General features: G+C 42.6%; 4 protein-coding genes and 1 long non-coding RNA gene across 10 annotated transcripts; 4 read left to right on the top strand and 1 right to left on the bottom strand.

Annotated features, from left to right (window-relative positions):
• The first annotated feature begins 1,227 nt into the window (after positions 1-1,227).
• si:dkeyp-51f12.3 (uncharacterized protein LOC107988041 homolog) lies at positions 1,228-6,145 on the top strand. The gene is made up of 3 exons (XM_046049457.1): positions 1,228-1,711; positions 1,904-2,210; positions 5,294-6,145. The coding sequence occupies exons 2-3, from the start codon at positions 1,966-1,968 to the stop codon at positions 5,451-5,453; spliced, it is 405 nt and encodes a 134-aa protein (XP_045905413.1). The 5' UTR covers positions 1,228-1,711; positions 1,904-1,965; the 3' UTR covers positions 5,454-6,145.
• A 4,759-nt stretch (positions 6,146-10,904) lies between these two features.
• On the top strand, positions 10,905-19,419 carry pcsk9 (proprotein convertase subtilisin/kexin type 9). The gene is made up of 12 exons (XM_046049894.1): positions 10,905-11,227; positions 11,930-12,121; positions 14,393-14,525; positions 14,629-14,762; positions 14,852-14,993; positions 15,209-15,405; positions 15,484-15,667; positions 15,778-15,948; positions 16,038-16,186; positions 16,270-16,435; positions 18,677-18,843; positions 18,926-19,419. Exons 1-12 carry the CDS (start codon positions 11,054-11,056, stop codon positions 19,118-19,120), a joined length of 2,004 nt encoding a protein of 667 aa, XP_045905850.1. The 5' UTR covers positions 10,905-11,053; the 3' UTR covers positions 19,121-19,419.
• A 128-nt stretch (positions 19,420-19,547) lies between these two features.
• Positions 19,548-54,536, bottom strand: usp24 (ubiquitin specific peptidase 24). Of its 5 annotated transcripts, none has more exons than XM_046048926.1 (67): positions 54,130-54,536; positions 50,686-50,854; positions 50,387-50,454; positions 50,136-50,279; positions 49,720-49,845; positions 49,343-49,378; positions 49,177-49,242; positions 47,761-47,826; positions 47,367-47,441; positions 46,064-46,222; positions 45,825-45,939; positions 45,563-45,666; positions 45,282-45,389; positions 45,085-45,180; positions 44,787-44,948; positions 43,003-43,095; positions 42,240-42,347; positions 41,993-42,142; positions 40,419-40,550; positions 39,679-39,790; positions 39,490-39,566; positions 39,248-39,388; positions 38,572-38,625; positions 38,344-38,477; positions 38,106-38,172; positions 37,856-37,966; positions 37,663-37,761; positions 37,222-37,395; positions 37,027-37,112; positions 36,542-36,650; positions 36,185-36,331; positions 35,968-36,065; positions 35,751-35,846; positions 35,437-35,659; positions 35,184-35,346; positions 34,754-34,915; positions 34,556-34,626; positions 34,295-34,455; positions 34,151-34,212; positions 33,770-33,976; positions 33,550-33,664; positions 33,234-33,378; positions 33,020-33,139; positions 32,789-32,914; positions 32,190-32,288; positions 32,016-32,098; positions 31,776-31,917; positions 31,565-31,684; positions 31,240-31,454; positions 30,307-30,431; positions 29,997-30,138; positions 29,684-29,834; positions 29,465-29,560; positions 28,764-28,867; positions 28,571-28,684; positions 27,199-27,406; positions 26,966-27,055; positions 26,542-26,644; positions 26,321-26,439; positions 26,019-26,132; positions 25,842-25,907; positions 25,671-25,737; positions 25,387-25,465; positions 25,164-25,239; positions 23,710-23,796; positions 23,435-23,545; positions 19,548-23,016 (listed from the first exon to the last, which is right to left on the bottom strand). In XM_046048926.1, the coding sequence occupies exons 1-67, from the start codon at positions 54,406-54,408 to the stop codon at positions 22,954-22,956; spliced, it is 7,890 nt and encodes a 2,629-aa protein (XP_045904882.1). In that variant the 5' UTR covers positions 54,409-54,536; the 3' UTR covers positions 19,548-22,953. The 5 variants fall into 5 exon arrangements, with proteins under 5 accessions (XP_045904882.1, XP_045904883.1, XP_045904884.1 ...); XM_046048927.1 differs by having other exon boundaries at positions 33,785-33,976; XM_046048928.1 differs by having other exon boundaries at positions 38,362-38,477.
• Positions 53,512-56,304, top strand: LOC123970713. The gene is made up of 3 exons (XR_006825045.1): positions 53,512-53,949; positions 55,393-55,536; positions 55,981-56,304. It is a non-coding gene; the product is annotated as an uncharacterized LOC123970713 (long non-coding RNA).
• A 270-nt stretch (positions 56,305-56,574) lies between these two features.
• bloc1s2 (biogenesis of lysosomal organelles complex-1, subunit 2) lies at positions 56,575-58,930 on the top strand. Of its 2 annotated transcripts, none has more exons than XM_046048931.1 (5): positions 56,575-56,789; positions 57,018-57,134; positions 57,317-57,436; positions 57,556-57,671; positions 58,101-58,930. In XM_046048931.1, the coding sequence occupies exons 1-5, from the start codon at positions 56,624-56,626 to the stop codon at positions 58,152-58,154; spliced, it is 573 nt and encodes a 190-aa protein (XP_045904887.1). In that variant the 5' UTR covers positions 56,575-56,623; the 3' UTR covers positions 58,155-58,930. The 2 variants fall into 2 exon arrangements, with proteins under 2 accessions (XP_045904887.1, XP_045904888.1); XM_046048932.1 differs by having other exon boundaries at positions 56,581-56,789; positions 57,556-57,660.
• Positions 58,931-70,247: the final 11,317 nt, after the last annotated feature.

The raw sequence follows: 70,247 nt of genomic DNA, 5'->3' as shown, positions 1-70,247 counted from the left end.
CACAAGATCCAGCATGTTGTTCAGGACTTTCTTTTATACCGCTGAATATTCATGCTTCTATGACTGATTTACTCTTGACATTTAAACTCAAGAGAAACCTGCACCATGTGTTTAATATGTGTGTATTCAACTTTATGTAATAAATCAGTTATTGAGGAGACAATATGAGACTCATTAAGCAGTCAGGATCATTGGAAATCTGTACCAGGTGATTTTCAAGTCTTCATCTTCAGACATACAGCGTGTGCACAACACTTCAGAATATTCTAACATGGGTAATGATGCAGCCACTGTCTCAGGTTTCAGTCAGCATCATGTAGCTTCAACTTAGGTGTGGGGACACATCTCAAATGTTGTTTCAGGTCAAGAACGAACGTTGAACTTCAGAAGATTATATTATTAGACTGTGTACAAAGATTTCCCCTCAAATTTAAAGAATCTTAACCCTCTTGTTGTTACTCTGAGAAAGGCCTTTTGACCCTCAACACCCTCCGATTTATACATATTGTAACTTTTACAAATTGTAATGTCTGATGACATGTTTCTCATGAATCAAATGAGGAGCAGCCTTTCAGGAAAGGGTCCTATTAATTAGAATATTTGACACCTTTAAATCATGAAAACGTCTTGGAGAAAAAGCATGCATGAATCTGTAAAGAAACACCATTGATTGTTCAAAGATATATTCTTAAACTGTGATTGTCCATTTGTTGGACCCATACCATGCCCAATGGTGGAGCTGAAGAGCCACACTGAAAGAGAAACCAGAAAATGAAGACAAGGGTTCATAAAATATATTCAGATCAGAATGTACTGGATATAGGTTATTGTTCACCTAATTGTTTTCATGCCCATATGGCACATTGTTGCCCAGAGGCAACCTGTCAGTGGGGTGGTCATTAATACATTTAGATTAATTATCAGAAGATTTCAGATCAAAGAGTTGTAGTAGCTGTGCAGGATTAAGGGGACATTTGTGGGGAAGTTGCAGAGGAGCTGGGGGCTTCAGGCATCAAGATAAAGGTTAAAGACATCCATTCCAACATTTGAAGTATCTACTGTCAGAAATCAAGAGATCAGCAGCCAAATGAAGGCTCATGACAAGTGAGCAGCCTGCTTCCTCATGTAGTCTCCCCCTAAATGTATTGAGGATCATCAAGCCCCACCTCCAGCAGAGCTCCTCCTCAGCTCAAAAACAAGCAGTTTTTCGCTTCTTACATAGCTGGGGTTGTAATTCTCTCCTTGTGCATACAGCTTGACCAAACAGAGGCAAAGTGACAATGTTCAGACGGTGCGCCCGCCCTGTCCTCCTTTCCGTGTCAGAGAAAACCCTTCCTAATAAAAAAAAACACTTCCTCACACTGCGCGGCTCTGCTGCTGCTGCGGTCAGATGAAAACCGAACAGTACCCGGTTAACTCCTATCCTACATTTTTCGGTGCCGTCACTCCAAAAAACCCGGATATGTTTCTTCTGCGGGGAGAAAAGTCGAAGCAGCAGAGGAGCACATCATGAGAGGCGCGGCGGGGTCGCACGATATACGGACCAGAGAGGAGACACTGTTTTTTCCCAGAGTTTCTCAGGGCTCGGGAGGGAGGGCACGACATACAGGCATCATGAGCGGAGTGAAAGTTGATGAAGAGGAGAGAAGAGATGGTTAAGCTTTCATCCCATGCATCTGCTCAACAGCTCCACACCGCGACTTACTATCAGGTAGAGAGAGGATCGATGTTTACATCAACCCGCACAGTGCGGAGATGATTTACGTGTTGCATGTATCCCGTTTCCCCTGAAGTCAGGTTTAAATCCTCTTCCTCTATCTACCTCTCCTCCAATCACACACCCACACGCACAGTTGCAGTGGTGGATACTATGCATCTGAGCCCTCTCTTCTCTCTACTGCAGACCGGCTGCTCCTGAAGCAGAGGTGCACCCGTGGCTGGAGTTAAAGGCAAGGGGCTCCGGAGATGCCGCTCCCCCAGGGCATGCTGCTCTGTCTGGGTATACTCCTGATGACTGCTGGGGGGGTCTTGGCCGTGTGCGTAGGGCCGTTTGTAGTCGGGCTGTTCCTGGGCCTGGTGGGCTTGGGTCTGCTGGTCAGTGGAATCTGCTTGGCCATGAAGAATCTCCAGGTGGCAGTGCCAGGACACTTCCTCCTGCACCCCCGCACAGGCACACGCTTCAGCCCACAGCAGGCCCTGGCTATACAAAGGTACACATGTACAGAGGAACATGCACAAAGCCTGTGTGACAGAAGGAAGGGGTAGCCTAAATAGCACCAATTCTTTAGATGCAGATTTTTGTTTTTGGTTCTTTAGTTTTCCCACAAAATGTATGGTGGAGTAGTGTTCCCCAACCAGGAGTCGGGACCCCTCAGTGGGATCAGCAGGATAGGGTAGGGGATAAGACAGAATTTTTGCTTTTTTCTCATTATACTGATTAGTTTCACAGTAAAGTAGCCTACAAAATATTCAAAGTAGAAGTACTTGCAACATGTGACAAAGCATTTTGGGGCTCACAAGCTAACAAGACTAAGAGTCTACAGCTGTGCCAGCAGCTCCGTCAGGTAAGGCACTGATACTTTGAGCTGAATGCTAATTCAGCGTGTAAACCTGTCCACAATGCTAACATGCTAATGTTCAGCAGGTATGTTTATGATCTTAGACATGCGTGTTAGCATGCTCAAATTAGCTAAATAGCACTAAACATAAATAACAGCCAAGTCTGATGGGAGTGTCACTATATAGGCTATTCGTGTATTTGATCATAAGCCAACCTATTAGACAAAGATAAAGTTTGATCTGATGATGTTCTAAATATTAAATGAATGGATCACAACAGATATCAGCCTACAATATTCATTAATGTGTGTACCAAATTTTGTAGTAATCCATCCATAATTTGTCGAGATATTACATGCAAAGTCAATCTTGTGGTGCTAGAAGAAAGGTTGGAGGGATCACCAAAGTCAGTAGGATTCATCCTTGGGGAACCATATCAAATTACATAGATATATATCCAAGAGTGTGTTGACATATTTCTTTCCAAAAGGATTTGAAAGTGACCCACTGACTGACCAACAGATATTGCCATTCCTAGAGCCATGACTAAAAAGGTTGGAAACCCCAGGCACAGAGACAGAACAGACAGAAGCCCCTTTCACACTCGGCAGAAACCCCTCTAACATCTGTCTTTTGTCTTCAGTGGGAAAGGGTACAATTGGCATAATCATTCCCAGGTCATATGACTGCAGTAATCACAGGTATTTATCGGCAACAGTTCCGATTGGCAGTGATGGAAACATGACATCCAGGTGGACAGTTGTCTTTTTTTCTGCGTTTTTCCTGTGCGTTGCTATACGTAAATAGCCAGAACATTAATAAGTGTTTTTTACAGTCAGGTTACTGGCACTGCGGGCTGAGTGAAAGAGGCATTGCCGGCAGCTCGAGGAAAGTAATAAACATAAAGGCACTGAAGCAAGAGATGTGCTGACAAATGGTCTTCTTGTTGAACAGATCCCTTGGACACATCACCACATATTAGTTATAATGAACAGTTTGGCAAAGAGCAGGAAAGCACATAAGGAACTTAAAAACACTGACACTGAGAATTGGAAGGCAACAGATTTTGTTATTATGGCCTTGATTACAGAAGTAGGTCATGGAGAAAACAGCAGACGTGCATGCATGTGGCTGCCAGACTGTTCCTGACATTGTCTGAGGTAATCTACCTGCAGATTTAAACAAGATGTGCTCTGCTCATTGTCCAGCACTGAGGAAAAGAGACGCCAGGAGCACAGTATCCACATAGTCATCATCATCAGCTGGCAACGGCGGCGTTTGTAGAAGCAGTGGCCGGTAGCTCCTTCAAACTTTGCTACACTTTTGTTTTTCATCTGTTTTTTCTGGCTTTATTGCCGAAACACGTGTTATGACAGAAATACAGTCACTAGAGAAGGAAGCCGGGGTTTGGATGAAAGTGCAGCGGACCACGATCCACCCAGCCAGATCAACCGGACCAGGGGCCACAGCAGGTGCGGTGATCGCCCAGAGGAGAGGAAGGAGTGCCGCGATAGGAACCATGCTGGTGTTAAGGCTGCTCCTAAAGGTCTGGCCTGGACAAAATTGGACTCAGTTTGGCCAAGCAACGGAAATCAGAGACTGTTGTACCCATGTCATTACAGAGACCTGTTTATCAACATCCCGGATCAAGCACTCGGTAGGCGGATCCTGTTCCAAGCCGACAGAGCGCAAGACTCTGTCCAGATGAGAAGAGGCGGACTCTGTGTTTTACATCGATGATCCTGGGTGTCAAAGTGGACACTGTTTCCCAAATGTCAGTTTTTATTGTGTTCTGGGTGTATACGTGTATAAAGCTATAAATGTATATAATAACTGTATATACTGTTTTATTGTATTTATTTTATATGTTACAATATTTTAATGTAGATTTATGTGTTAAGTTCTGTGTGTGTAGCATTGAAGGGACTACAAACTTTACTTTCATTATACAACCTTGTGTATCATGAAAAATAAACTACCTTGATCATTTTTCAACCTCCCAACACTGACAAAACTCAGACTGATCAGTATTTCTAAAACTGAACTGATGCAGACTGTGTGCAATAAAAATGTTTGTTTGCGAGATTAGGCAGTAATGATATAAAGTCAGCACAGGGGAACAATAACAACAGAAGTAATTTCCTGACAGAAATATGGTGTGAATGCTGGGACCTGAACGGCATTACTGGAAAAAACTAATAGTTAAGGAGCAGCTGAAGGAGTACGAACTGTAGGAAAAGTAAGAGTGTTCAGAAATAATGGAAGGTGGAAAGAAATGAGTATTGAGTTAAATGATTTGAAGTATAAGAACTAAGGAGGAGTTGAGGTTGAGAGGAGTTGATGTTTTAGGTGAAAAGTAATCACTAACTAAGTCCTGAAAGGAGTTGGGGTGTAAGATCAAGTGTGGTTGTGGAAGAAGTTGACTGTCAGCTGAATTGTTGCTACTGAAATAAGTTGATGTGAAAGTTGAATCACTGAAATGAGTTTGCTATCATTGCTATCAAGTGTGGTTGCTGAAAGGAGTTGAAGTGTTAGGTGATATCTAACTAAAACTAAAATAAACTAAAAGGTGCTGAAGTGTCAGACAGTGTAATGACTGAAAGAGTGTAAGCAGTGATAGAAGTTGTAGTGCTAGATGCAGTGTAAACACTGAAAGGACTGGAAGTTTCAGTTGAAGTGTAAGTACTGTAAATGTACACTGCTCATTGCCCTCTCTTACTCCTTCTCTCTTTAGGAGGTTGGACCGAATTCGTCGTGAGATGTCCGAGGACTCTGTCAGCAGGAGACCGGAGCCTGAACCCCCCCTCCCATCCACCCCACCACCCTGGACTATGGAGCCGCCTCCATCCTATGACACAGTGATGAAGAGCCAGGAGCACAGTGAGCAGCTTTAACCTCTCACCCTGGTGGACATACATTTTGTGTCATTGCCTTTTGTCTTCGGTTCTCAGTGAGAACCCTGAATGAACAGTCGGTGCTAGCAATGAACTCGCTCCAAGGGGCCTCTTCTGTGCCTCAAGACAGCTGCCGTGAACCCAAACACAAGCCAGGAAACAGGAAGAGACTGCAGCTGGTTAAAGACTTCATATTTGTACAGAGTGAGCCCCAGTGCGGCCTCTGTGTCTACTAAAAGTGTGTGGAATTGAAATGATCACTACAACAGCTTCAATTTGTGCACTAAGGACCATCGTTATGTAACTTTCACAACAAAGCTGAGGGATTCATGTCAACAGCTTGGCTGCAAGCCTCCTGTAGACACTTATTCAGGATATTTTATTGGCCTGCTTGAATGTATGTGACCTACTACTGTGGCTGAATGACACTCTTTTCCAGAACTTGTCTCACAGGTACACAGCTTCTCTTTGTATCTGCACTCTTTCATGTTATACATTTAGATTCATTGACAGCTTACCCCAATCTAAAGTGCCTTAACCAGTGACACTAGCATGTCAACAGTAGTGTTGTTTATCTTTAAGCATTGTATCCCGTGTTTGCAGAATGTGCATTGTTAATTCTGTGTTGTGATGTTACTATAAACTTGAGTTGATAAATAGCTACAGAGCTCTCTGTGGGTCGCAGTTAAAAATAATGGATTGTTTATTTAAAGGCGGGAAACCCCTTGAGAGTCCCGGAGATGAGAAACATCGACTTATATAAAATCAGGTCCAAGCCAAGCAAACATAAACACTCAGCTCTGATCAGAAGCTCAATTGTGAGTCTCCTTTTTGCCAGCAGCCTGAGGCAAGGTGACCTATCAGGTGGTACACACACGCAGCTGCAATTTTATACCTGACCTGACCACGCTGTCTGCAGGCTGTAATAACCAGCAGAGTGGAACCCTAACAGAGCTTTCTCCACCCTCACCTTCAAGGCCTGACACAGAACAACTCCAAATATTTCCGTAGGTTTACACAAATAAGAACTTCATTAGCCAGCAGAGGTTCAGCGATGGTAGAGGGGAAGCCATATCGGTACGGGCTGATAACGGCGGGGCTGTGTGTGGCAGCAGTCGGCCTCTTCATCATGACTCAGGAGCAACCGCACATCTACGCCACATTATGTGTTCTGGGTGTCACCATGGTGTGTGTCGGGACTGTGTGGAGCATCTGCCAGTGTTATCCCAAGGTAGATACAGGTAGTGCGCACTGGGAAGAAAGACTACAGGAAATAATAAGTGATTGCTGTAAGGCAAAAAAATGGACTTGGTAACAGAGAGTGTGTTTGTAGGTCATTTTGGCTCCTGAGATCCAGGAGAAAAGTCTACAAGATGTACTGTGTACGGCAGCTGGAACAAAAGACGAAAGGTACTGTCTCTCACAAACACACACACACACACACACACATTCCTCTATTTCTGTGGGGACATCATATTGACAATAACCTACCATTAACCAACTACATGTCTAACCTCACCTAAAAACCCTTTACTGTCAAAAAGGAGTCTCTATCTATGGGGACCTCAGTTTTTGTCCTCAAGGTAACACAAGTTCCAATCGGTTTGTGTGCATTCAGGTTTAAGTCCGGGATATAAAAACATAAAAAACACACACACACACTGTCCTAATGGCCCACAAACAACCGGGTGTTTATTCAGGCCTCAGTTATTCCCTGTGGTCTGTGTGTATAACAGGATGCTAAGCGACCATCATCTTGTGGGCGAAATGGCGACAGCAGCAGTCTAATGTATCTGAGGGGAGGAAGGATCTGCACTAATACACTGTAGATAGTAATTTTATTATCTTTACAGGAAAATGAATGGTGATGTAATGGAGTAGCTATGGCAGCAGAGCAGAGGAGGGAGGTAAAGGAGGGTGGCCAGGCGAGGAAAACTGGAACAAAAGAAAAAGGAGAGACAGCAGCCTGAAGGTTGGGATCTAAAAAGGGCAGATTACTGGGAAACATAAAGGCGGAGAGAGTGAATGAGTAACACTTTCTCTTCCCTTAACTAACAAGGGCCAATCATTAATGGTCCTTGTTAGTTAAGGGAAGGGGGAGCGTTACTTACTTGATTAAAGTGCTTGAGCCTCAGAATTGTGGCCAGCGGGTAGAAAATTAAATCGTACGGCGCAGCTCCAGCGTGTGAGCGTCTGTAGTCACGGGAACATTCAACAGCCAGATAAAGACATGCAGGCTCAGCAAACCCTCCCTCTGATTAAAGAAAGTAAGAAAATGAGGACAAAATGCTGGAACTAGACTTCTATTTCTGTCTCTCCACCTCCTCCCCCACTTCTGATTTAATGTTAGGCATGCTGAGGCTCTGCCAGGTTCCTGTGGCCAAAAGTTGAGTTGCAGCAGACTTCTTCCCGAAGCCCTGAAGAGCCAGTGTCACAGCTGCCCCACACTGCACCTGGTCTGAGGGAGGGACACCATCATCAGAGGACTCTTCGTCGGTCTAACCAAAACACGCTGCTCTCAAGACAGTGAAGAGATGCTCTGGTGCATTTTTGTGACCTTTTTCTAAATGACAGCATCACTCACACAAGCTGCTGTTTGAATATGTATTTTTTCAGTTTAACATGCATCACGTCTTCTCAGTGTGAAGTTAATAAAGTTGAATGTGTATTTTTTCAGTAGTACCAGAAGATGACACTATATACAATACAAGAGAGTGTATGCAGGTTTAGTCACCTGGGGGACAGTCAGTGACACTGCAATGACCTACATTATATGATTAAAGTTGCATAGTTGGGGGTCTCAGAAAAAGAAAATGGTCAAAATCAGCGCAGCAGATATCCTAAACTTTTGTCTCTAGTATGCAGCAAAGTTGATTGATCCTACAAATGCCAAAAAGCTACTACTTCACTTTTAATATTTAGAAAGCTACCAAAAGCTATTTACATTGAGTGTTTGTAACTCACCAAAATGCACTCCCAAGCATTTCCTTCCTCGTAAAATATTTGTAGAGCCGCATTTCTATGTGATGGTTAACTGTCTGGTGTGTTACTGCTACCAACTGTTTGCGTAATAGCGTGTAACTGGCGTCAGGAATGTGTGTGCACCGTCGATACAAACCAGAGGCACACTCATAAAAACATTGCTCAATAGCGCTCCTAGTGGTCAAAAACTCCACAGAGTAGCTTTAATGGTGCCAGTTGTAATGAATGCCTGTTATAAATTTGTAGTCTTCACTTTAAAGCGGCTACAAGCAATAATTTATTTTAACAATGTATCATGACGATGTGAAAACAATGTGACATTCAGAAAGGCTGATAGGGATGAAACTACAGAGGAAAAGAGCTTAAAGAGACTTGCATTCATCAGGTGACCATAGACACAACTCCAAGTAAATGATAATGTGATAATGATAACTGCTGGAAGTGTAAATAAGCAACTGTTTGCAAACACCTTATTAATAAAAACTTTATAAGGATGCCAGTGTTGTGTTTATAGCTTGTTTCTGCTACCCCCAAGTGGCCAAAATCATCAGGTATTTTAAAGGCAAATAGGTTGTGTTAGGTAGTGTCTAGCAGCCTTTATACAGTCTATGGTACCAGCAAATAACCCAAAACAGCTAATGCTTTTAGACTATATTAATAATAATAATAAATTGAATTTGTATAGCGCTTTTCTCGAACTCAAAGTCGCTTTACACAGCAGGTTAAGAAGCATGACAACAAACGGCTATAGATAGGCAGAGGTGAAGAGATGGGTCTTAAAATGGAAAATGGTGAGGGACTCAGAGGTGTGGATCTCATGGGGGAGGGAGTTCCAGAGCCTGGGAGCTGCCCTGGAAAAGGCTCTGTCCCCAAAACTGCAGAGCTTGGACTTGGGGACACAGAGGAGACCGGCTGAGGTGGATCTGAGGGACCGTGAGGGTTGGTAGGGGGAGAGGAGGACAGTGAGGTATGAAGGGGCCAGGTGGTGAATGGCTTTGTAGGTAAGGACCAGGATTTTGTATGTGATCCGGTGAGAAATGGGAAGCCAGTGTAGTTGTTTTAGGACTGGAGTGATGTGGTGCCAGGATTTGGAGCGGGTGATGAGTTCTGGACCAGTTGGCGTGCGGTTGGAGAAGGAATGGTGAACTGTATCAGTTTGTGATCAGAGAGGGGAAAGAGGCATGGATGGAGGTTGAGCACTGGTATGTTAGTGGAGCAGACCAGGTCGAGGACGTGTCCTTTGTCATGGGTGGGGAATGTGACATGTTGGATGAGAGTGAAGTTGTCCAGTAAAATGGTGAATTCTGATGACAGCTTGCAGATGGGGGAGTCTATATGGATGTTTAAGTCACCGAGCAGCAGCAGACGTGAAGAGAGAGATGAGGCTAGTGTGAGGAGTTCTGTAAAATCAGAGCGGAAGGAAGGGTTTGGTTTAGGTGGCAGGTAGGTGAGGATAACTGTCATGGAGGAAAGAGCTTTGAAGGCGAGATATTCAAATGAAGATACTGAGGGGAGGGTGAGTTCAGTGATGGGGAAGTTCTGATTGTAAATAACGGCGAGGCCGCCTCCACGATGGGAGGGGTGGGGTTTGCAGATTTAATTGTAGCCAGTGGGGGATACTTGGTTGAGAGAGAGAGAGAAAATGTAATGTCAGAATGTAAACAATCATAATATTAATGTAAAATATTCTAACCACAGTGATAACTCCACTTCTTGTCAATGCCAGGTGTGCACTGTAGCGGTTAGAATACATATTTGGGATCAAAATTCTATTTAGTTGAACTTTTGCTGCAAAATCTGGCAGAACATTGTTGCTATGGCTCACTCATCCGCCCGCGCCATTGAAAATAATGTCCTTGTTCTGTACAATATCAATATCACATTTTCACTTTTGGTGTGTGGTTAGGAGCTTTGTCTCAAGACTTGACAAAGCTCCTGAAGGGCCACAGAAGACACTGGAGTTTGGTAGACATAGAGAGATACAAAGAGAAAGTTTTGCAGGCGGCTCTGCACCTCTAAAGTAATCACAGCAGAGTTTAAACAGAAGTGACCAAAAATTAAATAAACAATAAAAATAAATGACAAATAGGCCTAATAGCTGACTGGTTATCCACTCTGCACACAATCAAGCAGCATCAGTTCAGACATAAATAAGTAGCTTTCTTGCACTTGCATGCATAACTCAGTGTCCACATTAAGTGCACATGTTAAAACAGTATCAACGAAAGAACTTGGACTGAGAGGACGCGTTTTCTCGGATTGACATGAAATAATTGCAGGGTGGTTCGGTGGGAGCATGAAACATGACTCCTCTACAGTAAGAGGTGTTTTAACGGAGGAGAATCATTCGATACAAAAGCGGTGGCGTGAGCCCCGGAGACGTCAGCAGTCCCCGCCTTGGATTATAAGAATCAATTGTCCGATTATTTTTTTCTTCTGAAATCTGAATGGTGGTTATGTTTGGAGGCGTTATCTGATAGCTAGACACACGGAGCGCGCGGCTGTCGGAGACACCAAAACATCTGGATAACCAATACAATAACAACTGTCATTAGTTAATTTGTGTAGTTTGATAGTTATTCTTAATTTCACTGGAAGCTTTCCCAGAGGTTTGAAGAATGCGTCGCACCTCTGGCTATATTGGCTGGGTGCTGTGTTTGTGCGCATCTTTGACCGTGAGCGCACAGGACTACCCCGAGGACGACAAGATGATCCTGGATCTGATCCGCGAGGACGGGACTCAACCTAAAACCGGAGCCGAGCCCGCTGCTGAGTTCCTCAGGTGCAACAAGGTAATAACCACTGTGTCATGGGCAGTGGTGGAAGAAGTAAAATAAGTAGCCTAAAAGTAGCAGTACCACAGTGTGCAAATACTCGTTTTCCTGCATTCAAAATTTAACATAGCCTAAGTAAAAGTACAAATGTATTAGAATCAAATTATACTTCATCATCTCCTTCATCAAAATTTTCCTTACTTAGCCTACTTGCCTAAATGCACTTTCCACCATTGGTCAGAATGCCAACAGGCTGATGCCTGAATTTGTGTACCTCACAAGTCTTCATTATCTCATTGCGTAGAAATTAATGTAGTACAAATTTCAGTTTTTATTAATAAATGATTTTTTAACTTATAGCCTAATAAGCCATTAGGTCTGTAATTATAAGTAATATCTTTGTTTTTTTTAACCTTGACGCTTTGCAGGATTTTAAAAGGGCTTTGCTGATTGGCTGATTCAGCGAAAAGAAAGCTAGATATTAATAGAGGTTGTGGATTAACTTCCATTTAAATGTGCGCTCACAATCGGGAAACCCCACATTTATGCAATATGATCAGGACAACGCTGATCTGTAAAGGTGCAGAAAATAACTAACCATTAAAAAGTATTGAGTGACATTTAAAAGCAAAAAAACATTTTGCAAGCATGCCTTATTTCTCCTGTACCTGCATTGAGACAAATTAACTACACTCTCATGTTATCTGTGCTGTGATCCAGGCAGCGTGGCGCATGCCCGGTCAGTACCTGGTCGTACTGCGCCAGGGAACGCACGAGTCTCACGTGCATAGGACCATCAGGAGACTGAGAAACAAAGCAGCGAGAAGAAGCTACCTGATTGAGGTCCTGCAGATATACTCAGGAGCTCTGCATGGCTTCCTGGTGAAGATGGGCAGCGACGTCCTTCACCTGGTAACTGCTTCATTTGTCAGCATGCTCTGCTTACCAGTAACACCTGTGGTGGTGGTAAATAAAGGTGTGGGGAACCTCTTGTCTGTGATCACAGTAAGGGACACCAACTCTCAGAAAAAAAAAAATGAACATGCATCAACATGTTGCCTCATTATAATACACAGTTGGCTCATAAGTATTCAAAATATTCACCCCTTTGGACGTTTTATTGTTTTACCTCTCTGAATCAAAGTGGATGTAATGAAACGTAGGATTTGACACTGATCAACAAGAAGGACCCTTCATTGTCAGTGTCAATGCATAACATTGAACTAAATAAAAAAATATATAAAATTACAAAGTAGGCCTAAATAATTGCATCACTTAGGCAATTAATATCTAACATCATATCATTTTAAATGATATTTTAAATAAAGCCCTTCTCATCCCAGGGCATCATAGCCTATTGATGCTTTTTAACGTATAAGTTTGCATGAATAACTATGCAACGTCCGGCTATACTTTCAAAATAAAACTAGTGGCTAACGTTGTAAAACAGCACGTGGTTGACTTGTACAGTTGTAAAATGCTAAAGTTTGGTTAGGCTTTAGGCAACAAAACTACTTGGTTAGCTTTGGGTAAAGATCATGGTTTGGGTTAATATAACTATGTAACTAATAAGCTACTATATGTTACTTACGTGACTTAAATTACGTAAGTTAAGTTAATATCATTAAAAGGAATCAATGTTGACTTTTTGTTTCAGCCTGGATTTTGGCCCACCTAGCCACCACAACCACCTCCACCTTCTCGGACATTTCACTTATTGTTCAGTTTCAGTGCTAAAGGGCCCAGTGCTTGATTTATACTCCTGTGACCTATGACGTGAAAGGGTGCCATGTGCGTTGGTACCAGAGCTGAAGGATGTGACAAGCAGGGCTGAACGATTTGGGCTAAAAATGTATTTGCGATTTTTCTGCCAGATATTGCAATTATGATTCGATTTTTTACTGAAGTTTTGCTGAAGTTCAGTATTCACTGCCAGTCTATTTTTGACGTAAGCCACGTCAAGCAGCACAGAGCAGATGAACCAAGCAGGAAGTCAGACACCTTTTGCAGATTCCTGATCGTACATCAACAAACAACCATTTTGAGCATTAAAATCTTAATATCCTGCATTCTGGAGACATTTTCTGCACAAATTTAAAGTCTAAATGTCTTTATTTATATGTTGGGAAACACAAAATTCAGGTGGCAGGTAACAATTCAAAATATAATGGAATATATTGCAGGATTCAGTAGCTTTTTTTGGTTGCTTACCTTATTTTCTTTGACAATGCGCATGTGTTTCTTCTAGATTTAAATTGCATTGCATGTTTCTTATTGTGCAAATAAAAATTCTCAAAGCAATTTCATTTGTTATCTACTTAACCATGGTAGAAGCACAAAAAACAAGGACAAATGAATAAATAAGCTAAATCTGAACAAGTCAGCAAAATCAGATGGGCAAAACGGTCTCATTCTGAAATGCTCCATGTGGATATGTAAAGTTAGCCTGCAGAGAGCAGAAGGGAACGGGCTCACAGAGAGCTGTTATCCACAGTTGAAGCACACAAAATGACAAATTAACAACAAGTCAACAACATAGGACAGGCTAAACACTCCTGCTGAAACACTTCAGTGTGAGTTGACGCCGGACAAAACCGCAGCACAGCCGCACCATTAACACGTTTTCCTCTATTTTTGTTTGTTGTTGTATAGTATACACACCCTGTGAATGCTCTGATTGGTGAGTAGGACCATAAGAGGAGGCGCATTGCGCTTGTGATTGCCAAGCAGATCTGTCACACAAGAATGACTATGGAATGAATCTGTAACTGCATGAATGTTCGGGTTCTTTCAAATCGCAATTTTGATTTGAAAACAATTAATCGTTCAGCCCTAGTCACAAGGCTTAGCTATTTGATGCTCTGGGAATGAGAAGGGGCTTAAATACATGGATTTAGTGATACAGCAACATATATTCTATTTTATAATCTATATCTATTTTATGTCTGAGGTTGATAAGCCTCCTTATGTGGAGAATAATAGGGGATCTAGGACAGACCCCTGGGGTACTTCTCCAAAAAGAGGGGATGTACTATCAGCCAAACCAATCTAGAATGACATCAGTGATGTGAACGCAACTTTTCAGACAGCTGATTATGACATCATGTTCCTACAACTGTCTATGCTCCCACCACAGGCTTTTATCTGTTGACTTAGACTCACAATTGATTGTTCTCCTACCAGGCAGTGAAGCTTCCTCAAGTCCACTACATAGAGGAGGACTCGTCCATCTTTGCTCAGAGTGCCCCCTGGAACCTCCAGAAGTTACTGCAGCCTTATGGTGGCACCTCTGAAAACGGAACATACAGGCCACCCAGTGAGTCCGTCTCTATTTCTTACACACACACACACACACACACACACACACACACACCTGAAGTAATTAAATTTAAAATCCACACACTCTCTGTCCTCTGCAGATGATGGAGGGAAGGCAGAGGTGTATCTGATGGATGGCAGCATTCAGAGTACTCACAGAGAGGTTGAAGGACGAGTGCTCATTACAGACTTCAACAACGTCCCTGAGGAGGACGGAGTCAGAGTTCACAGACAGGTTACACAGACACAAATTAAACACTTGCACTTCAACAATATAGTCGCATATTTGTCATTGCAGCTCAGTGGCAAATCTCTCCTCTGCAGGCCAGTCAGTGTGACAGTCACGGTACACACATGGCGGGGGTTGTCAGTGGGTCAGACTCTGGCGTTGCTCGAGGCGCCGGTGTTAACCTGGTCCGTGTGCTCAACTGTCAGGGGAAAGGGGCTGTGTCAGGAGCTCTGGCGGGTAGGACTCCCACAGAACTCTTTAATTATGTTAATGACACTTTAAGCCCATTAAAAGTCATTTTGCATGAAATGCAGGTGTGGAAATGGAGCTGCTGTTGCATGAAACCATGCCCTGCAAAGAGAGGGCCACTACTTCTGCAGCAGCATGGTTTACGTTTATCTGGAAACTAAGCATATTTTATTTTCTGCACACCCCTCTCCTGTCCCGTTCAGGTATGGAGTATATCCGAGCAACTTTACTGGCCCGTCCAGCAGACGCTGTGGTTGTTTTGCTGCCTTTCATTGGTGGTTTCAGTCGCTCATTAAACACAGCCTGTCGGGACATGGTGGCTAATGGAGCAGTGGTCATTGCTGCTGCGGGGAACTACAGAGATGACGCCTGCCTCTACTCTCCTGCTTCAGAGCCTGAGGTCACATAGCACTGTATCTAAAAGACCCTGATGGATGTATTCTCACACAACCCTTACCATAACTTCTTCTGTGCGCAGGTCATCACGGTGGGGGCAGTTAACTCAGCAGATCAGCTCATGTCACAGGGAGCGGGTGGCACCAACTTTGGCCGCTGTATTGATCTGTTTGCACCTGGTGATGACATCGTTAGTGCCAGTAGTGACTGCAGCACCTGTTTCACCTCCCGTAGTGGAACCTCCCAGGCTGCTGCACATGTTGCTGGTATGTACACATTCCTCAAATGAAGAGGAAACACAAGTAACTAAAAAAACAGTCAGCTGTGCATGTAGCTGCAGTAGAAGTGCTTTATATTTCGTTTTGTACATGTGTAGGTATAGCAGCAGTGATCCTGTCGTCCAATCAGAACGTGTCACCGGTGCAGGTCCTGCAGATGCTGATGCATTATTCCATCAGGAACACAATAAACTTGCTCTCTCTGTCTGACACACATCGTCTCATTACTCCAAACCTGGTGGCAGCCATACCTCCTGCCAACAGCACAAGTGAGTGACTCACACCACTCTCTCTCTCTCTCACACACACACACAGCTTCTGTGACTAGCTCACATTGTGTTCCTGTTTGTGTGCACAGATGTGGAGCTTCTGTGTCGGTCAGTGTGGTCAGAGAGGTCAGGGGCCACGGATACTGACAGAGCCATCAGTCGTTGTCGTTTGGGGGAGGAGATGATGAGCTGCAGCAGCTACACTCCTGACAGTGTCCATGCCGGAGAAACAATCATTGTGAGTTCAAAGTGACCTCTAAAAAACAACTTCAATCGAAGGTCTAATGTTTAAAAACACTTCACTCTTCACTGTGTTTACAGGTGAAAAGCAAGCAGATGGAGTGTGTGGCCTATAACGGTCCGAGGGGTAAAGGTGTGTACGCTGTGGCGCGTTGCTGTGTGATAAGTGGTCTGCAGTGCCAGGTCCATGTTAGTCCTAAACCCGGACAAGATGCTGAGTGTGTCGGCCCGCAGCACCACCTGACCGGTAAGTCACAGGTGCAGTCTGCTGTAGTTTAAATGAATTTTTTTGCAGAGAGTTAGACGAAAAGATTGATATCTTTCATGTTTGTCAATTACTAATGAAGTTACAGCCAGCAGCCGGTTATTGACTGTACAGAAGTTTATTTCACGGGGAGGGGTGTCAGAACCTTTTGTTTGACGTTTTAAAAAAGCAAGACCCTACCAAGGGCTAGAATTTACAAAATTTGTAAAACCCCCTACTTTCTCAACTTAAACCTGATTTCAACCTTAAAATGTTAATGAACAATAATGTTTAGCCCAGATCACACTTTAGGAGTGGTATTTAGCAGTTGCTAAAAGAGGGGAGACCAGTCAGTATCTGGTGAGACCACCATTTGTACATCTCCTTCGCATATAGTTGATTGTGGCCTGTGGAATGTTGGTCCACTCCTCTTCCATGGCTGTGCGAAGTTGCAGTCGATGAGGACGATGAGCTTCCCGAGACGGTTCCTGACAGTTTGTGCAGAAATTCTTTGGTTATGCAAACCAACCGTCTATCCGGGTGGCTGGTCTCAGACGATCTTGGAGGTGAAGACGCTGGATGTGTCGGTCCTGGGCCGGTGTGGTTACACATGGTCTGCGGTTGTGAGGCCGGTTGGATGTACTGCCAAATTCTCTGAAACGCCTTTGGAGACTGCTTATAGAAGAGAAATGAACATTCAGTTCACGGGCAACAGCTCTAGTGGACATTCCTGCAGTCAGTATGCCAACTGCACACTCCCTCAAAACTTGCGACATCTGTGGCGTTGTGCTGTGTGATGGAACTGCACATTTTCGAGTGGCCTTTTATTGTGGCCAGCCTAAGACACACCTGTGCAATACTCATGCTGTCTGATCAGCATCTTGACATGCCACACCTGTGCGGTGGATGGATTATCTCGGCAAAGGAGAAGTGCTCACCTTTTGTGTACATAGAGAAAGTCTTAGATCTTTGAGTCCAGCTCATGATGAATGGGGGCAAAAACAAGTGTTTATAAACAAGTGCGTTTATAATTTTGTTCAGTGTATTTTAGCTTCACCCATTGGGTTTTGTTTTACATTTATTCATTTAGCTGACGCTTTTATCCAAAGCGACTTACAATTGCTATACATGTCAGAGGTCACATGCCTCTGGAGTAACCAGGGGTTAAGGGTCTTGCTCAGGGACACATTGGTAGATGTGTTACAATGGGGAATTGAACCTGGGTCTCTCACACCAAAGGCATATGTCTTATCCACTGTACCATCACCACCCATACATGCATTATATTATAGCCTATCGATGTGATGCATTTAACTTTACGTTATCGTATAATGCAGAATAAAGTGAAGGTAACAGAGAAAATGTTCAATCCCTACTAACGATAATAATCCACATCTACTGTGTCTGAACCAACACACTGGTCCTGCTAGCAAACTACAAAATAAAGTCCTGTTACTGAGACTGATATTGTTAGCATACAGCACATTTATAATATAGGCATACCTTTTGTCATAACTATTTTGATGTAGTTATTCCATCTTTTTTTATAAACAGTAAATTTCACAAGAAATAAAAAAGATGAAATATAAAGAAATCTAGGGTATGGAATAATTAAAGACCCTCCCGAACTCCTCCCTTTCAGCAAAGACAAAATGAATTGTTCTGTCTCTTTTCTCCCGCACTAATAATTTACAAATAACATTTCAATTAATTAACCAATTTGTGAGCTTTAGAGGAGCTGGTACCGTTGGACAGAGCCAGGAAAGGGGTTTCCAGTCTTTATGCCAAGCTAAGATCACTGTTGCCTGCCACCAGTTTTATATTTTAATCTCAGCAAGAATAAGCATGTTTCCAGAAATGGCTTGCATCAAAGGGGATAACTGTTGATGTGCTGAAGTCAGTCAATCTTGTAACTCAAGTGCTGTACTGCAGATACCTATCCTTTAACCAGAATGTCAGCTTTTGATGCTGCATTTAGAACACCTTGGACAATTATCCTAGTTACCATAGCAATCACCCACGAAAGGAAGCATAAATACCAGCAATGTGTGCAGTATAAAGAGCAGCGTTGTCAAAGGCCGTTATAACACTTCAGTGGTTTGTTACTTTACATTATATTCCTCATTTATTGCCATCACAGTGATTTCTGTGTGGATGATGGTTTAGTGCTGGTCTTGAGAGTCACTAATACTTTCATAGTTGTTGATTGTTGGAGCTCATTTCAGCACTTCTCTCTCTCTCTAGGCTGCACATCTTGGTCCACCGCTGGCATCTTGTCTGGCTCTCGTCCACATTACGGTGATCGGACGCGTTGTGCTGTGAAAGACGGGGTGATGTCACACGCCGTGTGCTGCCATGCTCCTTCTCTGGAGTGCCACCTGTTGGAAAACACATCAGCTGATAAAGATCAGGTAAAGAGTTTAAATAGATACAGGTATCTTAAAACATTCCCCCAGAGCTTTACCCTTGGACACCGTTGCTGTTCTCTTGCAGGTCGAGGTGTCCTGTCCCTCTGGCTGGACTCTGACAGACTGCAGCGCCATCTCTCAGGGCTCTGCTATCTTGGGGCCAGTTGCTAAGGGCAACAGTTGCAGTGTCCGCAGCGCCACAGGAGCTGATGCGGCCGCAGGCATCGCGGTCTGCTGTCGCGTCAGGCCACCAGAGCAGGCCGCCACAAGTCCCCACTGACCCACCTCTCACACCACTTTTATGTCGACCCCTTGAATCCAGCTGTGATATTACTCTAATGCAGACGTCTCCAATGTGTGTCTTGTATCAGTGACTGTAAGCACTTCTGTTTGTGAGCGTGTCAGTTTTGAGATTAGGTCAAAATATGCTCCAGCACATATTGTATTAATGCCTCAGACTTGCATAAGTTGCCTTGCCTAGTACGGTCTTGTTAGCCATATTGAAACCATTTACAGTTTGTAAAATGTACCACAATATTTTTGTATCTTTTACAAAACAATTAAAATAAAAAGAGCTTTCATGAACGTATTATTGGTGTGTGTTTGAAAAAAAAAAAAAAAAAGGCCCAGCTTTGGACTATTTATCTGACTACAGTCTGTACAGACTGAATGTCAAGTAAATACAAACTGACAGAGATAAATTCAACTAAAAGTTATGAGAACTTTAATGATTTATAACACAAGTTATAATACAGTTACGTGAATGTGTGACCCAATGAGGAGCTTCTCAACAGTTCCTAACTAAATCAGCATTTTTTAACAGCAGATAATCGGTGGCTGTTATATTTAAGCGTCCCAGTCAGCTGTGACAGTGTGAGGGTGAGCCAGCAAACAACACCAGGACCCTGAGACTGAAGCAGCTAAATTACAATTAAATTTTTTTAAATGGAAAAACGTTGTGTTTCCACTTCAGACTTGAGGGGAAGAAAGCACAACGATGGGTAATCAGCCTGATGAACAGCTTGATAAATAATGGTCATCTTCTGCTCACTTTGTTTTGCATGTAGTCTGGAACAGTATAGAAAACAAGTGTGCATCTGTCTATGCATCATGTCAAAATGTCTTCAATGAGACATGATTGTTGGCAGAAAGCACATTAAGAAGAAACCAACGTTTTGTAAAGGTACATCTCTGGTCTGCTGTAAAGAAATAATAGAAAGAAAAATAACTTGATCTGTAAACATACATAAAACAATGTTTACAAAAGGTTGTGCATTCCAGTTTATTTTATATCAAATTTCCCCTTAATCAAACTCTGATGTACAAATTAAAACTGAGTTTTAACATGCATTACAGAATCCTGCGATGGCAGAAGTGAATTTTCAAAATTGAATGACAGTAAAAACCCGTACAGATGCCAATCCCTACCCACGCACTTACCCATCCCCTCCCTGCATCCCAGGATTAAAACAAGAGATTGTTTTGAAGTTTTTTTTTAATCTTATTTTTCTCTTTTAAGAAGTTGTGGTGATGTAGCAGTGGGGCAAACCTAGGAGAGACTCTTGGCTGAATGTGACTCATGTTGCCATGTTATCACTTGGCACAGATCTGCATGCAGCTCCATCAGATAGCACATAACCAGCCACAGAGAAAGGGCATATGTTTGTGACAGTAAGTGCCAATGACCAAATTACACAGCAAACGACACAGGGGGCTGTTTTTTTTCTGTCTTTCACACAGAACTGACAAACTTCACTTACTGCCACACATGCACGACGTGACATTCACATCTATTGAGATAGAGAGGAAAATGGGCTTGGTGTTGGGGGTGAGGGTGAGGGGGCGGGCAGGTGTGGAAGTGCTAAAACAGTGTCTTCTCTGGTTTTGAGGACACAGAGGAGCCTCAGTGGATTGATCACATGACAACTCAGAAAACCATTTTGCATGATTGCTTCAGAGGTCCTCACACTGTAAACATTTACCTGTTAAAGCTGAGAGCTAAGCTAGTTTAGGCTCATGTCTTCTTCAGAACATGTGAAAAGTGTGGCTTCCTTAACACTATCTAGCATAAATCAGTATCTACAAAGTGTCTCTGCTTGAGTGCAGAGTGAAAAGAAGCAGCATTTTACCATCACCAAAACCCTGTCCTGTCACCGTAACCCTGTTTTATTAGGGTAAGACTTACCCCCCCCCTCCCCTCCCCTCCCCCCATACACACAGAATCAACAACCAACAGTTACATTCTTACAGTCCTTTGTCACAACACACAGAGGAAATTCTCCCTGTATTATATTTGGGTCTAATGGGATGAAGAAGCCCTGTTGCACTCCTACAGCGAGACTACTTGACTATGTGAGACACTGGTTTGGTGTCAGTCAGGACACGTGGAGCAGACGTTAACCCACCCCGTCAGAGATGTGACGATACAGTGTCGGGTGGGGTGTGTGTGTGTGTGTGTGTGTGTGTGTGTGTGTGTGTGTGTGTGTGTGTGTGTGTGTGTGTGTGTGAGATGGTGGGGAATCGGGAGGTTAAGGCACTTCAAGTCTCCCGATGATTGGGGTTGGGATGATGGATGCTCGCTGTTCTTGTATGAAACTAGAGCTACATTTGGGTTTAGCTCCTGTGTGTGTGTGTGTGTGTGTGTGTGTGTGTGTGTGTGTGTGTGTGTGTGTGTGTGTGTGTGTGTGTGTGTGTGTGTGTGTGTGTGTGTGTGTTTCCAAAGGTAGACAAAAGCAATAACGCAAAGCAAAAAAGAAAACTCCATTGGAACAACAAAAACAAAAAAAAATAAAACCTGATAAAGCAGAGGTAACAGTGAAGCGAGGAGGACCGGTTCTTTGTGTGTGTGAGTGAAGTGAATGAGTGACACACATTTGCATGTTTTTCACAAGTTCAATCATAGTGTATTATTCTTGTGTGTGTGTGTGTGTGTGTGTGTGTGTGTGTGTGTGTGTGTGTGTGTGTGTGTGTGTGTGTGTGTGTGTGTGTGTGTGTAACCTTGGCACCTAAAAATAAAACATGCTCCTGAGCTCCCCTTCAGTCGGCACTGATGGCCCACCATGACTGATCTGTGCGCTTCCAGATCAGCTTTTCTTGCATAAGGCTTGAGTCCCTAAATGTCCTCTCCAATAGTCAATCCATCCAGAGTCAAAGAAAATTGGCAAAGAAAATAAAACACAGCGATGTAAAGAATAAAAATCCAGCACATGAGGCTGCTCTGACAGCGAGACGTAGTAGTAGAGGGAGACTGCTGACCGTGGCACTGCTCGTTTCAGATTTGCTGAGGGCCAGGGCCTGCCCTATACTGCGCCCATGTGGCTACACTGTGGTCACCAGGGTGAAAGTCACAGGCGGCGTGGCTTGTTATCAGGGCTTCCATGTGTCTGCATAAGTGGCACTGAAAATATAAGTTGTTAAAAGCAAAAGAGGAGGAGGAGGACACGATTGCGAGGAGGCTCTAGAGGAACTGACCAGTGCTGCTATACGTCACAATACACTGGGCTGGACTATAAAGTGCATACTTAACCCCACCCCCTCCCAAGTGCTCCTGTGTGGAGGTGTTCCTGTACAAGTGCACACGTGTCTTAAGTTCCTCTAGAGCAGCTAACGTGACCGCTCGCAATTTGCATGGCTGTGGAGAAGAGCACAGGAGACTTTAAAATATTATCTTACACTGGAAATTACATCTATGGAACAAATCTTTACAATATGAATATGTCTATGTAGATACATTGGTAAACATGAGCAGAAAATTGTTAAAACACAACCCAAACCCATCCTCCACCTTGCTGTCATTCTGAGTGAATGAATGAATAAAAGGATAAACTGAAGTCATCCGTGACTGTGGAAGGTTTCTGCACTTCCCACCGTAATCAACTCTGCTGCCCTTAATGATAATGCATCTCTATCATCGCCTCGGCTGTTCTGAAGAGACGTAATTATGATTTATTCATAGCTCCTTCGTTGCGTAGCGACCGAGAGAATAAGTGTTCCGATTGGCTTGTTGTGGAGTCCTAAATGTCCCGACCAATCAGAGGCAAAGTGCAGCCCTTTCAATTGGCTGCCCGGAGCTGTGCCGCCTCTCCTTCGGAGGGATCCCGCTAGTTGGAGGAGCTAGGGGTCTACATCTTCTAGATCGCTCTTCGAATCGCCGAGCATCATCGGAGACTCCGACCCCTAAAAAAGGAACAAAGTGTACATTTAATATGAGAACAAAGAAATGTGGTGTCTTTGTGAGGAAAAGCAAGAAATGGGGAAATATCAATGTGCCAAGCTGTGAAAGTGGGATTATAATTTCTATACAACACACGACTGTGCCAGAACAAGTCTGACAATCTTGTGTTGCGTGGGCTTCCTGTCAGGCACAGCAGGAGTCACAGAAGAATAGAGCAGCTTCAAATCCACCGCTAATAACAACCGTGGGAGGTACCAAACTGCCTTTACAGCTTTTGACAGAAGCCAGTGAGATGTTCCATTTTTGTTCTATTATTTTTCTTTATGGCTGCATGAAAGGAGCGTGAGCTGCTGTAATGTAATGAGTCATGAAAGAAGCCCACTGTGGTGAGCAGTTAGTGCGGTCGAAGCTAAGGGCTACCTGTCGGAGGCTGCGATCTGTGTTTTCATTTGCTGGGCTGCCATCAGAGCCGTTACTGCTACCAGACTGCTCCTTTTCGTTCAACAACGCTGTGGCATAGGCCAAGGTATCCTGCAGAGTTTGATACACAGACAATGAAACAGAAGTCAGCCAAGTTGAGAGCAGAAGAGAAAAATAAACATCAAGTACAAACGACAGTGGGTGTGTGTTTGTGTGGTGGTGGTGGTGGAACAGGAGGGGGTTGTATCATGCTGAGTTAGAGCATCTGTGTGTACCTGTGCCGAGATAGTACGCTGGAAGGTTTTATTGGTGGATGTCTCATTGGAAACGTTGCTCTGTGGAGTCCAGTAATGTTCTGTCATCTGAGGGCAGAGGGAATAAAATGAACCATAATGAGCATAAAAGATAATTAAAAAGTATTAACGCAGTGTATGAAATGTATTCCTCTAATGTGTCCTGGTGGTCTAGAGGAGTGATTACCCAGGGGTACCTCTGCAGTTGCAGTATGTGGAAAGATTGTGAAGTAGAAAAAAAATATAGTCCGTAACACCACTATAAACATAAAATACACAAAGCACACAATGCAAGATACAGAATACAAATGAAAAAGAAATGGAAATCACAAGTAGGTAAAACAGATTTACTATAAACAAGAGACCTGAATAAATAGCAACTTTATATGACTAAAATAAATACAGTAAGGTAAATCAGGCAACTCAGATAAAATCAGTATATAGCCTTCCGATAAAAGTGTGTTTGCTGCGACATTTGCTTGTTCGTTCGAGTTAAAATTTTTCACCTTGAGCGAGAAATTCACATGACGCTATGTTGCGAAAGCCTATCAGCGGTGAGATAGTGTGGAAGTCCGCTTCAGAGTGTTGTTTGGAGAGGACCAGGCAGAGCTGGGGAGTAACATGCCGCTGTATGACGGAGAGCTGCTAAACTACGGGGAAATGTAGAAGAAAGAGCAGGGAGCAGCGCTGCAGCCTTTGGACAAATAAACATCCCTAGTCGGTCTGGATTATGCTCTGTACTACGCCGTTAACCCGCAGGAGGAGCTCAGGGTTAACTGCAAATATTTAATTAGCTTTTTACTTTAGTGTTTGGGATTGCATTGAGTCATCTTCACTGGAGCTTCCGTGTATTTCCGGTTCCACTGTCGTTAGCGTTGGTTGTCACCCAGAGCTCTGTTGGACTACTACTTCATATTTATACCAACAGTGCTTTCAAGAAATGAAAGCGAGGAAGTTGAACTACCTAGTGAGTTCAGAAAATGTGTGTCTGCAACTTTACTCTATTCCAGCTATGGTTGTACTTTACTGTGAACAAGTTAGCATAGCATAGCCCTGATGGATCCAAACTCCATTCAGAAAACAAACATTTTAGAAGTTGTTGTCCTGCTGACTTGCTGCCAGACCTGACAAAACATGAATTCATGTATTTAACAAATCAGCATCATATTGTAGTTAGTTCGGCATCCGTTCGATCCGTTCATTGCTATTAAATCATAGCAAAATGTTTACTTTGGGTTCATACAGCTGCAGTAATCGTGGGTTGTGTTTATTTGCGTTGTATGTAACACTTGGCAGTAGTCCAGTGATAAAACCTATGCGAGTAAAGTGTGACAAGGATTAAATTTGCACACCATAATAAAGTCAAAAAATGCCTAAAAAAAAATACAACAAAACAAAAACATATTTCTCTGATGCATGTTATTTTAGAAACTTGCCTTTTTCTGTAGCCACTGTACAGCCCAGCTCCAGTGACCAGACAAGTCCTTGAAGTAATCCTTGGCTGGTGCACACCTGGTGGGAAAAATAAATGGAGACTCAGAATTATGTTGCCCAGTTTATCTGTCACAAAATCATGAAAATATCACCCACAAGTACTGTATATTTAGGAGAATCACTACTCCTGGAAAACTCTAATTTCTGACCCTTAGATATACTCACTTCTGGGCCAACGTGACCAGGAACTTCACACACTGGTAGCAGCGCCTGCTGTCCACATTATTGCTCTGGTGCATCAAAGCTGAGAAGAAAAGGCAAGTTTTTATACATTCAATAAATCCATTAAATACACACACAAAAACCTACTGTCGCCAAGTGGCATGGCAGTCTACCAACAATTTTATTAAGAAAAACCTTACGCTGTAGATGACTGTAAATGGCTGTACTCCACTGTTACACCAGCTCTGGACATTAGAGCAAAACTACAAAAAAATACTAAGACATACCTAAAAGGCCTTTCTCTGACTCAAAAGCATACTTGAGTCTTTGAGATTGCAGAGGGTCCTCCATTACCTGATGTAAAAGATTTAACCGATGTTAGCAAAGCTGATCTTAATAGCAATCAGATTTAGCAGATCAATAGATGGTCACAGAGTTAAGTGATCACTGTCACTCACGAGTAGCTCCTGCAGCATCTGAAAAATGTTCTTCAGTTCATGAGGTGGAGCCGTCTCCAGCTGGGTCTACGAGACACAAAGGATTCGGAAGATTTTAAAACAAGGTACACTCATCATTGACTGAATGTTTGTCAGCTCTGACAGTTGTCTCTGAGGATTTGGAACAAATGATTTTACCTTGAGCAGCTGCAGCACACCCAGGGAGAAGGGCTCGTTACAGTACGAACTGTAGGTCACCATCTCTATGAGGAGAGACAGGGGACCTGACAACTCGCGCATGGCGAACATCACCTGGTAGATCACAATGACAAAGAGAAAGTGAAAGAAGTTCTTTCGATTGTTTGTCCTGATAAATACGTCACCGCCCTGAACGGATTATCTGGTTCTTTTGTATCTCTACATGACAAAAATGACTTAATGTGGATCAAATCAAGTCAGGAAAAGTTTTAAATCCTGTGAGTTGTTGGTCTGTATGTTACCTCCAGAAGGTAAGGCTGTCCCTCTGGAGTGAAGAGTGAGGCCAGGATGTCCGCATGGAGGGGAAGGAGCAGGGTGGAGGACGGGGCGTTAGCCACGCGCAGTTTAAACCCTTCTGGAGCTACGCAGGACGACAGGTGAGAAATGAGAGGATCGCAATGAGAGCTGGATCGTTCGAAAACATCAACCCTGTGACCTTCAAGATTTGAATTAAGTGTCTCACCCTGCGTCCGCTGGGGGCCGAGCTCAGAGTGCAGAGTGATGAGGGCCAGAGTGCTGTGGAGGTGAAGGAACTCCCGAGCCTGAGCTGGACTCCACCTCCGGTTCTATAGACACACACAGGAAAAGTGTGGGCTTTGAGTGAGGGGGGGTGGGGGCTTTAAGCGACAGGAGCATCTACAGCTTGTTTCAGACAGAAGCTGAAATGAAGGCTTACATGAGGAGCCAGTATATGATATAAGATGATTTTTTTTAAAAACTTCATGCAAAGCTGCTATACAGAAGTCTCAGAACTACAATATAGGACTGGATATGCAGTATAATGGTCTCCTTTAAAGGAAGAAAATCATGAGTGAAAAAGTGCAGGGGGTCAAAGTGAATGTTTTTCAAATAAAGGCTGCTACGTCTTGCATATTACACAGTTCTACCTGGTTGTTTTGCCTATTGGGTCCCAACAGAAAGATGAGCATCCGGCGATAAGCCGAGTGTTTCAACAATAACTGGCAAGGACCGCAACCCTGAGAGAGTGAGAGTGAGAGAGAGAGAGAGAGAACAAAAGACTTGGAAAATCAGCTTATTGTCTTTTAATTTCACGTCTGTACTTTGAACACTGAAGAGTGGAGAAAAGTCTAAATCTAATTATTTGTGGGTGGTTCGTTACCCTCTGAGCGAAGTTACTGAAGAGACCGAAGTATTGCGCACAGTTTTTCACATTCTCAGGAACATCTTTGTCCAACAAGGAAAGCAGGGCGTCGGTCAGGCTGTCCAATCCCGGGTCTCTAAAGTGAAGCGCGCTCTCAAGAGTCTTTTCAAGGATGGCTGCAACCACCACCCTCACCTCCCTTACACTGCACTCCAACAGACAAACTCTGAGAAGGAGAAATAAATATGATCACTATCAGTGTTGTAAATGAGGAGCAGAATGAATGGAATTGAACCTATGAGGCAGAAAACACCAGTCTGAATTTAACATGTGATAATGATGTATAAACATCCTCAGTATCTAATGAGAAGAACAAGGCTGACACAAACATAGAGCAGTCTAAAACGCCATTATAGTGAGAGACTTGTTGTGGTTGAGCTGGTAGCTTTGACCTTGAGACACACAGCTGAGTATATCTCCTTTCATTTGGAAGCGGCATGTGCTATGTAAAGGGGACAGAGGGTGTACTGATATTTGACAACCAATCATGTATGAGGACCATATGGTCACCCCCATGCCTGCACACAGTAGTGTAATACAACACCTTTCTCAAAAACACACACACAAACAGTTTGGGAAACTATCCTCTTGCTCTAAATGCTTATATTTCACAGTGACAGGCTCTTTCAGCCAATCAGCATCCAGTCAGTGTGCAACACACACTATGTTTTTAATACTCCCGCTGTCAGTACAATTAAAAGCAGGTTCAAGAGTACTCCACAGGCTCAGATAGTGTGTGTGTGTGTGTGTGTGTGTGTGTGTGTGTTGGTGCCATTAAAACATTTTATAGAGATCAAATGACAATTACGTATATAAAGCTCGAGTGTGTAAGTCTCTGTGTAGAGAGAGAGAGTGAGAGAAGCGTTGGTGGCTGCAGCAGCATTACCAGGGTGGAATTATTTGACCCTGGCCTGATAGTTCAATGTGGATGGATTACAATGAGTGAGCAATGCTGTGAGCTGCCAAGTCTCTAGTATCACATATCACTAGGACAGCCACAAAAATGCTGCAGTGATTAAGCCCAGGCCCCCACAGTCATACAGTACCCATGCTTGATGTTTCCAGTACTGCATTAAGAGGAAAATCAGTCTATTCTGTCAGGTCATTTTTGCAGCATGGTTCAAATTATGAACCAACTGCAGTTTGACAAATACACTGGCAAGTTGTAGAGATGCCAACGCTTTTCTGCTAACCTTTTTTTGTAGCAGGTGGATAGAAAGCTGCACTTTGTTTCATGTTGTCTGCCCTCTGGCCATCAAACCAATGGAGGGAAAGTTATTTTAAACTGTTGTGATTAGCTGAAATAATTACAAATGTAGTCATTTCTGACCTGGTAATCTCTCGTCCCTCTGGTTCAACCAGGTACTGCACCATCCACTGGCACGCTTCACAGCTCTTAGACAGCAACACCTCCACTGTTGCCATCCACTCCTCTGTGTCCACCCTGCAGGAGATACAGATGTAATACTGATCTAACGTTGCTGCTCATGAGGGATGTTCATGACTGACAGGTGTGGACATACCGGAGTTTCTTTTTGGTGTGTAGGTAGGTGTGAAAGAGAAAGTGAACAGCCAGCTGAAGACTCTCTTTGGCCATAGGCTGGTAGTCTGGATGCTTCAGCTTTGTCTGTAACACACAACAAATACACTACTTACAATCGTATGGTATGCCTTTCTGTATTTTATTGCTGTTTCTATGATGAACAATCGTGTAGTTTGGTTATATTGTTGAAATAAATGGCGTAATTAAGTTCCCTGGTAATCCCAATGTGGTGTTTTCATTACATGTCACCATTATGTGTTCCAATTGAAAAGGGTACGGAGAAAGAACCAAAGGAAACATTACATACATGGTATAAGAAAAGCAAACAAAGTGAAAAAAGCAATAATTCCCTAAATGTTAGACAGTAAAATTCTGAACAAGTGAACATTTTGGTTCTTTAAGCACAGATTGTGCACACTGCTTGTGTGGTTTAGTTGTACTGTTGCATCAAAGTAGCAAAAGAGAAATTTGATTTGTTTGAGTTTAGTAAATTAAGACCATAAAAAGAATTACAGTAAGATGGTATGAGTGACAACAGAGATTCTAGTTGCATATACTACAACAAGTACAGTGCAGAAGGGAAAAGGTAAAATAAATATGATGCAAATATAAAAGCAAATATTTAGAGAAATATACATTACAATATTTGCTGTATAAATGAAGCTTATCAGAAGTGCTTACTGCGTTGACGGAGGCCAGGGAGAGGGTGAAGTTGAAGTAGTCGCTGTTGTAGACGTCTCTGTTCCTCATGAACTTGAGATTCTCATCTCTCACCATCTGCACAAAACACAAATGGAGAGGTCAGATGAACCTGAGCGATCGAGCCGATGCTCCTACTCTTTCTAACAGAGCAGCTGTAAGAATTATTTCTCCAACACAGGCAGCTTGATGCCACTTTACCTGATAGATGCTGGCAGGCATCTTCTCTACAAACAGGCCCTTTTTCTCTCCCTTGCGAACCAAGCGGGTGAGGAGGGTGAGGCGGTCGTTGTTGGCCCTGGGGGGGCGAGGAGAGGACTGCGGAGAAACATCGGGAGAGGACGGGGCAGACCTGGGAAATATAAAGACAGAGGCCGGATGATAATATGCTTCATATTTCATTCAGTCATTGGTTTCCCCAAATTACAAATTACATATAAATGTGTGTTTGATGGCGGCAATGTTTGCAATGTTGTTTGAGGTGAGTATAGTATATGGTGGGAGGTTCACTCACAGTGTAAGGTCCTCAGCCTCCTGCCTCATGATGCTGACTCTGCTTTTCTTGGGCAGGACGGGTGAGTTCTGGTCACTGATCTTCTGATAGAACAACATGTAGGCGTTCCAGTACCTCCTCCTCACATCAGGGTATGGGTTGGCTGCGGACACACACGGACACACACACACACACACCCCAAGGTTACTTAGTGTGTGCCTCATGAGGAAACAATGTGTGCAGTGGTTGAGTTTCACATATTTTTAAGCTTAGCGATTGAATGTACGCTGTTCCATGTCAGTCCATGTCAGACTTTGTAAATGTTACTTACATTGGTCGTAAACTTTCGGACGGTACTCTCCACCAAAGCACTCATACTCCAGAGTTTCATCATTCATATCAAACTCCTCCACCACGTTGTCATTGAACTTGTACCAACGTCCACGGGCGCCACCACTAAGAGATAAGGACAGTCAAAGATGGACAAAGGAGGGACAAGGAAAATGTCAGATTAGATTCAGGTTCATCCCGAATTTACAACTTTAGAACTGGGAACTCCGCACATGCTAAATAAATAAATCAACAATAACAAAAACAAAAAAGGCACACATAAAACAAATACACAATGTCCTGAGTCTTTTCTCTCACAAGATTTAGAAATTTCTGATACTGCAGTACAGGTCTGCCACCAAGGCAAGGTGTCCACCTGCATGCCAACCAGCCTGTCTGGTGACATGTCTAAAAAGGTCTAAACACACCTGGCGCTCTTAACAACATAAAGGATAACTGACTGGGAAGCAGCTCCAGAATGGGTCTAATTTCCTGGAGAGAGAGCTCAACATCCTGAGAACAAACTTTCTTTGTAGTTGTTTTAAGCAGGGATAGGAACAAGCGAGTGAGCGAGAGCGGCGTGCCAAATATTAGCTCCTGCGGTCTTTTTACATTCCACTTCCTCAGTGAGCATTCCTGCCTTCCAGAGCCAGACATCTGGAGATGCTTACAAACTAAACCAGGACAGCCCACACAAAGCCTGATGCTGCATTCATGTGCCCCAAGGAGGTCCTCTAAAATCCGCCTGGAAAACTAAAGCAACAGATTATGTGCTTCACTAATCACTGGGTATGTGCTTCTTATGTAAAGTAGGAAAAGGAGCTGGAAAATACTATCAGAAAACTTTGCAGCACATAGTGTTTTTGATTTTCAGAGAATATTAGTCCTTTAAACGACTGGATGGGTGGAGGAATTTTACTACAGCGTCTCTTACCGTCTGTCTTTAATGAAGGAGTAATAGTGTCCGGCATGTGCCTGACCGCTGTGGACAACAACTCCCACGAGTTCGTAGTTCTCTGAAATCGTGACTTTCTTCCTTGGTGACCCTCCTGAGGTCCCATCGCCTCGCCCCTCTCCGCCCTCTCCGCTGCAGTCTTGACGAGCCATTCCAGATACGGTGTAGGGCTCCATGTTCAGCACCCAGGGGAACTGTACACCCACAAGGCAGAGTTCATATAAATCATATTTATATCTCTGAGATTGGAAGTGTTGTAACAAAAAAAAATCAGAGTGAATCCTAGTGAAGGGAGATTTCTTACCCTAATCTGTTCGTCATATTTGATGGAGCGCCCGCTTTCCCAGTCAAAGCCGAAGCGCATGAGGTGAATGCAGAGAACGCTGGGCAGGGATTTGATACACGTCCTCTTCACTGTGGTTCTCTGTACACATGAACAAATGTACACATTGTAAGTATGTATATGTAAGCAAGACATCAATGTAGTTAGAATAAAAACATGCATATACACACACCTTCTCCTTGCATTTCTCACAGTAGTAGGCGTTACTGCCCTCCAGCACCTCTCCTCTGACAAATTGGTCCAATGAGATCTCCAAACTTTGACAAGACGTCACTCCAAGGTTCAAAGCCATGAACGTTTCTTCACGCTCGTACCTTTATAATAACAGGTCAAAAGTCAAACATCATCTGTGATGTGTCTCAAAATGAAACGGTAGTCCTGGAGTTTGAGGGGAAAAAACATTCTTGCTCACCGGTGAGGACAGTCTTTACAAATCTTCTGGTCGGAGAAGATTCCCTGAAATGTGTTTTTGAAGATCTGCTCTCGACCCATTTTCTGGTGGAATGGAGTTTCATCACTAATCATTATCGTAATAACTAATTAGGTATTATAAGTGTGTAGCTGGTGCTTTGTGTGCGAGTCTTACCTTGAGATGTTCGTCAAGCTGGTCCACCAGGCTAGTGAAGAATTCATAAGCATCCTGCTGTTCTCGTACATACAACTCCTTGTTCCACATCTTGAAGATCTGCAACAGACACATTTGCACATGGACATTTATTACAGTTAGGTAATAAACTATTAACTAAGTCACGCCACACTATAACTGAAGAAACCATGTGCTTGTCAGGTCAACGACTCAGAGTTCAGGGATTTCTTTGACGTTGCAGACAATGATGGCGTCATTATAGAGGAGGTGGATGTTTCTGTGATTAGTATACTTTTTACTGATTGATCTTATTATTTAGAGAGAGAGAAAAAACGTTACTGCTGGGTGTTTGTATTGTTTAAAACTTGCAGGCATAATGTGCAGCACAACATACTGAATCATCAGCGCGCAGTTCAGTTTTCTCAATGAGACAAACTCACTTCAAAAATCAATGTTTTTGTTCACTGCGTAAATTCATGTTTAGATTGCAACTTAATGACAAGGCCCACACTTGTGCAGCAACACCTGGAAGTTCATGGGTTGAGTGCATTACAATCAGAGCATCTGTGGTTTCCAGTCAAAACTATACTGTCCATTACCTTCCAGAAGTTCTCAGGTACGTAGTACTGCAGTTTGCTCTCCATCAGGTGGCCAAACAAAGACTGGACCTGGTAGAAAACGCTCTCTTCTGGCTGATCGGTGTCATCTTCAATGGACAGGAAAGCCTTAAAACATACATACTCATTAAGTCACTCACTCAGTCTGGACTCAAAGAGCAGATGCCCCCTGGTGACAACAGAAGGTAAACAGCACAATGAAAGCATGTTTACCTCTGGTAGACCAGGCTGCATGTAGAGCTGCTGAAACACAGCATTCATGTAACATGTGGCTCCACCGTTCTTCAACCCAACAAAACCTGAGACGGACCGGCTCTCTACAGGGGGTAGATACTGAGAGAGACACAGAGAGTTAGTGTCACAGCTAAACCATAAACCACTGTCAAACTATGTGTAACAACAAATATTATTTCTATCAGTGTCTTACATCAAACTCCTTGCAGAGGGAAGGATCAGACTGGTGGTGCATAGACATGAGCTCCCTGGTGATTAGTCGGAGGTTCGAGAGAGAGCTATCTGCCAGCATCACCAACACCTCATAGGCTGCCAGCCGGCTGCTGGCTGTGCTGCACCTGACCAGACACGTACATGAGGAAGATGACAAAAGATTTAGGTGATGGTTTGCAGTGTTTTGTCAACTGCCCCAAAAAAACAAAAAATGGCAGAATGTTATTAAATTGACTCACAATAGTCCACTACAGAAAAATAAACTGTAACTGATGAATCAGATTGAGATGCCTTACTTAGGGTGGAAGTCATGGCTGGGGGCGGGGGAGGGCGTGGGGTTCGAACTGTTAATGATGATGCGCGAGGCTCGAAACAGGAAGTCATCCAGCAACTGCTGGATCAGAGACGGACCTGAAGAAAAGAGTTACACATCCTCACATTACATATGAGTATTCTCCACTTAATAATCTTCCAAAATGTGTTGAACGGGTGCAGATATATATATATAGTAGTAACCTTGTTTGCGCTCACCGAGATGTTCCTTCTCATTGCCACAGAGTGAGAGCAAGGTCTTGATGAGGCGGAGGTGTCCTGCCAGGAGGATGTTGTCCGCCTCACTGGTCTCCATCTCAGAGCTCCAACTAGGCTCAAAGTTGTCAAGCCAAGAGATCTCGTCCTCCAGCATTGTGGCTGCACTCACTTTTACCACCTCCATCTCTGAAGCTGAACGAGGACAGGCGGGTCGAGAAGAGGGAGAGAGAGTACAAGGCAGAGAGAAACACTGACCTTTAATGGCGGAAACCAGAAGCTATAACCTCTCTTCCATCAATTCCTACATCTGAAACAACACTTCATATCTATGTATTGACAAGCTGAAAAGCACATTTATTGGCTTACTGGTGAGGTCATCCAGAAGCTGACATCTTAGGTCAAAGTACTCAGTGCACTGGGACAACAACCTGACAAGAAAAAGCAACATCAACACAAGACCTTTGCTGAAGTTTCAGTGATGCATAGCTTGTGTGTTTCTTGCTGAATTACCTCTGGTTGACCCCTCTCATGACAGATGTGGGACTCCATAATGGCAGCTGAGCGGTGAGAATGACCGAGAGGAGGAACAAGTTGGGTTTCTGGACTTCTGCGAAGGCTGAAGTGTCAGACTGGCTCAGGGTGTAGAGCTGGTCACAAGCAACACGGCGGATCTGACAGAGGCAGGGACAGAGCACGTAAACACACACTTCTAAGTTTGGGATATGTTTCTTCTGTGCAGTCTGTTCAATAAAAAAAGAGGGGGTTGTTTACCTCTCCACTAGGAGATCCCAGCAGAATATCGATGATGAAATCATTGACAGAGGGGAGGTTGTAAAAAGAACCTGGTGAGAGAAACACAGGATTTAGTGTCAATGTAGAGGAATGGCAAACACAGAAATTACACAATCTCCATACAAAAAAGTGAGTGTGTATGTTTGCAGTGTGTTTGTGCTCCTGCATGAGTCTTACATAGCTGCTGGCAACGTAACTGCAGACAGGTAACCAGCAGTGACAGAGCCTCGCGGGCAATGATGGCATCTTTGATAGAGACACTCTGCTGCCGGACACATATCCCTGCATGCAATGCAGTTGGCGTGGTCTCGCCCTCACTGCTGGAGCTGCAGTTACTTCCTGCAAACAAACACATTTGTTTTACATTAGTTTGTTTAGCTTTTGTTTGTAGCATCTGAAATGCTTCGGCCTTGAGCTGCTGGCAATAAAACATTAAAAAAGGCTGTAGGTCACAAATCAGGAAAGAAGCTGGATTATTACCGAACCTATTGACTGTAAACATCTACTTAACACCACAACAAGTTCTCCGCTTACGTGAAAGCACCTTGGGGGAGAATAAGAAGAGCTAGCGGCTACAGTAACACTGACAGTGTGTTTTCTGTGTCACCTGTACTGCTGACTCTGGTGCGGACTCCCTGTGGCAGAAGGGAGCTGTGGGTCTCTCTGATTGGCTGCGGGCTGCCAACCAGATCCAATCGGCCTGCTGCAGCTGCCCAGGTTAGGCGCATGAAACAGGCCACAGTGGAGGTGAAGTCGCCCACCTCCATGGTCTAGAAAAGAGACGGAGCAAACGTTGTATAATATTCTACACTTACAAGATAACTGTGGGTGCTGAATTAAGGGTGTTTCAGCTTGTGTACCTGAATCGCAACACGAGCAGCAGGAATGATCTCCTCGACTCTTATGGAGGAACGCTCGGACAAAGACATCTGTCTGTAGGAGGACTTCTCTGGAGTTCCACAAAGAGACAGCTGTCGCCCAGTCCGTCCAGCGTTACGAAATGGACGAGAGGACAGCGCCTCGCCATCCCTGATCACATCATCATCCAGCACCGCAGGCATGCTCTGGCCAACCAGAAGAAACCTGCAAACGCAGCCAATTGAGAATGAAGTCTAACACGGTATATGGCCGAGAATATGCACCCCTGTGTATGTTTGAGTGATGCATTTTGCACCTGGCCAGCTGAAGACAGATTGAGTAGACTCCTTGTCGGGTCTCATAGTCCACCTCTGACGGGATGGAATCTCTCTGCATAACATTCACCACCAGACTGCAGAGGAAACACAGAAAAATACTGGTGTTAGAACTACAATCGTGAGAAATGATACTGTGAGGCATGTTGGTAGAAACACAAGTTAAATGTTCTTTAACCGGTCAGGGCACTCTGTTACCTGAGTCCTCCTGCTTTAAGGAAGTTCTCACAGAAGGACTTGCTGCTGGTTTTGGCCATCTCATCATCCGATGTGGGCATAAGCTTTGAACTCAACACCTAACACAGAGAGAGAAGAGGGAGGAAAACCGAGGTCAGAGCCACCAATCTAACTTTAGAGTTTGAGAATATGTGTTGTATATTGTAAAATGATCTACTGCGTTCACATGTGTGCGTACCTCCAGGTTGTATAGCACTCTGAAGGTGGACATGCCCGGGGCTGAGGATCTGAAGAGGGACTCCAAGATGGATGCGGCACTGGGCTGGTGCTGCTGCTTGGAGGCTATAGATGGAGAACGAGAGCCTGTACCCTGGAACAGTGTCTTCTACAGAAATGGGAGACACAAGGGAAGTTCAGAAAATAAAAGAGACAGCTGAAGACAGAGATAATGTGTAAACCAGAGAGAGGCAAGACTTGTTACAATACAGGTACTAAAACCAAACACATCGAATAATAACAGAAAGGTAGAGAACCGAGACTTTCAGAGATGGCAGTTGCCACTTGAGCAGAAGGAATCACAGACAGTCTGACGTACCTGGTGGCTCCAGACGCTGGATTCTTTGGGAACAAAGTTGTCGAGAGCATCCTGCACTTCTGGATCTGTTGGAATCAGCAGCAACAGCTTCCTCACACGAATGGTTATCCTGGAGATTACAAAATAAATAAATGAAATAAAAACTTGATGGTCCTGCCATAGTTGTGTTAACTGTGTTAAATTAAGTTTAACCTGTTGTACAAGGTAATTATTGCCCTAATTATAAAAATTTCTGACATCAAACTTGTTTTCATAACAACAGCTGGGTAGTATGAATATGAACTATAGTAATTCCAAAGAAAATCATTTGCCGCCAGATAAACATGCACATTTATGCGTGCAGGTGTAGGGGAGCCTGTTTATGTTTCGACACTTTCATAGCCGAGTTTTATATACAGACAGATGGTATCACAATGACCTAATGAATGATAACATTAACCACTGATAAATATACTGTCCTTTCTTTGGTGTATGTAACTTCTCACCTGGATTCATCTAGGTTAGCCAGCTGGTAAAGCATCTCAAAAACATTACACACCAAAGCCATCACCACACCGGGCAGGGACTTCTCCTGGAGACAGAAAAAAAACCCAAAACAACGTGGGCACAGTTTGTCAGAACTGATGTAAGGATGAGTGTGTATACAGTTTTGTAAGTTTAAGTCATTTCTCAGATGGTACCTGCTCCAAGGCATAGGCAGAGTTGAAGACAGCAGAGCTGGAACTGCTGGAGGCGGAGGCCGAGGACTCAGAGCTGCCGGAGGGAGTGCCAGTGCCTGAGCTCTTCACAGTCAGGCTTTGCTCGTCACTGAAGCCGAGCTGGGACAGCAGCTTCTGGTCCCGGTTCATGGTCAACTAACACATGGTGGAGGAGCAGTGAAGGGACGGAGTGAGAGAAAAACAGGGATTGAGGTTGTTCACTCTGCTCCCCCCCCCCCCAAACAAAGAGGAGGCAGCACCCTGCCTAGAAGAATTCACTGTGCATTGATTTGTAGTTTGTAACATTTACTGGCTTCAGGGGAAACACATAATTGGGAGAAGAGTAAAATCCTTGGATGAGGGAACGACAGGTAAAATTGTATCTTTAAAACAAAATAGAAACACAGAGTCCCTGTCACTTACCACACTGTCATTGGCAAAGATCTGGACATTATCCACCGGACAGCTCAAGTGCTCTGCTATCTTCCACCGGATACTTCCTACTGTCTCATTACTGTGGGTCTGCGAGAAACACACACACAGAGCAGGGTTATTTTCTCTGTAGGTGTATACCATAAAGGTGTGTTACAGGGCAATAGGAAAAATCTCACAGTACCTCTAACGTGAAAGTGTCTTTGGTTGACTCATATGTGATGTGAAGAGTGACAGGATGTCCATTGTACGAGGCCCCGTGAGGTAGAATAGTGCGAGGAACTGAATACATATCCTACACAAAAAAACACACAAAAGGATCTTCAAACATGAAAAAAATCTCATTGATCCTCCACTGTGTTACGATGATTTAGCACAATTAATGTTTACAGCGATGATAATGAGCCCCTTAAGGCAAAGAAGACAGGGTCTACCTCTATAGTGATGACGTAGCGTTCAGCCAGTAGCAGCAGTCTTTCGATTATCACCAGCTTAGTGGATCTAGAGATTCATATAAACATTAGTTTCAACAAGACTGAAAAAAAGTGTTTTTACTTGTGTGTTTTAAAGTATTTAAAAATAAATTTACTCTCTATGACGACTAGTTAGTAAGACCTAGAAGAAGGACCACTCTTAAACAAACAAACAAAGGTTTAGTAACCATGTTCTTACCCAAACCCCCCTCTGTACCTGGATGGTGATTGTACAGATGTGGCCACAGTCGGCATGGCAGTGGCCGTCAGCATCTTGGTTGCCCTAGTAACAGCATGTGTCAAAGTAGGCCCACCCAGGGCCGAGCTGGCTGCCTGAGAAAAAAGGAGAAAGAGAAACGAGCTTTCGGGTGTCCACTTCTGAGAAATGGCTTGCTCACTCCTGACAGTAACATATTCTGCTACTTACCTCTAGTCGCTTGTAACAATCAGCAATGAACTTCTTGTGCAAAGACACAGAATCCTGTAAGAAAGAAAAGTCAATATTATATGTGGTTTCAAGTTTCAAAAAGGGACAAAACACAACAGGTGTTGTCAAAAATATTGATTTTTTTAAACATATCGATTCTGAATATTTTAAACGTATTTAATACTCATTTTACGCAGTACTGATGAAATTAACTGATCCTGTTCTTCTTAACACACTGTACTATTAACTTTACTTCATTTCTAAGATAAGATGATTACATAATTTAGTAATTACATTCAGTAATTTAATCAATGTTGTCTCAATTCTCCCCTGTTATATTGAAAATGGTATTGAATATCAATGTTTTTAAAAAGGTATTGTATCGAAGTTAGAAATACACCAGAACACACTGGTTCTCAAACTGAATGTTAAACTGAAGTTGCTCAATTATACACAGTATTTGTTGGTTTTCTGTTTACAAACTTCACTTCTAACATCAATATCCATCATTCAATTCAAAGCAAAATGAAGGATCTGTATCAGACAAGTGGCCTCTTTTACTGGCTTTGAACAAGATGGCAGCATCTTAAGTTGTTATTCTTAGATAGCGACACACACCTGAAGGCAATGCTAGAGTGGGCCATAGGAGTATGTGTGTGTGCCCATGTATACTGACCTTCTTCATTTTGGGATTGAGGTTGGTATAGCTATACGTAATAATGAGCTGGATTGCTTCATTGGCTATCTCTTCATCAGGGGTTTCCATGGCGATGCGCCAGATAAAATCCATCCCTGCCAGGTCAAGTCGTTCCACACACTGAAATCAGATCATTTGATACGTCAAATATGAATGTTAATTTTAAAAAAAAATCAATGTTAAATGACAAAATGCAGAGAGACGTGTGCGTCAGGACTGACCAGCTGAGTTCCCTGGCGTTTGAGGCGATGGTCACACAGATTAACGTTCTCAAAGAAGGTCTTAAACAGATTGAAGCCTGAGAGACACATAAAACATATTTATTGATCTCATATCACATCCTTATTCATACACTAATTCTGACAGGCTGTTATGCTGTCCAGAGTGAATTTCCTTGCAGAGTCTCTCACCATTCATGGTGATCTCATAGGGCTCCAGTTTAAGGATCTTCTCCTTGAAGAGCTGCTGCTGAACATCACTCTCGAGGTCATGTTGTCCTTTGGTGAACCACTCAAAACACATCTGCACACATGAAAACATACTATTAAGAGCCAAGTATGGGGGTTTGTGTTGTTTGCAGAACACTAGTGGGCCCACTGGACGAGCTGTACTATGTGTCGTGTTGAAATGTTTCACTAAATGGAGCTTTATGGACTGCGTTATGGATTCTCGCATTTACCCGAAGACCATTAATGGTGTACAAATCTGAACAAAAAAGGCAAGAGCAGACTTCGTTATTTCATTACACACTAGTAGTACTACTAGTCAGTGGCTTCAAGTTTAGATTTAGCTGTATACCATCTTTCTGCTTAATTAAATTGATTTTGGATACCTGCCTAAATGCTGCCTTTCTAACATGCTAATTTTAAATATTTAGTTACTTTCAATGCCAAACTCAACCAGCATCTAAAACCTTTGTATGATCCTTTAAAATTTTCCACATTTAAAAAATAACTTTTCATTTTTTTTACTTATTTGAATGTATGTTTTTCTACCTGCCTTGAACACTGTTCTAAAAGAAACAAGAGGCGTGGAACAAATGGCTAATGTTTGCCTTTGTTTCTTTACAGCAGTCAACCAGAGAATGGCACATGCAGTCACAAACAAATGGCCAAGGACAAGGAATGTATTTGCATAACTGTGTTCATACCTCACGGTCCAGCTCACAGACATCTGGCCCTGACACCAAGCACTCCCAGAGCTCCTTGGCCCTGTTCCAGACCAGGTATAGGCTTGCCTCCTGGAGGAAGAAGGCCAGGAAGCGCAGGTGGCTATCCAGATACTAAACATAGAATCAGAGAGACACATGTCATCAAACACACATTGTCTACATACTGTATACCAGTGTTTCCCACAGGATTTTGTGAGACTATGGTGGGTGGACCTCGATCCTCTCGGGGGGTCCGGGGGCATGCTCACCCAAGACAATGTTTTTGTACATTTTATAGTTAAGTGCATTAATTTGGTGCACAAAAGCAAAATGAAGAGGCTAGATCTATGAAGAACTTTGCACTCTTGTTAACAAGTGTGTACCCTAGTAAACAATTTGATCATAAACACACTGTATAAAAAAAGTCAACCAATTTATTTAATGTTTTTCCAGCAATTATAAATCAAAGAATTATTTGTAAGTAATTTCCATTTTATTTTACTGTTAATGGACACATGTAACATGTTTTATACTTCCTGTGAATATAATCCAATAATTCTTATTTCCATACATGTTGTGTTAACACCTTATTTTGAAAACCGGACTTTGTCACATTGCGCTACATTCAACAAGTCTGACGTAATTTGATAAATTATATTGTATGTTGTGCTTGTATCGTGTAATTAAGACTTAATAGGCTCTCTTCAGGTAAGACTCTCATACTGTAACACTTGTTACAAAGTGAGAAAAGGACAGAATAAAGTCGCTAACCTGCCTGTCCGCTCGCATTTACCATAAAGGCTCTAATACATGTGCACTCCAAAATTAGAGGCTAGGCATGATCTCGTTCTCACAAACAAGAGACAGTGAAAAAACACTGTTCAAACACTTAGTTAACATTACCATAATTACATCAAAAGAAAAGTGGTTCTCTCGAGTGGTTGCCAAAGTATGTGAACGCGTGAGTTTTCAGCAGCGATGCAAAACACAACGTTATAAGTCTTTAATGTTGACGGGGGGGTGATGGCGCAATGGATAAGACACAGGCCTTTGGTGTGAGAGACCCGGGTTCAATTCCCCACTGTGATCCATTCACCATTGTGTCCCTGAGCAAGACACTTAACCCCTCGTTGCTCCAGAGGCGTGCGACCCCTGACATGTACAGCAATTGTAAGTCGCTTTGGATAAAAGCATCAGCTATGTTGTAGCTATGTTAATTAATGTTAACATATTTTTGGTTCATTTTGAAACTATCGCGGAACAAAATAGACTGCAGCGGGCCACCATAGTCTCGTTAATTAATGGTAAACTCTAGTATACTGTACTGTAACATTGTGCTGCTCAAGTTTGATTACTTCCTGTGTACTGTGTAAACCCAGTACCAGCTCAGATGCAATTATGCCTCTAATGATTTTGCTCATATCAATATCAACTTCTGAATTGTAACATAAATCATGTGGATGAGTTGCAATAGTCAACAGTCTCATAGAACAGTAAAGATGATCAATAAAATGACATCCTGACTCCTGATATTAAATCTAACTCAAAAAAAAAAGCTTCCGCCATAGACGAACCTCCTGGTAGGTGTATCGTCCATCCACCAGAGTTGAGCTTGACAGGCCGTTATTTCCCCCCGCTGTAACAGCCAGCCGGTGGCAGCACACAAGGGATCCCGTGATCAGTTTGACGATCTCAAAGTTCTTCTTCAAGTCTTGGATGATGCTCTGTTGGGGAGGCAGGGAGAGGGTACCATAGCAACATTGCACTGTACATTGGATCATTGTGACGGTGTGTTTGTTTGCATGTGCGCGTTTGTGTTACCTTGTCTTGTTTCTGATAGGTCTGCTTGATGAAAGAACGGGTGATCTCGTGCAGCTGACGGAGAGCAGGAACAACCCAGACTGCCTGAGGACTGCTCTGCTGAGAAGCCTGTTGAGACGCGCGCACACACACACACACACACACTGATATAACCTAAAGCAGAATGAGCACACAAACATATGCTAAAAAAACAGAGGTCCGAGATGGTCTGATCAGATTTTGACAATAATTAGTCACTACTTTGCCATCACAGACCCACTGTTTTTGTAGTTGTGTAGACATGAGAAAGAAAATCAGAGCCAGGGATGTACAACATTTGGTAAACAGTCTGAAGACTGTTCAAATACGCTCAAGTTTAAATTTGTTCTCTTACAACTGTTTTCAAAATCCAAATCAAATATCAAACATGTTTTTTTTAAAATAGCCACGGCTCTGATAAGATCCCCCTTTGCATGAGTAGTGCTAGCATTCCACCAAAGCATTTCATCCAGCAGCTAAATCACTAATTTAATCCAGCCAGCTCTCACCCAGGACAAGATCAACATCACTGTGTAATCATTAGTCCGTGCCAAAGCAGAAGATTAACATACACCTAGTTAAGCTACCTCATGTTACAATCAAGTGTGAAATTATAAACCTGTGACCAATGAAACACCTTGGTGGTCAAGCCCCCCTCCGAGACTGATTATCAGGCGTGAAGCAGCGAGATTGAAAACAGATTGGACAGTGGTCAGTCATAAATTATATGGGCTTCTTCTCTTACTTTGACCAAAGAGTTAGCTTTCTTCTTGCCCCAAGTGCCAGTACGAAATGAGCTTTGAGTGTCGCTGCCTTTACTGTCCTCCTGAGTGTGACTCTAGAAACATACATTTCATTTGAAGTGGGACATTGTGCACAAGTTTATATATATATATATATATATATATATATATATATATATATATATATATATATATATATATATATATATAGTGTATATATCCAATAACAATATTTAGATTTAGAAGATTTAGTTACACCAAAAAGCATCGGAGTAACTAAAGACATTAGTGTTTGTTCTATTGTACTTTGGTGAACCAGTTGGTCTTTTATTTACCTTCACCTATGGTATTTTTAAATATAGTCAAGTTTCATTTAAAGGTGTTGTCCAAAGTATGGATGTGCACAATTAAAGTGCACTTTACCTGTGCTTGTTTTCCTATATGTAAAACAATAAACAAGTCCCCCTATTTATCATTTATAAGCAGTGTATAAACATTGAATAAATGGTTTATAACGCACTCTAAAGTAGCTGTAGTTGTAATTTGGTATTAACCAATCCTCTCTCTTATGCCTACAGTTAGTCCAAAACCCAGCTGCTCGTATTTTAACTGGAACTCACAAGCGTGAACAAATTACACCTGTTCTGGCCTCACTCCACTGGCTCCCAGTCCATGTTAGAATACACTAAGATCTTATTTGTTTTTAAATCACTAAAAGGGGTTGGCACCTCGTTTTATCTCAAACCTCTTACAGGTTTACACCCCCTCAAGGTCACTAAAGTCCAGCTGGTAGCCCCAAAAACCAGGCTAAAAACCAGGGGCGACCGCGCTTTTTCAAACTATAGAACTTCCTCCACAGGTCAAAGTGGCCCCCACCATCGAAACTTTTAAATCCTGTCTGAAAACTCACTTTTATTCTTTGGCTTTTGATCCAGCATGAGCGCTGTGTGGTCTTCTGTTGTTGTGATTGTTTGTGAACCATTTGTTTGTGTGTTGCCGATGTTTTTATGTGTTTGATGTTTAATTCCTTGTACTTTGTAACCCTGGTTTTTAAAATGTGCTATATAAATAAAATGGATTGGATAAATTAAATTGGATAAATACACTCATATCTTCTTACAACAACATTACAGTGTGTTATAAACCATTTATTAAATCTTTATATACTACACATTAATGCTACAGTAAATGTGGTTTAATCACAGTAAGTTTTCTGTCAAAATTATTTGACAAATCCTATTTTTAATGCATACATGAATATAAAGGAAGTATAGATATTTAGTCTGTAGGCATCTTGATAAAAAACATGGAGAGAGTAAAAAGGGAGGGACTGGGTGAGATCTGCCTTTGTAATGTCACAGTGTTCCTGGCATGGTGTCAGAGAGACTCAATCAACCAGGAGAGGAAATCGTACCGTTTTCTTGACTTTCAGCTACCGACTAACTCATGATAGACACTAGTTGTTTGAAAAGCGAGCCAGAAAATGGCCCCATCTCTATATCCCGCTGCAGCTCCAGGGATGCTGGACAGGGGCACACTCAGATGGAAGAGATCAAAAAATGTCATGGCAGGAAGAAAAAAAGTAGGGGCCCAATGTAGTGTTTCATTTAAACATGTTGAGCTACAGGTTTGAGCTAAACAAGGACCAGTCCCTGTTTTGAAAATACAAAATAAACATAACATATATAAAGTCTTAAGAGCTGATCCTGGCCTGACCTAGTAAAACACTAAACCGCCTTCACATCCACAATGACAATACTGAGCATCTGCAGCATGTCTGTCTCACCTTCTTAATGTCCTCAATACATTTAATGATATAACTGCGTTTCACGGTCTCCTTGACAGCGTAGGCGTCGCTCAGAATCCCCAAGTGCTCCTCCAACGCCTGCTGAACTAGACTGGTAGGCAGGGTGGGGAGGTGAGCCAGCTCCCACAGCACCTCCAGCACCTAAACAAGCCGACACAGACACAATACGCTTCAGGCTTCATTGTAATAATGAAACCTAACATACTGTAGATTTCCTCATCTGGTTTTCCATTTACTTCTCAATGTCCTTTATAGAATGACAGATATACCAACACACCTTTCCAGTTGTAGTTTCAGAGCGAGCTTCTCTGCCAATCCTCCCGATCAGACTGAGCAGCTTCTGCCTCACGCGGTCACTCTCAATCTCCCAGCTCTAAACATGCAAACAGATTATTATTAATAGCATGCAAAAACTAACAAACCACTTCTCACTAAGCAAAGTTATTCCTGAAATGTCACAGAGACAGCACTGACCTTCTGGATGAGGACGAAGAGGTGGGTGAGCTGATCAAAGCTGAACTTCACAGCAGCAGCAGCAATGATTGTATGAATGTTTTCTATCACAGTTGATGACTGGCCTGCCTGAAATTCCCACACAAGAATAGATGTAGCAAAAGAATGGGTGTGGAGGTGGGGGGCTTCTGTGTACATAACATATTGCGCTTAAACTTTAGCAATTAAAAATCCGTTGTTTAATGGCAACATAATAAATAACACCGTGCTATTAGTATTATGACGTGTGCTCTGGTGCTGACCTGTATTTTCCAGATCTTGGAGAGTTCATCCAGCGACAGTTTACTCCCCAGCAGCTCAATGATTCCCTTAATTCTCTCACAGTACTGAGCCTGATCAATGTTACCTGGAAGACAGGAACAACTGATGACCACAGTGAACATCGTCAAGCTCAGGCTGAAAGCCTGATCATTTTAAATGATTGGAAAGTGGTTTATTGGTCTTGCAAAGCACTTTGTGACTAACTTAATTTTAGTTGTGGTACAAAATGATGTATCTTCTTACCCTCCAGTGCTATTGATAGGACTGAGTTCTCTACCAGCCAGTCCAAAAGTTTATCTGTGTCAATGGCATTTTTCACTGTCTTAGACACGGTACTCTCCTCTATTAACTTTGTCACCTGAGAGAAAAAGATACAAAAACAGGGTTAGATGAGACAAAGAACTAATTAAAACACCCAGAAAAAAAAAAAAAGTATTTTTATCTCGATTAGACATGAAAGTTCAGATCCTATAAGAGCTGACCTCTTTGAGGGAGTTCATCTTGGTAGAGAAGTGGGGGGTTTTGAGCATGCGCAGCAGTGTGTCCAGCCGCAGGTCATCCACCACAGTAACCAAATCCCTCTGGAACCTCATACACAGCAGCTTGATGGCCGACAGCAGGTCTGGGATGCTCACAAGACGCTACAGTTAAAATAAAAATGAAGAACAACTAAGTTACATCATCCTGGTTAAGTCACAATCAACGTGCAGGAGTTCTTAAAGATACAGTCAATATATTTTTACTTTTTTAGTCTGTTCCCTGTGTTAAATGTTCTATTATCTCTGGTTATGTACCAAGAAAATTTGGAACAAATACTCTTTTCTTCCTGTAATTCGTTAATATATTTTTGATGACTTATCTTCAGCTTTTTTTTCAGAAAAGCATGGTTTTGCTCTAATATGTTAATTTCTTCCTCATTCTCCGGCTCCTAATCTAACAATACAGGAGAGGTGGAGGCCAACATATGAGACTGGTGACATCACAACTTGTACTGGTGCTGTGGGTAACTTACTACAGCGCCTCATCTCTCTACAGGTCTGTAATGTGTTATATTCGCTAGACCACACCCGATACTGAGCGTTCCAATCTAATCTAAAAGATTTAAGTCCCTCTTCTAACTAAACTGCTCCCACACGAGTGCAGCAACAAGGACAAGATCCCTTACTGGCTTCTAGGTGTGTAACGATCCACCAAATCCACGTTTTGATTCAGACCTCGATTTTTGAGCCATGGTTCGGTTCATACCACTCCCCCTAAACTAAAGTTACTTTCGGTTTCGATCCACATGCCACGCACTTGAAAACTGAATCACGGGTGAGTTTATTAAACACGGCGACTTTATGAAACGTCCTGCTGATGGAGAAAGTCAGCATACACACATAAAGGGAGAGAGAGACAGAAAGAGGTGGCGAGAGACGGAGCGTTTGCCGTGAGAGACCAGAGGTGCAGGCTAGGTGTGTGTGCGCGCGCGTGTGTGTGTGAGAGAGTGTGGGGAGAAGAGAAGGGGAGAGGAGCAGATTCAAATGGTAAATAAACACTAAAATCAGGTCTAAAATGACCTACAATAACCTACTTTCAATAAAAATAGATATACATATTAATGAGAGCTCAACAGTCAAATGAGCGAGACCGTGGACTTTTGTGTCGGGATTTCTGTCTCGGTTTCAGAACCGTTACAGCCGTGCCACTGCTGGGAATTGTACACAACTGTTTTTTGCCCCTGCGCCTTTTCTCTATAAACCAAAGTATCAAAATTGTAAGAGGGTGACAAATATTAAAAGCTACCTTGTCTTTAAGGTCCTTTTCCTCCAGGTTCTGCACATATGTGATCATCTTATGGATGACTGGATCGAGCATGGGCTAGGAAAAACAATAGTTGACAATAGTTGATCCCTGTGGGGAAAATGGGGCACTGCAGCAGCAAAACAGTAAAGAAACAGCAAATAAAAATAGAAAATAAAATCGGAATGGATCATATAATCAAACACAACTGATCATTTCAACACTGGAACAGGGTCAGACAGAATAACTCAAAGGATGTGAATTACAACATAAGGAGAAATAGACAGAATGTAGACATACACATACATTGTAGAAACTAATTGATAAAAACACTTGTAATACACACACGTGATGGTATACTACTTGTGTGTATGTGTATGTACATAGGACAGCTCACCTGGACAAGGCTGGAGTTAAGGTATTCTGCACCAACTCCAAGAGGCTGGACAAGAGCTGAGACACACTGTGTAGGCAGATGGGAAGAGACCAAATAACTCAAGCATAACACAAACTAAACAGGAAATCAACTTATCAAAACCAGCTGAGTATGACTAACTATCATAAGAACCATTCCATCTCTCGTTTTTGTAAGTGTGTCAACTTAGCCTGTCGTGTGTAGCTGAGAGAATGGGATGCATCTATGGGTGTCACTTGTAATCGCTTATTAAAGAAGATTTAAACGACAACAGCACTCTACAACTCCTCTCAAACTGAAGTGTTTAGGCCAAAGGTGCCTTCTGTTTGAACTGATCCCGTGTTTTGACTGTTGCGTGTGTGCGTGTGTGCGTAAAACCCATGTGTGAGCGAGGTTCCAGTACCGGAGCCCAGCTGTCATTTGTCATTCAGCGCTACATCACAGGAGCTTCATGAATAGTTCCCGTGTTCCTGTCTTTTTTTCCCCCTGGCTATCTTCCATCTCTGCTTCTGGGCTCTCTCAGAGCAGCTACCGTCTCCCTCCACCTTCCTCCTCTATTCACTCAGTGAATCTACCCTCCCATGGCACTTCCTGCTCAAAGCAGACAAATGAATGAGTCACCCCTGGGAGTCATAGAGGAGGAAGCACTCCTCCCATTATCTTTTCTCCTTTCACTTTTGGTTGCTCTCTCCTCTGCTTGGAGTATGTAAGTTATCTCACAGCCTACACACTCTGCTGAGCTCCCACTGCCACTGAAGAGTGCAAAAGTGGTCTGCACCCAGTCACTCCCTTATTACTTATCCCTTATTAACTACTTGGGGTGCCACACTGAGTGGCAGGCCCCTCACTCTGACATTTCTCCATGTGTTGTTGCTATAGGTCCTGTTTGTGCATGTGTGTGTTTTTCAGACCTATGTGTGTATAATACTAACAATAATAACAGAGTAAAAAAAACAATGAATTTCCCCTCACGAGATTAATAAAGTATATCTTCTTCTTCATTAAAATGCTAATGGTTAGAGGGAGTCTGTGTGCATATGAGTGTGCAAACACACACTTAATCAGTGGCTGTGCACTGCTGTGGTTCCGGCCAGGTTCCCAGAAGGAGGCATCAGTACAAGGATGCCTCAGAACACACAACACAACAGAGCATTTCAACCATCACACAGCGGGAGGATGAGAGAGTGAGTCTGTGTGTAAGTGAGTATTAGTGAAAAGGAGAAAGAGAGAGACATTCAGGACCCTGCAGCTGAGAGTGGTGGGGGTACAAATGCGACCTTTTGCCTCTATAGGCTGTCTCAAAGTCTGCCAAGTAGGAACCATTTCATCACTCTAAAGATATGTCAGACCATCTGTAAGGAAGGCAGAAAGATGAAAGTAAAGCACGGTCACGCTTACAGCAATCTCAATTTCGTCTGTGTTGAGCTTCGTCTGGATGGCAGTGAATCCTCCCAACTCTCCAAACTTGACAAAAAAAGAAGGGAGGGGGGCATATGAGACAAAACTGATACAACTATGGCATATGTATATGAAGACAATATCTGGGTGACAGCTCATTACTCACTCGATTCACCAAATCAACCAGCCAACCATGAGGCTCCTGAAAGAGATCATTATGATTTCAGGGGATTTATTAAGCAATGCAAATTATTGTGACACACACACACAGGTTTTCTGACAGCTGTTGTGTGTCAGTCACACATGTTCTGCTGAGCCCCTGTGGCTCTGTTACAACACCGGGGATAAAGAACTCATTTGTCTTTCCGCCCGCACATGACTATGAACCGTAAACAAATGGCTAATAAGGAGGTGTGTATATTAATACTAGCACCAGCTTTACATGCTTGCAAGTGCATCTGGATAAATTGGCACACATACTCCAGTAAGACTTTACAAGAGTCAGAGTACACGAAGAGTCCAGACAAACGGGGCGTGCCTTACTTTCTGATAGGTGTTGCTAGGAGAGACGGCAAACATGTTGGCCTCATCCCCAAAAACTTCAGCCCAGTTCCTCTGACAGGCCTTCATCCGGTTCTTAAAATGGTACTCGTTATCAGGGTTGAAGGCCTGGACACAGCAACAAAGACGCAGAACATAAACACATACTTTATTGCTGCCGATTATAATGCAAGATTGCATTACCAGTGCACTAAGACTCAACATAAGGCAATTTCCTTAATTGATCATATGCCATGTAACAACTGATTAATCATTTTAATTAAAATTTGGCTAAAACATTTCTTAGTTCTATTGTTTTTCAAAGGTAATTTATTTCTTCAAAGTTAAAAAATATTTAAAGAAAGAATGCAAAAAGGCATTCAAAGACAAATATGAAGAGAAAGTGAGAGAGAACCCACCATAGTCAGGACTCCCATCAGGTTTACGGGTACGGGGTCCTGCTTCACCCTCTCTGCAACCAGCTCCACCAGCAGCATGAGCATGTTATAGATTCCCTCGTGAATCTCGGTGCCCCATTTGTGTACGGCACTGCTGGTCAGCAACTGGTGACGGTGAACATGATGGACAAAAAGTAGTAAAGTCAGGAAAATGTATGTTAATTAATAATATGCTACACAGTCACTCAGATCGCTGGGTCCTTTCTGCTCACCTTTTTAAAGGCCTCCGGCATGCAACGATCCATAAACCGCTTGCAGTTCTCATCAGCGTCGGCGAGACCTGACAAAAGAGGGAGATATCAGCTTCACATATTTATCCCACATCCAAACATAGAAATAAAAAAATAAAAAAAACACTTAGGTGTGATGACAGAGATTCAGACAACATGTGAAAAACACCCAACAGTCTAAACAAAACATGCTGCCCACACAATTACACAGATGGAGAGCATTTAGTTTAAGGCAGACCTTTCAAAGCAAAGATTTTCATCCCACACAAACATGGTCTTACCGTGCCGAGCGAGGCAGGTGGACGCGATGAGACACTTGCCCAGGGACTCCTCTCTCTTGTATGGTATGGACCAGTGGTCGGTAAAGACTCTGCTCTCCAGCTCGTACAGGTTGGTGGTGGGAAACTCCATGCTGCCCCCGGAGCAGTTCCCATTCTCATCATTGCTCCTCTGTAAACACATATACATGACAAAATTACAACCTAATGCAATGGGTGACTTTATTTCACACAACTGACTTTATTCCCCCCTGGGTCGACCATTGTTTTAAGACACTACCACTGTCATCTGTGCGAGGATAATCCAAAAGGCCTCTGGCAATGATAATGTCAGAGAGGACAATGCTTGATTCTGTTCCTCCCTCTGGGAGAAGAGTGGTAGCAGTCATTTGGAAAGTGTGTCCTCTCCTCAACAATCTGCACTTCACTGCTGCATCTTTTTGTCCATCTATTTCCTCCCCAGAAGCTTTCAAGCTAAATCCAGACACTGAGCCATAAAGTCAAAAGGGTTGGGTGGGAGCTAAAGTCAAATGTAATGAACACCCTGCCACCTGACATGACACTGTCTTATTAGCAGTATGATGCTATCCACGATTACATTGTTTCTGCTGTCGTATCAGAACAGGTTTTGAAAGGCAAGTTAAAATTCAACTCACTCAAAGTCACCTTCTGCATTTATGGTTAACGCCAAGTAACGGCAAGTTCAGGCTCAGCCTACTCCCGTTATGAAAAAACAAAATGGCCAGTGGCAGTGGAGTCCACGTGGTGAAAGGAACAGAAAAAGGCTTATTGAATTATTTACATCATAAAGTTGTTTACATATTCATGAAGCTTTCTGAATATTCCCGATTAAACTGCAGATCTCCATCCTCTGAAACAGTGCTGCTCATTGGAACATCTCGGAACACATGTGCAATACTAAAGTGCGTCTTATTGGAACTCAACTAATCTTTTATATGTTCATACTCTATGGAGGAGTGACCTGCCGTCTTGTATGAACATGTAATCTTAAACTAGCTGGCTGAGCCCTGGGATTCAGCTCTCACTACATTATACATGACCAAAACTATAACAACTCATTTGCCCATTTTGCCAGTGGGTGCTGCACACTATAAACATTAATGAAGCAAATCATCATTAGGTCAAGTCCATTTTGATTACATCGCCACCTATTAGCATACATAATGGTCAACGGGTTCAATGCATGTTTTACTGCGCTGTATAATACTGATACATTTCTGATATAAAGTGATGGACTGGACATAAAGAAGAGGAGAACAGGAGGAAGGGAAAGCAACAGAGAAGCATCATATTTCATCACATCCCTTTCTAAGAAAATTAGAAATGACAGATAGATGGATGAGAGGAAGGAAACAGAGAGAGAGAGAGAGAGAAAGAGAGAGAGAGAGACACCTAATACCGGTCTTAGAAAACACTAGGTTCAAAGAAAGAGACATCTAACTGCTGGCAGAATTTCCAAATCACAACATACTGACAATTTGAGTATTAAAAGAGATTTCTTTGATTTAAATAAGAATGACTGGATAGGGGAAACAGAAACTTCCTGTATTTGTTCACAATATACAGATCGCCTCACACATACTTACCAAACAGTAGCATAAACATGCAGATAAGCTGCAGCATGCTCAGTGACCCATAAGCCTTTAGGGGAAAGGTCTCTAAGGCACAGTATGTCTGCTCAGGACCATGAGGTAATTCAGCGCCACTCTGTTACTATGCACCCTGCAGCCCTCCTGGGACCCCCAGGAGGGCTGCAGGGTGCAATGTGTTTGTGTGTGTCAGGGAGACTGCATGGCTATATTTAGGAGCATATCATGGGGCAATAGACTTACGACATGTCTCCTAAGCGCAAATACAGAAAACAAACAAAAAGAAGAGAGGAAATAAAAAGCATTTCATATACTTGTAGGAGTGTCTCGAAATAGGTTTCTGGAAATGTTTCAATAAAACACACGAGAGGATAAAGCCATTACAATCATGGCTCAAATGTGAATACATCTTTCATTAGATAAGTTGGTTTAGATGGAAATATTGGTTCAAATTAGACTTCTTTGGCATGTGGACATATAAGACAAATCTTTTTGGCAGCTCAGAGAGACGTAATGAACTGAGAGAGTGAGTCACTTTGGGCTGAGTTAGTTGGAAACAACACCATTATTGCCATATTTTCTAAACTGGGCTATTATTTACAGTGGCAGGCAGGCAGGTGTGTGCCATTTCCTGCATACTGTAAAGGTCAACTTTTGTTTATACTACACTTACTACAAGATCCTGCATCAAGTGTGACAGCAGTGAGAAAGCTAGAAGAGAAAGAAGATGTAAAGGAAATGCTATTGGAGTAATTTGCGCCTATTATTCAAACCCATAATCAGAACAGCTGAAACAGCATAACTATCAAAGGGATACAACAAGTGGTTGTCTGAATAAACAATCCCATAGATGAATGATTTGTGACTCTAAGAAAGCATTGCTCTCTTTTGACGGCACCGTCAAGGTTTTGGGATATCAAGGGGAGCAACAGGTTTGAGGTCAAGTTGCTGAAGCCTCGAGGTGTCAGTCAATGCAATGACTTACTGGATGTGGACAGGTATGTTTGAGTAGCCAGTGCCGTTTACTGTTGCAACATCACATAAACACAGGATAGGACCATACATGTAGGCCAAATGACTGACACTTCATATGGCTGTCAAAGAACCAACGACTGGCCTAGAGGCATCAACGGTCCTCACTCACAGTCTAGAGTAATTGCTAAGTGACACAAGACATTCTTACATTTGAACATGTGGACAGAAGAATTACCAAAATGGCCACGTCTGCCAAAGACATTGCGAAACCGCTACTGAGTCCGATCCGAGCGGACTGCAATCTCGGTAGGAGCTGAGCAGGGTTGACGATGGCAGCCAACCTGACAGCTAACGTTTGCTAATTAACCTGCGCAAAGCAGACTGAATAGATCAACCAAATGTCCGCAGGCTACTTGATGGAACAGATTACCCTCTATCAGAGCACTCCCGGTACTAATCTGTGATTGCAATCCTCCACAGTGATGCATCTGTGCTGCTTCACCTGGTCCAGCAGTTCCTGGCGCGGTCAACTCTCAACTAACGTTAGCTAGCCAGCTACTAGCTAGCTGGGTTAGCTTGCAAGTTTAGAATTGCTATTTAGCTCCAGTCAAGTAGCTAAGCTTCATGTTAGCAGGCAACTCTCCAGTCACTGTGACAAGCCCTGTCCCGTAGGACCAGAGAGGTATTTCACCCCCTGTTCTGACAGCTCACGTTGGTCTAGGTGCATGTAGCATTGAAGCTGCTAAGTTTAGCTAGTTAGATGGAAGAGTGCAGTCTCCCCATGTACGTTAAGTTGCAATTAGCCAAATTGTCCTCGCTCTCTCCTTCAGTAAATGCTTGGTAAAAGACTAATTGCTCTTACCTCGCTATCCACTACATCGTGGTACGCGGGCGGGGGATCAAACCCTCCCGTCCCAGTCCGCCCGCTGTTTTCCCCGTCTCCACTCGAGCCCAAGCCGGGGGCAGGCCCGCTTTCCATCGGCTCATATCCATACCCGAGTCCGGGGCTTTCGTTTGTAAGGAGCGCCACTGCCTCGTTGATATCGTTCTTTGCTAGCCGGAGCGCTTTCCGTATCACGTCGGGGTCTGGGAACCCCATGCAGAGGAGCGTCGTTATGTGCTGCTCCTCTTCGGTCTCCATTTTTGGGGTGACTCCGTCTCTCAGACTAATAGTAACGGGATGTTCGGCACAGCCCTGTAGCTGTGCACGCCGCCATGTTTACAGTCCACTGCCGCTAGCCTGTCACGATCTGGCTTCCCCCACAACAGCGCCGACACAGGTGTTATGCCGAGAGCTGTATGCCAAGAACTGCATGCTCCTCGCGGGAGCGCGCACGGCGAAAGGTCCAGGAGGTTTAAGTGATGTATTTTTAACAGTGTCATTGGTGTATGGAAACATAAAAATAGAAATGAAGTTATCCACAATGTAAGACGAACAATTCAGAGAGCGTAAATCAGAATGTGTGATTGGGACTTTCTGTCTTAAGTTTCATTTACCATCTCATATTTGATGACTCTTGCATTGAGGAGCGGAGGATAGTCTTGAGCAGTTTCTCAAACAAAGTTGCAGCTCACCCTCTATCTCAGTGGTTCTCAAAGTGGGGTCTAGGGACCCCCAGGGGTCCTTGAGGGGGTTCCAGGGGGTCCCCAGCAAAAATGGGAATACTTTATTTTCATTATAATTCTATCTGTAAGTAGCACAGTGACAGAATGTCTGACTATTTCGGTCATCGGTTTCGTGTACTTTCTGTAATAAAACATCTAAAAGCAAAAATCCTATCAGATGAGGGACCCATGGGACAAAATCTTATCAAATGGGGGGCCGTGGTCTGTGTTAGTTTAGGGGTCCCTGATGTGAAAAAGTTTGAGAACCACTTCTCTAGCTCAGAAAAAACGATGCCTGCACATGTTTTAGCAGGAGGAGTCTGTGGAAAAAGAGCTGCGCCCCATTCAAAATGCGTGGCCCAACAACCCAAAGCTCTTTTAACTATTCCAGGTTTACAATAAACATTTCAATGTCAACTTCCCCTCCCCCCAAAGTAATATTGTTCACTGCCTCTTTTAGTTTAATTAGTGACCCTTATCAGTGTTTGGAAAATTGACCTTTTAATTTTTTCCCTGACAGAAACTGGCTTTTGTAATGATTAGATAGCTAACAAAAATAACATGCACACTGTCAAGACGCTCCCAGTGTGTTGATAAAGGAGAAGGTGGTTCAGCAGAGCTAATTTAGCTGCAGAGAAATGGATCTCCTGTTATTTCAGATGAGGTGAGTATCACACAAATATTGTAATGAAATTGGTTATGGTATCTAATTTAAAATATACTTATGAAAACAAGATGAATTGAATTAAAGAAAACTTAATATTATTATTGTTATATTAAATATGGTTTACTTATTGTTATTGGGGAATAAAACCTAAGCCTAAGCATGGGAAGAAGTCTCATGATTTATAGTAAATGGTGATAAAATACCGGATAAGGATAATATATATTTTTGGGGTCCAATGTAGGATCCATATCAAAACTGATGTTAGAGAAGAACCTTTGGTTTTTGTGTACAGATTTCATCAGACCACAGACAAAGACAAAGTATCTATATACATATACATTCACTGAGAAACAAATTTTATTGAGGTTTATTGGACATAATTCTGTACAGTGTAAAAAGTGCCACATATCATCAATTAATCTGCCATGTCAACTTTTCCAGGGGGAACCACTCATGCATTAACCTGGAGTACCCCTTTTACAGAGCGGCAGAAAAGGCTTGGATTGGCTACCTGTTAAGAAAGAAGTTGGAAGGAACTAAACGTTAAAACAGAAAACATATGAATTTATAGATAGAATATGATATGCTGGGACAAATTTAATTTAAATAAATTTAAATGCCTTTTAAAATCATTTTGGACTAGCAATTGATTAGTGGACAATAAATATTTTTTGTAATTATTGCCGTTATTGCAGTGGTACACTACAGCCTCCATAAAACATACTTACAGATGACTAATGCCAGCTCTTTTCTTTGGACAAGTGTACTTTCTCCCCTTCTTTTTTTTTTACTTGATTGTTGAATGATACGTTTTAATGTTTCATTGACAGGTCCTGTTTTACCATTATTAACACATTATCGATGAGTTGACAACTGTTATAAATGTTGCCTGAAGCTGTATTAGTGCTTATATCACTAACACTGTTAGTTAAATCTTACAGACTGTAGTTAGCCCCTGATGCCTCACATTTATAGCCTCAAACAACATAAGGGCGTGGCAATGCGCGCGAGTGGTTGTGGTGGTTGGCGGAGGTCACGTGAACACTCTCCTCATGTGACAAAGGAAAGTCAAAATAGAAACAAAATGGCTGCATTTGGAGACGACGCCGCGGCGATGGATAGCATCTCCAGGGCGCCATCGGCCCATTCAGCGGCTCTGAACCCGGCTGGCAGCACCAGCAGTCACGGTGACGGCCCGGAGGATGTGGCCGACAGCCCAGCGCCTGCTCCCAAGAAGACCAGCATGAACAGTGAGTGATGTTCCCTTACAGCTTCCGTAGCTTGCTAATGCTAAAGTAGCAAACAGTAACCAATTGATTTTGATGTGTGTTATATTGTAACCCTTGTGTCACATTACTGTTTTTTTCCCCCCTGTATTTGACTTTATTGTTTCCCCGCTGTGGATACATGTAGTGTTTGAACTGGATCAAGCTGTTTTCTATGTTGTATTTATTCTGATTCTGTTTGCTTGTGCTCAGGTGATGGTGGGGTGGAGACAGCAGAGGAGGCTGTGGAGCCTGCAGAGCCTGATATCAATGAGTTGTGCTCAGATATGTTTGAAAAGATGGCCATCTTCCTGCAAGGAGAACTAACAGGTATTTCAACATATTGCACATTTGCTAATTTGCTCTTCTTTCTCCTGCACACAGGAAAAGCTATATTATTAGGCAGAGCAGTAATTTACTCATGTACTCCTTTCTCATTTCCGTATTCACTACCATATCCCTGTGTTTTCTTTTCTCTCATGCATATTCTCCCCATGTCCTTTCATGCTCAGGAACATGCGAGGATTACCGTCTGTTGGAGAACATGAACAAGCTTACCAGTCTGAAATACATGGAAATGAAGGACATCAGCATCAACATCAGCCGTAACCTGCAGGATCTCAACAACAAGTGTGAGTGAAATGCATTATCTGCACAAACACAATGTGTTGTTATATTCCTGTGTATTTGTAGTTTATCTATTATTTCTACTGCAGCATGAAAATCTGGCTGATATGTATGTTTGCTTTAGATGCTAGCCTGCAGCCCTACTTGGACCAAATAAATCAGATTGAGGAGCATGTGTCTTCACTTGAACAGGCTGCTTACAAACTGGACGCTTACTCCAAGAAACTGGGTAAGACAGTGGTGAGACAGATTCTATATAAATTGTAATTCGTCACTAAATGTTATTGAAATTAATGCCTGTCAGTCTAGTAACATTTTCTCTGACATTGTCTAATCAACAACAGTATTTGTAGAATTCCACAATATACTTCCTTTACTTCACTATGTTTGGTGACTGTCTTGCTTTGCTTTGTCACTCCCCTACATGACTTTATCTATGTGCTGGCTATTTGGTCTGGTATGTGTGGCACAGACCAATAATAGTACAGGGGTACTTGCCTCTTTGAGCTCATATTGCAAAGCATTATGAGCTCCACCAGCAGATGGAGCTGTGACAGCACCTGAATGTTTCTACATTACAGTCGATCATTATCAGATCATGTTGCATTCTGACTTTAGCAGCCATTCGCTACAGAGTGATGAAGTCTCTGCCTTTGCTTGTCTTTACAGAGGCCAGATTCAAAAAACTGGAGAAGCGGTGAGGGGAAAGAAGAGGCAGACTGAGAGTTATGGTGCCTTCTCACCTTCTTGAATGCAGCCTTGCCTTCTCCTCTCCCTGCCAGCGGAGCCAGGAGCTGTGGGGAGGATGTGAACTGAGACTGAAATAACAAACAGTCAGAGCCACTTTGACACCTAGAAATGACAAAGGAGGAAGCAGTTGATGGCACATAATTAGTACTGCAGAGCTAGGCTTAGATTTACCTCCAGTATCACTGATTTTTGGCAGCAGTCATGCAGCTAAGATGTACGAGAGTGTATGGTGTATACCCACATTCTTTAGCAGAAACACTTTGTAAATTAATAATTACCAGCATGTCCTAATTGAGTGGTGGGATCAGAACACAGCAGACTGCCAGAAATGTGTACCATCGGAGTACATAACAACACTTAACAAATATCTACATGATAACTTCTGCTCATAGATGTGTATTTGATAAAGTCCCAGCCCTTTTAATCTGATCATGGACAGATATATTTCCACCCAGTAATATTAGCCTCACATGTGTATTGGGATTATTTGTCTTTCAACATTATATGTCCGTGCAGTATGAACATTACAACAAACTGGTTAACTTATAGAGTGTTTGCTACAACAATAGCTGCTGTGTAGAGAGCAGCTGAAAATCAACACTATCTCAACACTCTCTCTCAACCGAGAGAGTTTAAAATTTGCGGCTGAAAATGAAAGATATTTGATATAAATTAGTTATATCTATCTGTAGAAACTGAAAATAAAAACTGGAGTTTTTTTGTAAATAAACCATGACGTGCATAATAAATCATTGCCTGACCTTTTGCTTAAAAATGGACCTACTACTAGCAGCAGATGGCAGTCCTGCACCATGATAGACTTTGATGCATGAAGTAGTGTATAGCTCTGGAAAAACTGACCCAGTGCTGAAGGAAGTTTAAGTTCCAGCCTTCTCAGAAAAAGAAAAACTCTGGGACTTGTGAGACCAAAAGAGGGAAACAGATGACACATATTTGACAATTCAAAGGAAAGGGTGACTAAAGATGTGTATGATGCCCTTTGCCTCCTTTGTTTCCTCCTTTAGCTGTCCCAGAGCAGAACCCAGAGCTCTTTTTGCCATGAGCAAGAGATTATCAAAACTGAAAGGACCTCCCTCCTGTGTGTGGGCTTGTGTGTTTTGGGTCATGCACATATATGCATGTGTGTGTATGTTTGTGAAAGACGTAATCTAAAACAGGTCTCTGTCATTAGTCCTGTTGAGGCCCTGCACAGAGGGAGCTCGTTATTTATACTGTAACATTATTTACTGTTGCCCTGCGATCCGTCCATCTATCCCTTTCCGTACCTTTTTCCAGGGCCCTGGGGCATAAATTCAGTTCCCCTCCCAAAGGCTCTCAAATCAAGTCTATTAAATGATTTGAAGTTGTTTTCTGAAAGATAAATGTGAGTGCCAGGAGGCAGTAATCATAGGAAAATGTCTTATTTGTTTTGGGAAGTGCTGCAAAACAGGACCATACTGTAGCAATATAGTTTGGGTTTGGAAACGTATTATATTCTGTACTAAGTGTGTTAGTGGTTTTCAGATCGGGTGGATAGAAAGGACAGATGCAAGAATTGGTATGGGGTACAGATTTGAAGTCAGGCCATATTCTAGGCAAGACCTAATAGATTAATCAAATTGCGATGCCTAGAAGAAATGGAATTATCTGGTGTACACGAGTATTTAGCATACAGACATGAGGGTGGTATCAGTCATATCACCCAACTCTCGGTAAGAAGGCAAAGAAACATATTTCCCCAAACGTCAAACTATTCCTTAAATGATTGCTTGTAGTCATAGAAAATCTCCTTTCAGTCAAGTCAAGTGGAAAATGTTACTCTCAAGTATAGTCTTGTACCATGTACCTGTGTTAATTGCTGTTTCTGCGATAGTTAAGTGGTGGAGGTGGAGTATTCCAGAGAGAAAAGTCTTCTCAGACCTTGCAGACTCATTGGGTACCACCTGGTTTATCACTTTGGTCTATGTAGTGTTTCTCCATTCTCAGTCATGTAACATGATCATGTTTGACCCTATATAAGTTCAGAATGAAGATCTTTCAGCTGTACTTCGTGACCAACGAGTCATTTTTAAAGTTAATTACAGTAATAACAAGAAAACACATGCTTTCCCTCTGCTCCTCAGAAAAGACATCTCTCTTTTCTCTCCCTTTGTGTATAGGGCTCAGAAATGACAAAGTAAATGCTGATTCCCAGGGTTGAAATACACCACAAACAGCAGGGGACTTTGTGCAGACAATGAGCCCTCTGCAAATATGCTCTATAAAGAATCTAGCAAACCTCATTACCTTCCCAGCGTGCACTCTTTTACACTTATAGAGGAAAAACGCTGAGACAATGCATAAAGATATCTTAAGGTATGTCACATACAATGCCAGGTTATATATCAGTTACATAGGGAATCATTTTGATTACATTACACTGTGGCTTCAACTTATACAGATATAATCAACTTAAAATACATATTACGCAAAATGTACCAAATCCTAACTTAACAAAGAAATTATTACACATCTACGGAAATGATAACGGCCTAAATTTAATTTGATCTGACAGACCTCAGGAGACTCCCAGAAATGTGACTGAGAAAGTATCAAACATGTCCGTCATCAGTTGCAGCAAAGGAGCTGTTTTCTCTGTAAGTCCAAAGTGGAGACTAGGCCAGTTAACAATAACAGGGCAGCGTGCCACACCACAGTGTTGTGTAACTGACAAGCAAGCACGAAGTTTGGGAAATTTCTGTTTGGCTGTGTTCATGAATGAGAACGAACAAGGACACTCAAAAAGCCATTTTCAAACCACATTTGTTCTGTGTCTTTCGGCCTTGCTCAAAGTTAGCATTTCACTTAATTGGGAAATGTCAACAAATTTAGTAGTATTGTGAAATCTCTCTTTATGCCTTTGTCTTTCACTCACTTTCACACACACACAGACCGTGATGGGATAAACAGCCCTCCACAACTTCACTCCAAGACGTTTAAATACCCTCTTATGCCCCTGTAAAGCAGTGACACTATAAAGGCAGCCAAATGGCCTGAGATAAATGGCAAAGAGGTTCATGTTTACATCCATTTTGGATCAGCCAATAGATCTGGGGGGTATTTCAGTGGAAATATAAGCCACATGTGAGATCTGAGGGACTGAGTCAAACTTCAAATACTTTCTACGAGAAGGGCATCGCAAGCCACATGAGGTCAACGTTTGGCACCACGATCATTTACTTCACTCTGCTGCTCACACCTTCATCAAATACTGGGTGTACATGTGAGGATGCAAGAACAGCGCAAAACATACGTGTCACATCTGATCCGTTTGAAACTATAACACCGGCGCCTGTCAGGTATGTAGTTCTTGGAAAACTTTGACCAACGCTAGATGAATGCAATCCATTTTGATTGTGCTAAAATGTCCACACCATCACTCCATTGTTACAAATCTAAAATGAGACCAGATGGGACTGTGTCACAAAACTGTAGGTGCAGCGTTATTTTGGATGGGAGTGGGAGCCCAGCCGTTCTCAGCAGGTGGGAGAGTCAGGGTGTCAGACTCTGGCTCCAGCCTCAGATCCAGCTCTGCTCCTTGGGGTTTAAAACTGGACTGAGGATGCTCTCTCTGCAGGAAGTCATAACCAGCAACGCCTGAGAACTGTCCTGTGTAATCCTAGTTAAAATGTGATCTTTCTTTAGTCCTGGCGTGTCTCCATAGGTGCAGCTGTTGTTTGTGTTCCCATTAAGACTTTCTGTGAAGAATCTTGCTTTCATGTGTAGCATGTCCAGCGCCATGTCTAAATGGACTCAGCACCTCTTAGACCACACTCACACTCGTTGGCACCAGAGCCATCATTGTGCATTTGTGTATAGCACACACAGTGACACTGACCACATACAATCTCTTGATGGTAGTGGCCCACACATTAACAGAAGAGGAATTTATTTCATAGGATATTTGAAAAACATGTCATTGGGCTAATTTTAGAGAAGAACATGCAGGTATAAGCTGTTTTCAACACTTAGTTATGCTTTACAACACATGCATTCTTACATTTGCTAGTACACTATGTTACCAGAAACACAACTACAAATGAAGTGTCTGCTAGATGTTTAAATTAATGGTAAAGGTTTCCGCATGTTTCTCATAACAACCTTTTAAGGTGACACTATATATCACTGTTGTGTTTTGAGCTTGTTCCTCTGCCTCAAGTGGCCAGAAATCTATTATTGCGGCATTAAAAGTCTTGCCTGCAGGCGTACTCTGCTGTAACACTCATCTTAATATCGTTCACAGTTTACTCGCATTTCAGAATATTCTCCAAAAGGGCTTTTGTGGGATGCATGGCGTGTGTGTGTGTGTGTGTGTGTGTGTGTGCATGCTTGCATGTTTGTGTTTTCCTTTTAACATGTGTGCATTAGCTCATCCAAATGAGTAATATGTCTCCGGAAGCCATAAAAGGACAGAGTTGACTCATTTTAGTATGAATGTCCCAAAGGCTGTCCCAAATTGAGACGAGCACTCCCAACCAGAAAATAATGCAAAAGAACATAACACCATCTTAGCTCTGGTCTCAGTAATGAAACATGCAAAGATTCCCCATTCTTTCTGCTTTCTGTCTGCTTTCCGCTGTTTAGCTAGACAACTACAACAACCTCTGTAGTATTACTGTTTATCAGCTTCAATCTCCACTGCACTCCAGTTCCATGGCTCTAATTATCCATGGATAACAAATAGCATGCACACTGTAGTGAACTGATGAATCCTGACTGCAGAAAGATTAAACCTTAACTGATAGGACAGTGAACCACTATCCCCTTCCTGTTCCTGTTCCCATTGTCAAAACGTTATACAATTCATTATACAATTTTCTTTTATCATATCTAACATCATATCCTTATATTTCCTGACTGTTCTGAGCCAATTAAATTATTCATTTCTAAAACCTTTATATTATATATGCAGCCGAGTACGATTTTTTTTGATAAATTTCAATCAGGCTTATTCAAACTACTCAAACTCGTACTTTTTGATGCATGACTGCTCCATTCTGCGTCTGCTTCATATCAGTGCTACATTTGGGTATATCTGGAGATGTGGGCAGAGGCCTGGAGCCAGACTATATCAGAAATTGCACATATATGATTTAAATCTATATAATAAAAGATGTTATGGCGCTTCGGATTTGTGAATCATGTTTCCTCATTGATCAACATGTGGTGTGCCTTAGCGGTCAGTTCTTGGTCCTATCTTGTTCTGAGTTCTGTACGCTTCCCCAAAGCCATGCAAACCATTTCTTATCATAATTATGCTCATGATATGCCTCTATAACTTTCATTCAATAAAAACAATTTATATTATATCTATTATAATATAAATTATATACACTCATGTAATATATATAATTGTATTATTTTATCTGCATGTTTACTTATTAACTTTTATTAAATCAACCATTTTAAAGCTGTCCCTGTGTCTCTCTGAAACCGAGGCAACAACCAAGGACATGAAAGTGTTCTGCTTTGTGTTAGCAGTAAGTGCATGTGAGCAGTGTGTGAGAGATATTCAACAGAACATTGAATTAGACATGCTTTCATTTCCCTGTGCTTATGGGCAATATGAGCAGTAAGGGTGGGAGTAAGCCAAGGGACAAACTGTACAAAGACACATAGTCCTGAGGAAGGGCTTTTACAGTATATCTTAGATTGAATAATTAAATCAACTGAGCAGCTAAGTCCATTGAATGTTTTATTTTATACCGTGTAACAACATAACTGCCTGGGTGTTTAAATGATTAACCATCTGGAGCTGCTGTGATCTCTTTGTCTTTCTCAACTGGTCCCACTCTGAGTGAATGAGCTTTGGCCAGTTGTCCAAGCTCAGCGCACCAGCAAAACAGAGTCAAGGACAGCAGGCTGCAATAATATTTGCCATAATTACAGAGAGAACATAAACATAACTGCACCTGGCTCAGCTGGACTACCTGGTCAATTCTGCTCTCTGTGCTAAAGTCTGTAGTCTTTAGCTGGTCGTGCTACAGTAACTCTGTGCTGAGGTCACGTTGTGGTCAAGCAAAGTCTGCCAAAAATATCAGGTGGTTCTTTTGTCTCATTTTTTGGGCTCCCACACTGACTTTCTTAATGTATTTTTTTAATGATTTGGATTTTTTTTCACATTGCAGGCTCAACATCATGTACCAGTGGGTGTACATGACCACATATACACTTTTTCTGTATGTGAGTCATTCCAAGTGGGAACCACCATTTGAGTCATTCTGATTTCCAGATAAATTCCAATGTAGTTATCAACACACAAGGTAAAAACATCCAAAAGTTAAGTGAGCATTTCTATGGAAGCCAGTTTTTAATAAGTCATACATCTACTGAGCCCTCTGACAGGTGACACCATACTTTAACTCTGACCTAGTGCCCTGAGTGCTACCCCCATCAAGCAAAGAGCAGATACCCAGCTGCTTGACCACACCTCATATCTACATTGTATCTGCTTAGGCTAAGCTACATTGGCTGGGCACACCGGCTTGATAGACATTTTCTTCTAAATGCCATGACCCGCTCATTTGTCCAGCAGTCATGCTTGTCTAGTTCCACTAGTTTTATGAAACACTTTTCACTTGGACAGCCAGTGTCACCAAGCACATTTTACTCTGCGAGCAGGCTTCGCTGAATACGTCAGTGATGACTTTGTCATTATTTAGCAACCAGTGTACTGTGATTGTGAGTTTGAATCTCAAATCAACAAATAATGAGTTCTTCTGTCCATCGAAGAGTGACCACAATTGTGGATCCTTCTTTTTATTCTCTCCTGCAGTACTTAGCTGTTTATTATTACATTTTACACTCTCCCTTCGAAACCCTCATTATCCCATTAAAGCTCAGTCTACTGTTACATAGTTCACATATTAAATTAAATATTGCCTTACCTCTGGACCAATGGGAAAATGTTGTTAGCACTGCACTTAAACACATGCGTTCTGTGTGTGTGTGTGTGTGTGTTGCAGCAGCTACACATTTTACCCAGAAGCAGTTATATTGCCCTTTACAAATTGTTTGTAACTGAATCTCCTTATTTACCCTTCAGACCAGAGTTCAGCTTATCCTGATTGACCCAAGTTACCCTGGTGATGATGATAGTCCCTTTCTATTTAAACTTTGTGTATGAATAACCAGCATGGGGCTCCCCTATTCATTCTATTTAGAGTTAAAACAGGCACGTGAAGTGTGTGAGCGTGTTTTTTAGGTGTGTGTGTGTGTGTGTGTATGAATGGCCTCCACTTTCCTGTCCTCATTTCCAGATATTTAATCAATACTCATCTGCAATTATGGCAGTCTATAGTCACTGACATTAATGCACACACAGCTAATATGTTTGACAGCAGCATCTGCAAAGTAAAGATTACAGATAGTTATGCTCTATTTTATGCTATTCTTGGCCATAAGCGCTGTCCAGAGCTATGTTTAGAAGCAAAGGAAGTGGCTTGGTTATTTGGTAAACACTTCCTGTAAACACAACAGCATCCCATTTAGAGGGAAAAACGTTGTAATGAGTTTGCAGCTCATCCGCGCAACCAGACTATGATCATAAATGCCAAATAATAAAGCCAGTTACACCACATTATTCGACTGTGTCGGGCTAGTCTGCTGAGAGGGAGCTACATAATTATGTCACAGTCTATCGCAGGTTTACAGCTGGACAAACAATCAAAAGATCCCTTGATAAAACACAGTAGATTTCTTGTGGACTCTTCTGAAGGAAAGACAACGTGGTCCCAAAACATCCTCATGATTCTAATATCAGCAAATAAGTAGGGAGACGAGGAAACGGCTATTTTGAGAGCAGCGCAAAGGACCTTGACTGTGTTTATGAAATGTGTGTGTGACATGAGCATGTGAATGTGTATGTGTGAGACCGTTCCATAGGCGTGTCCATCATGCTGCTGGTGACCCTCAGATTCCCTCCTCTGCGACGTCATGTCACTTCCCCCCTTTGTTTCCCCACTCAAGAGGACCTTTCTAAATATGTCTTTTTGTATAAAGGTTCTCAACAGCCCTCCTTCCTCCTTTGCTTGGCAGCGTTATCTGTGTGTGTTTGTACATTAGGGATACCCTATATAGTTGGTCCCCAAAACAGGAACTGTTGAGATGCAGAGGAGGATACTGAAGGGTGTGTATTTTCCTCTCCGGTTTGTACCTGTATACAGTCAAGGATCCGTTTTCATAACACACCTTGCATGTGGTGAGGCGCAAATAGTGAGGACCTGTATGTTACCACACACTTTATTTGGATGTGACATACATACTGTCAAACATAACGTACCTCCCACGCTGTAGGACTCACCTCTGCACAGAGTAACCTCTGGTCCTGACCACAGCAGTGTAAGGACACAAAGCGTCTCCTGAGGCTCTTTAGGAACTGCTAATTATATTCTGACAGGGATGAAGTAACCCTCTCTAGGGGTCACCAAGACAATGTTGTTGGCAGCAAGAACACAGTGTAATACTTTCATAATGTTATGGGACTTCAATAAAGGCTGTTCAGTGGTACAGATACTCAGAAATGTAGATACTGAAAGTACACACAAACACATACACACCAATTTGAAGTCTAAGGGATGCACATATGCTTTTCTCCTCTGTGGAAAGTAGCTTTTGTCCAGGTAAATAAGTCACTTCCAGGCTTCCAACGCTTCCTAAACTTTCCAAGCTGTAGCGGTGCAACAATACGAATCTGTAGTGGCTATTCAGAGGCTGAGGTGTAGGATGTACCAGGAGGGAGAGCTGATAAGCTGACCTCAGGGGACCAACCCAGCCCAGACCCTGCCTTGCACATGGGACAGCAGCCATGCAGGGAAGAGGACAGTGGTGATTATAAAAATAGAATGAATTTGTGTTGTGTATAGCTGTGTGTGAGTTATGTATGCGTGTTTGTAATATAGTTTGTGATGTGTTTAGGTGGCATTGTTCATAGACTCGGGGAGTTCATGTAGCATTCTTATCCAACAGGTCCTCTTACCTAAATGACAATGACCCCAATGATCGTTGATGAAAATGATTATTATGGGCATTTTCTAATCTACCACCTTTATGAGTAGTATGGGTAGTAGTATTACATTCTGCAATATCTGAGTATGACAACTCCTGCATAGTTGAGGATAGGGAAATGTTGTAGTCATGGAAAATAAAATATGTTCATGGTATGGTTAGGTTTATGCAACTTTATTAATTCCAAATTTTGTAGTGTGACAGCAGCTAATTCAAACACATCACAAAATTAAACCAAAATGATTATGATTCATCTAACAGGGGACATGTATGTGTGCACCAAATTTCATGACAGCATATCCAATAGTTGATGATTTCAAAACCACAAATATGAACCTTATGGTGGCGCCAGAGGAAAAGGCAGGAAATCTCAATAGAATACGTTGCGCGGAAACCATAAATGTCTTCTAAAAATTGTGGCAGTCCATCTGGTAGATGTTGAGAGCTTTCACAGGGTAAATGAAAACTTGCTAGCTGGTGGAACTAAAAGTAGTCATCACCAGTGTAGTCAGTAAGATACATCCTCTGGGGAACAAGAACATCTATACAAAATTTCATGGCAATGCATAGGCAGTCTGGACCGAAGTGGTGGGCAGACCACATGCCAATCCACCATCTCCACACCCTCACTTTCCACCTCTCTTCATAAAGAGCACACTACTTCCTTTGCGGGCACTAAATGTAAGCATTGTACCTAAATTGTGAGGTGCAGAAGCAGCCAATATGGACATAATCCCTCAGGGTACTCGGCTGGGTCAATAGAAACCAAAGTTGAGTGTTGGTAGGAGACAAGTTGATGCTTTCTACAACCTAAACAACCATGTGCACGACAATTAGAGATCACTTGTCAGGACAATGTAAACATGGGTCTTGCACCTGCCCAATGTTTTCTTGGTGTGCTAGTCTCTTTTCAGCAGTGGTCTCAGTTCTGGTATCATCAAAAGGTACAAATGTATGTATATTTTGTATATTTAATTTGCACATGTAAGTGTATGTGTAGGTTTTTGCTTTTTTCATTAAAACTGAAAAGTGCAACATACAGACAAAGCGATATTAATAGATATTGTAAAACTGTGTCTCCACTGTCTTCTCTTGTCCTCTCTTTCCCTTCCTCTACCTCTTCATCGAGTCATTTCCATACACTTAACAGGGGATCCTGTCTTGGATCCCATCCGGAAATTCTATCCCTACCGAGCAGCTTCCTAGTCAGCTTCTTAAAGGGCATCATAGTCCACTGCTCTATTTACAGACCTGTGAGTGTGTGTGTTTTCCGGTATCACAGCTCTGAAATAGCTCTGTGAAAGAGAGTGCCAGGAGCCAGGGAGGCACCAGACTCACGCGGATGTCCACCTCAACACTGAGGGACAGTTCCACAAATGACTATCACACGAAATGCAGAATGAGATTTCCATATGCTCAGAAGTAGGGAATGTGAGGAAGGAGGAGGACAGAGGCAGTTGGAGAGGGAAAGAAGGAAACTGAAGATGAAGGCGAACTGAAGGGCAAAAGGCTTTTCCTGTGTGGAGTCTTTGTGAGGTAGACGAGCAGAAGTCTCAGGCCTGCTTGGTAGACTCCTTGGGGGTTTTAAGCACAGATAAAGGGAATGTGTTAGAAGAGGAAGTGAGTGTGTTGTTTGAAGATCTGATTAGAAAGACAATTTGACACATCGTTGAGGCTGTGCTGCACTTGGCATTTGAATAAAATACAGAATCTCACGGTTAGAGCTTGGAGGAGCCCTGACCAGCAAACTAACCCCTTGATCAAACTATTCAGTACCACCCACTGAACTCAGATCAGTTACTTGAGACCCCCACTAGGCCTCTTCAAGCCAGATAGGACTGTTTTATTCCCTGGCAAACTGCTGTTTTACCCCTCAGTCCAAACTAAACACATTTCAAAAGCAGGAGCCTGCATTCACATACACTCAGGCGCACATGTATGCATTGTCACACACACACACACACACACACACACACACACACACACACACACACACACACACACACACACACACACACACACACACTTGTTAGTGTGTCTGGCTGTAGATCAGAGGACATCAGTGCTGCAGCACTAACACAGAGCTTTGGAAAAACAGCATCCTGTGGGAGCACTGAGTCCATCCATTCAAAGCAGCATGATAACACTGGGCCAGAACCCAGATACACACAAAAAGACACACAACATATTTGCACATAAACACATGCATGCATAAAGCTCACAACTGGCTACCATGCCCTTCAACTTTTATGAATACACAGGGCCCCTGGGCTTTGATCACTCTTGGCCAACAAAAGGCTGACTAATGACTTAACAACAGAAACATGCGTTAACGACTTTTTCTCACTCTTTTATAATGTTTGCCAGGTTCTGCTAGTCTATGTGCTGTTTAAAAGGGGGAATACAACCGGCAGACTCATTCTACAAGAAGCTCTCAGACCACAGTTGTGGTACATGCATTAACATCTAGAAACAGTACAGTTTCTGGAGAGATTGCAGTGTGAATGGTGGCTGTTGAAGGCTGACGCTAAACTGGATTGCTAACCTTAATCTTTGTATCATTTTGGATGATTCAAAGTTTTCAAAAATAAATTTCTGTGTTACAGCCCCAAAATGCAAGCTCTCATTTCATCCTCTGTCTGAAACGAGCTGTAGATGCTCCTGTCCCTTTACAGACAGAGAAACAGGTGCACTATAAGACCGCGAGACGGACTGTGAGACAGAGAGACAGGTGGACTATAAGACTGTGAGACTGTGAGACGGACTGTGAGCTACAGAGACCCAACTCTTCCCAATGAAGAGAACAGTGTGTGTGTGTGTGTGTGTGTATGTGTGTGTGTGTGTGTCTGTTAGTAGTAGTACCAGGTAGTACTAGTAGTAATTAGTGCAGTAGTAGTGGTTGTAGTAGCAGATGCAGTACTCTGGATGCAGTACACTTAACTTCATTCGAGAAATAGCTTAACATCTGTCCACCAATCGGAACACTGGACCAAGTATGTGTGTGTGTGTGTGTGAATCTCC

Source organism: Micropterus dolomieu, linkage group LG05 (genome assembly GCF_021292245.1).
Source record: "Micropterus dolomieu isolate WLL.071019.BEF.003 ecotype Adirondacks linkage group LG05, ASM2129224v1, whole genome shotgun sequence".
NCBI classification, from domain to species: Eukaryota; Metazoa; Chordata; class Actinopteri; order Centrarchiformes; family Centrarchidae; genus Micropterus; species Micropterus dolomieu.
This window is presented reverse-complemented; position numbering and strand designations above follow the sequence as displayed.

What these genes read in the sequence shown, in the direction of transcription:
- bloc1s2 (XM_046048931.1), top strand. Translation starts at nt 56,624, where the DNA reads ATGGCTGCATTTGGAGACGACGCCGCGGCGATGGATAGCATCTCCAGG. An exon ending in CAAGAAGACCAGCATGAACA is followed by an intron (nt 56,790 to 57,017) that starts GTGAGTGATGTT and finishes GCTTGTGCTCAG; the next exon opens with GTGATGGTGGGGTGGAGACA. An exon ending in GCAGGATCTCAACAACAAGT is followed by an intron (nt 57,437 to 57,555) that starts GTGAGTGAAATG and finishes TGTTTGCTTTAG; the next exon opens with ATGCTAGCCTGCAGCCCTAC.
- si:dkeyp-51f12.3 (XM_046049457.1), top strand. Translation starts at nt 1,966, where the DNA reads ATGCCGCTCCCCCAGGGCATGCTGCTCTGTCTGGGTATACTCCTGATG. An exon ending in CAGGCCCTGGCTATACAAAG is followed by an intron (nt 2,211 to 5,293) that starts GTACACATGTAC and finishes TTCTCTCTTTAG; the next exon opens with GAGGTTGGACCGAATTCGTC.
- pcsk9 (XM_046049894.1), top strand. Translation starts at nt 11,054, where the DNA reads ATGCGTCGCACCTCTGGCTATATTGGCTGGGTGCTGTGTTTGTGCGCA. An exon ending in AGTTCCTCAGGTGCAACAAG is followed by an intron (nt 11,228 to 11,929) that starts GTAATAACCACT and finishes GCTGTGATCCAG; the next exon opens with GCAGCGTGGCGCATGCCCGG. An exon ending in CATCAGCTGATAAAGATCAG is followed by an intron (nt 18,844 to 18,925) that starts GTAAAGAGTTTA and finishes GTTCTCTTGCAG; the next exon opens with GTCGAGGTGTCCTGTCCCTC.
- usp24 (XM_046048926.1), bottom strand. Translation starts at nt 54,408, where the DNA reads ATGGAGACCGAAGAGGAGCAGCACATAACGACGCTCCTCTGCATGGGG. An exon ending in TGATGGGAGTCCTGACTATG is followed by an intron (nt 49,846 to 50,135) that starts GTGGGTTCTCTC and finishes TGCTGTGTCCAG; the next exon opens with GCCTTCAACCCTGATAACGA. An exon ending in CTGCCTATGCCTTGGAGCAG is followed by an intron (nt 37,113 to 37,221) that starts GTACCATCTGAG and finishes TTCTGTCTCCAG; the next exon opens with GAGAAGTCCCTGCCCGGTGT.